Consider the following 60948-nt stretch of genomic DNA (forward strand, 5'->3'; position numbering starts at 1 on the left):
AAATGATACTGGTGAGAAATTCTCATAAGACCAGATTTAATGGTCTGACTAGAAGGACCCCAGTGGTCATGGCCCCCAGACCTTCTGTTGGCCCAGGACAGGAACCATTCCCAAAGCCAACTCTTCAGACATGGATTGGACTGGACAATGGGTTGGAGAGGGATGCTGGTGAGGAGTGAGCTTCTTGGATCAGGTGGACACTTGAGACTGTGTTGGCATCTCCTGCCTGGAGGGGAGATGAGAGGGTGGAGGGGGTTAGAAGTTGGGGAAATGGACACGAAAAGAGAGAGTGGAGGGAAAGAGCGGGCTGTCTCATTAGGGGGAGAGTAATTGGGAGGTGTATATGGGTTTTTGTGTGAGAGACTGACTTCTTTTGTAAACTTGCACTTAAAGCACAATAAAAATTACTAAAAAAAAAAAAGATACTGGTGAGGAGTGAGCTTCTTAGATTAAGTAGATAAATGAGGCTAAGTGGGGAGCTCCTGTCTGGAGGCGAGGTGAGAAGGCAGAGGGGGACAGGAGCTGACTGAATGGATGTGGGAAATCTGGGGTGGGGAGAAGGAGTATCATATTGTAGGGAGAGCAACTAGGGTCCCATAACAATGTGTCTATAAGTTTTTATACGAGAAACTGCCTGAAATCGTAAACTTTTGCTTGAAGCATAACTTATAGAAAGCAGATCAGTGGTGGCCAGGGAATGAGGGCGGGGAGATTGGAATTGATTGCTAAGAGATATAGGGTTCTTTTGGGGGGTGATGGCGATGTTCTGGAATTAGAGAGAACGATGGTTGTACAAGATAAACAGTATACTAAAAACCACTGAAGTGTACACTTTAAAATGGTGAGTTTTATGTGAATTATATATTAATTTAAAAAGGATACACTGACTCGAACTAAATTGATTTAAAAATATGATACATAATAATGTATCTATGTATAAATGAGCATTACAAATAAAGTTGAAACCCCCTCCATTTACATTCTCTGACTTTCACCCTGCCTTACCCCCACATCTCTCTTACGCAGCCCCAAAGCCCCGGTGGCTTACTCTTCAGGTGAGCTGAATAAACCAGCCCTGGCTGGGGAACCAGTTCTTCTACCTCTCTGTGCCCAGTCATCAAAGTTCACAAACTTGAACATCTCACAATTACCTCCCCATGGGTTCACATTTCTCCTCTCCCTTTTTTTTCTCTCCCTTCTCTCAGCTTACTGAAACGCTATTCATCCTTCAAGAATCAAATTAAATTCCAACTCATTCCTGAAGCGCACGCCAGCCTTCACAAACGTTTTTTCCTGAATTCCCACGGAACAGACGATACAGAAGCAACCTGCTTCCTAAGTCTTGTCTTCTAGGACAGAAAGGTGCCCTGACCCCCGCCCACCCACTGTTCTGCAGCAGTGTAGAAAAGAGACCGAAAGGGGGCAGGATTAAAGGCAGAGACAGGGGTCGATTTAAGGAGGTAGCGATGAAGATTCAAAGAAAAATCTATGTGGAATGAGAAGAGAGGAAGTTCTGCTGAGAATCTTGCCTACAGAAATGCCCTTAAGGCAGGATGATGCCATCACAGGTGAACCGCAATCACGGACCCACACCTGAAGGCCCAGTTCTCCTCTCTCTACATACGCTATGATGAAACACTGGAAACAGTCCGCAGCAAACAGTACTGCATCCAGAGCACCATCACTGCTAGTGCTGAAGCAAGATGAAGGCATGTGCGACTGTACTGAAAACCTACGGGGGAAATTCTGCAAGCTGTGTGTGAAGCTGCATATAATTCAATACTTACAGAGCTCTCAACCATCAATTAGCAAACGACAAACATAAATAAAAAGACTGACAGAGGACAGGAACAGAAATTCACAGATGGCTAACGATTATGGAACAATGTTCAAACATACTAGTAATCTAGAAATAAAAAAACAAGAAACCACTTCTTATCTACCAAATTTAGTTTGAGGCCAGATGGAAGTCCGCTGTCTTGAATTAGGGGCACCGCTGTCTTTACTTCCTCCCATGTCATTCCATTGATCTAATCTGGCTTCTACCTCCCCCTCCTAGAACTCTGGTTTGTAGTATCAGTGACCAAAACCAACAACCTTCACGCTGCCAAATACAACTGACCATCTAGCTAAACATCTCAGAAGCATGGATAAGATGACCAGTTCATCTTCCAGAAACTCATCTCTCTTGGCTCCCATAAACTAGCCTCCTGCTTTTCCCTCCTACCCCCTGGCTATTCCTATCTTCTTCCTCTGTTGTTAGCTGTGTAGAGTTGGCCCTGACTCCTGGTGACCCCATGCACAACAGAACAAAACACTGCCTGGTCCTGTGCCATCCCCATGATCGGCTACGGATGGTCCGTTGTGATCCACAGGGTTTTCAATGGCTCATTTTCAGAAGTCGATCACCAGGCCTTTCTTCCTAGTCCAACTTGGTCTGGCAGCTCCACTGAAACCTGCTCAGCATAATAGCAACACGCAAGGCTCCAACGACAGATGGGTAGTGGCTACACATGAGGTGCACTGGCTGGGAATTGAAGCCAGATCTTGCAGGCGGAAGGTGAGAAATCAACCACTGAACCACCACGGTCTCCTTCTTCCTCTAAAAGACCTCCAAATGATGGAGTGTCTGAGCCTTCTGCACTTCTCCATCTATACTGTCCCCAAGGGCGCTCATATCCCACACCTTTGAATTCACCTATGTAATGCCTACTCCCAAAGTTTTATCTCTAGCCCTGGCTTCTCTCTTTCCTGAGTTCCAGACCTGTACATCCAATTGCCTCAACATATTGACTTGATAACTAATATGCGTCTCAAATTTAACATGTCCAAGATAGAACTCGTTACTTTTCCCACCTCAAATTTCTTTCCCTTCCACTCACTCTTCTCCATCTCAGTAAATGGAACCATCACCTACTTATTCAGTTGCTCAAAACAGATGTTAAAATCAAAGACATCCTTGATTCCTCCCTTTCTCCACAGCAACCCATTACCAAGTCTTGTTTATTCTACCAATAAAATATTTTTAACCCTTCCCTTCATCTCCATGGTCATCAGCCTAATCCAAGCTGTAGTAAAAAGCATCCTAACTGATCTCTCAGCTTCCACTCTTGCCCCCCTCCTCCACACAGCAGTCAGATTACCCTGCTTCTCTATATAAAACCTTCAGGGGCTTCCCACAAAAAACAACAACAACAACAAAAACCCTAATCAGGGCATCATCTGTCCCTATATTTGAAAGAGTATAAAACCCGTGGCCATCGAGCTGATTCCGACTCACGGTGACCCTATGGGACAGAGGAGAACTGCCCAACAGGGTTTCCAAAGAGCAGCTGGTGGATTCAAACCAACTTTTTGGTTAGCAGCTAAGCTCTTAACCGCTGAGCCACCAGGGGCTCCCCCCAAAATACACCCAATAATATATTTCTTTTCTTGTCTTGCTTGTCTGTATTTTTAAAAATTATTTACTATTTGTTTATTAAAAAGACTGCTGAATATTATATATTACATCACATTTTTACATGTTAAGGAAAGGGTAAATGGGAAATCTTATGTACAACTCTAATTATAACTTAAGAAATATGCATAGATGAAAATACTACCAAGCATACATCAAAACTCTAAGAATGGACATGTCAGGGCTGTGGGATTATTGGTGATATTTTCCCCCCTGTTTTTTTGATAACAACATTCATAAAAAAAAAAGATTGTTATAAACCTCACCGTCTTCTGCAATCTGGCCATAACCCACAAAACCAGCCTTTCTTCCAAGTACAGGTCCTTACTTCCCCAACCTTTCCGCCCCAACCCTTCACTGTTTCTCAGATCTGTCTGTGGCACCACCCCTGGAATTTGCTGCAACCTTTCTAAATCCTTCATGGGGAAGGGGCCGGCAGAGGTGGCTACAGGTTGGAGGGAGGTTCCAGGATTCTCTGGGGTAAAGCCACAACTTGCTGGGGCCAAACCTTACCTCCAATCCCATCAGTAGGCCACCAAGCTTGACACCTTGAGAACTTGGCCCCTGTGGCTCCAGGGACGCTGCACTCCTTGCAGAGCTCCATGCCCTCCGAAAAGGACTCCTCCCTCCACGCACCCCCAGATTCCCTCCACGCACCCCACATCCCCTCCACACCCCATGTTTCCTCCACACACCCCAGGTTTCCTCCACACACCCCCAGGTTCCCTCCACGCACCCCACATTCCCTCCACATACCCCCAGATTCTCTTCAAGCACCCCTGCATTCCCTCCATATACCCCCATTCTCCCACGCACCCGCACATTCCCCCACGTATCCCAATTCCCTCCACGCATCCCACATTCCATCCACGGACCCCGCACTCCCTCCACGCACCCCACATTTCCCCCACGCACCCCACACTCCCTCCACGCACCCCACATTCCTTCCACGCACCCCCACATTGCGGCTTCCCGCTTGCTAGACTCCCGGACATACCGCTCCCCCTACACCCTCCCCTCTCCGCAGCCCCGGTTCCCTCCCTGCCCTCGGCGCTGGGGGCTCGCGGGGTCGGGCCTCAGGGCGACCCGCCGGCGTGGGGGAGGGGCACACGTGCCCGCGCCGCCCCCGCCCAGACAATGCCCGGAGTGCGGCCGCGCGCCCGGCCGGCCCCATCCCGCTCCCGCCAACACTCACCCCTTCTCGGGGTCTCCAGCTGAGGCGCGGGCCGCCGAGCGCCACGGGAGGGCCCAGGCGAGGCGAAGGAGCGGCCGCCGCCCGTACACCCACCCCACCACGAGGCCCCAGCGCCCCAGACCCACGGAAGAGCCCGGCTAGTCCGAGCCCGCCCACCTCGCTCCGCCCCTCACGTCACAGCGGGGCGGGGCGCGCGCACCGAGGGCGGTGGCGGCGGCGCGCGCGGCCCCGGGGCGGAGCTCGCAGGGCTGCGGGCGGGGCCTGAGCCGAGCCGGGACTGGGCGGAGGCTGGGGCTGCGGCTGGACCCGCCCCCGCCCTGGCGGTGAACCCGGCCCTGGCGGTGACCCTGGGGGGCGCGGCCGGGCTGCCTGGGAGATGGGGGCGTCGGCTCTGGCAGCGGCACCCTCATTTATCATTCTCCTCCTAGAGCCAAGAAGATGGTGAATGCCAGCCCCAAGTTCGACAGAATAGCCACTCATTGAGCTGACATTCCGCAATAATAGCAATAGCCACTATGATTGGTGTGCGTGCCATCAGGTGCCAACCTCTACACGAGGTGCTAGGGACGAATGTCAAGAGTTATCACTAAACCTTTTTTACAGATGCAGAAACTGAGTCTCAGAAAGGTTGGGACTTGCACAGGTCACACCAGACCCACCGCCTCGGAGTCAATTCGGACTCGTGGCTACTCTGTAGGGCAGAGTAGAACTGCCCCATAGGGTTTCCAAGGAGGGGCTGATGGATTCGAACTGCCGACTTTTTGGTTAGCAGCAGAGCTCTTAACCACTACGTCACCAGGGCTCCGCAGATCACACTGGTGAGTGATAATCCATCAAGTCGTTTTCCTCCTAAACATTTCTTGAGCCCACTGTTCCCTCCCTTCTCCCTGTACTTCCCGAGCCAAGACCCTGTAATCTCTCCGCCCAACCATTGCAGCAGCCGCCCAACTGTCTCCAGGGATCTCCTTCTGCCCCCTCCCCGCCCCCATCAATCCGCACTCCTGACTATGTGAAGATTTACTACCGGAGCCAGAGGGTGGGCTCAGGGAGCTTCACCTTATTTTAGACTTCACATATATGTAATCCATATTTTGGATGTATATAAACCCAAAACCAAACCCGTTGCCGTGGAGTCTATCCCAGCTCATATATTTAATAAATTTAAAAAGTAATATACTCCTCTATCCCCAATAGCAAGGCTACTGCATTGCCCACAGTATGTTCTCAAAAAGTATTTGTTGACTGAATGAATAATAGGGACAGAAACTGGCTCCAAAGCCCTTTATGATGCTAGGCCTGAGGGAACAGGGGAATTTATAATAAGCCATCCTGAGGTACTGACCTTAATATGTATAAGGGGCAAAATCAAAAAAAAAAAAACCACATCGATGTCAAGTTGATTTTGACTCAAAGCAACTCCATAGGACAGGGCAGAACTGCCCCATAGAGTTTCCAAGGAGCACCTGGTGGTCAGCACTGCTGACCTTCTGCTTAGTAGCCGTAGCTCTTCACCACTATGCCACCAGAGTTTCCATACAAGGGGCAAAGACAGATCAATAATAATATTTGTGTGACAAACTTCTATTGCGTTTCTATTCTGTGTTCCATCACTTTGTGCCAGGCACTATGTTAAGCACTGAGGGTACAGACATGAACGAAACAGAGTCCCTACCCTTGTGAAGTTTAGTCTAATTATCCTTTAACAGGGAAACCTAATCTAATCCGAAAGGCCAGGAAAGGTTTCCCTGAGGAAGGAACATTAAGCTAAGCTTCAAAGAGAGAACAGAAACTGGAGAGATAAAAACAAATTTCATGGAGTAAGAGGTCACATGAGTGTGTCAATGTTCCCCCCCTTGGGTTTTAACCCTGAGTGGGTGCACAGAAATACTCAGGTCAGGGCTGAAGCCCACTTCTCCTGGCCTACCTGGAAGGCTGCCTGATTCTTGGAGAAGTCCCAGTCTGAGCAGGGCTCAGGAGCAGACGGTGGCACTGTGGAAAGAGAGGAATCTGAGATAATGCTGCTGGGTGTCTACCACTTGCAAGTGGGATGTTAGAAATCCAGGCTTCTCTATATGCCCCCGGCAGGACATGCAGCTAGCATATGGTTGAGAGCAAAGGACAGACTAATGGGTACTGTGCTGGGGGCCAGGTGACCCTGAACCAGGGGCCTCGTGGTGGACTGATTGGTGAGGAATGGCTGCGGAATGTGGTTGAGGTCCCAAGATGGGCAGTGCCAGCAAGAGCTGAAGTGTGTCTGAGTCAGCTGGCAAGAGAGCAGGGATGGAGGGATGGGGGTGGGAGGGTGGGACATCAGACTCTGAAGGCGTTTGTGATGGTTAAGATTGTGTGTCAACTTGACTGGGCTGTGATTCCCAGTGTTTTGGCCGTTGTATAAAGCTGTGATCACTTTCCTATTGAAATTTGGTATGTGATCGCCCCCATGATGGAATCAGCTGAGTGGTACCAGCAGGGGTGGGGCCTGGGGCGGCTCACTGCCCCCTCAGCCTTCATCTCTCTGCCCCCTCAGCCTTCATCTCTCTGCCTTCAGCTGTCTGCTTCCTTCCTGCTTGCGTTGCAAAGTTTGTTGGCTTGTTCTGGATCTAGCAGCTATTGCTTGTCTGACCTCTGGTTCTTGGGACTTGAGCTACCTGCTTACCTGTCCATCTTGGGATTCGCCGATCTTCACAGTCTGCGAGCAAGAGTCCTGCTCCCCAACCTGCCTCTCTTGGGTTCACTGGCCCCTGCAGCTAAGTGACTCAGGAGAAAACTTGCGGTGGTCTTGCCCGCCGACCTTGGGGATTCTTCGACCATCACAACTTGTGAGTGGGATCTCTGCTCCCCTACCTGCTCATCTTGGGTTCACCAGCTTCTGTGGCTCCGTGAATTGAGAGAGGACTCTATCCTGATCCAAGGACTTGGGACGTTCCAACCCCTACAATCGTGTGAGCTGTTTCCTTGATATAAATCTCTCTCTATATATTTACACACATTACTGGTTTTGCTTCTCTGGAGAACCCAGCCTAACACAGCATTGAAGCAACAGATCATGAGATTGCCAGCCAACAACCTCGGTTGCTGATGACAGCAGGGTAGTGGTGACCAGGAGTGACCAGGGACATGGCAGCAGAGACCAGTGAGAGCCCAGACTATAGCTCACAGCTCTGCACACAGATCTGAGGCCCCTCTGATTATTTGCTCAAGGCTTCTCCTTCATTCTATAGACCATCCTGGGAAAGTCACAGGGGAGGCGAGGAACACTTCAGGTAGGGGTACAAATTTAGGTTTAGCTCCCTCCCCATTAGGAAAGGGAGCCCACAGAACCTATGCATCATTTAAAGAGAAAAAACATAAGCCACTGCAGTCGATTCAATTCTGAATCATTGCTACCCTATAGGACAGAACAGAACTGCCCCTCAGGGTTTCCAAGGCTGTAATCTTTACAGAAGCAGACCGCCACATCTTTCTCCCACAGAGCGGCTGGGTTCGAATCACTGACCTTTTGCTTTGCAGCTGAGTGCTTAATCACTGTGCCACCAGAGCTTCTAAGGAAACAAAGTGTGCATGCCACTGTGGTGCAAATGATTAATGGACTCAGCTAGTAACCAAAAAGTTGGCGGTTCAAGTCCACCCAGAAGCACCTTGGAAGAAAGTCCTGATGATCTACTGAAAATTTGGCCACTGAAAACCTTATGGAGCACAATTCTGTTCCAACACACATGTGCTCACCATGAGCTGGAATCAACTTGACAGCAACTCGGTTTTTGGTTTTGGGTGTGTGGTGTGTATATTTCAATAACAGAGAAAATAAGCTCTACTGGGGAATTGTGCAGGGGAACCAAATTTCATGTGGAGGCAGAGAAGTGAAATCTGAAGGATGTAGGAGCTGTTGGAACACGATAAACCTGAGACAAGGTTAGAAGGAAGACTAGGCTTACCCGAGCAAGAACAGAGTTGCTGGGGATGGGGCTGAGGGTTAAGCTGAAAGAAGACCATGCAGTGCGTGGTAGTTAAGAGTGTGTGTCAACTTCACTAGGCCATGATCCTCAGTGTTTTGGCTGTCGTGTAATGTTGTGATCACATCCCTGTTGAGATTTGATCACCCCCATGATGGGATCTGCTGTGAGTAGCCTATCAGTTGAAAGGGAGTTTCCTTGGGCATGTGGCCTGAATCAAGTGTGGACAGACGTTCAGGCAGAGCTTGGGTGCTTTTGCTTGTTTGGGATCCTGCGGCTGGCTCCTGGTCATCTGACTTCCAGTACTTGGGACATGAGCTAGCAGCTTACCTGCAATCTTGCCTGCCAATTTTGGGATTCATTGATCTTCATAGCCTGTGAGCAACAACTCTGCTCTCCAGCCTGCCGATCTTGGGTTCTCCAGCCCTTGGAGTATGTGAATCAGAAGAAGCCTCTTTCCTGACCCACAGACTTGGGACATTATATTCTCTACAACCGTGTGAGCCATTTCCTTGATAGAAATCTCTCTATAAATACTTATATGCTTTTGCTTCTCTAGAAAACTCAGCCTAAGACACAGTGATTTGTAGGTGGTGGTAAGATTTTAATCTTTACCGTGAAAGCGGCAGAAAGTCATCAGAGGGTTTTTTTTTTTTTTTAATTATTTTATTATTTGTTGTCGTTGAGACAAGATACACAGTAGAACATATACTAATTCAACCACTTCTACATGCACAATTTAGTGACTCGGATTACATTCTTGACTTGTGCAACCATTGTCGCCCTCCTTTTCTGAGATGTTCCTCCTCCATTAACATAAACTCACTGCCCCCTAAGTTTCCTCCCTAATCTTTTGAGTTGTTGTTGTCACTTTGATCCCACATAGTTAGTGCTTAAAAGAGCATAATGTGCAAGGCAAATATTCTTTACTAGTTAAGCTAAACTGTTGTTTGGTTTGAAGAAGACTTCAAGGGATATTTTTGGCTTAAGTTTAAAGATTATCTCAGGGAAATAATTCCAGGGGTTCAATTAGCATCCTTAGCTCCAGAAAATCTGTATTCCACGAAATATTTAAATTCTGTTCTGCATTTTCTCCCTTTTGGTCAGGATTCTTCTATAGAATCTTTGGTGAAAATATGTAGTAGTTGTGGCTATTACTATTAATTATTAATGGAGACCATCAAGCTCTGGTCTCATGGCAAAGGAAGCAGTTGTTCATGGAAGGAGTTAGCCAAACACTCCATTTCTAGCTGAAGGAAAACTGCTTCTAATGTTCCTTCAAAACTAAAATCAAGAAAAAGCAATTGGCTAGATCAATAGCTGCATACCAGGTACCAGGAAGGAACAAGATTGGAGAATTGGGGACAAGGAGGTATGAGGAAGACGTATGTGGATACACATCTCTGAATGGGCCAAAGAAGTGAAGACATTTGTGTCTCGTGTGAATGCTCACCAAAGGATGACTTCAACAGAGGAAGATTTTAGCAATCGAATGCATAGAGTGACATGTTCTGTGGAAATCAATCATCCTCTTTCCCCAGCCACTCCCATCATTAACCAATGGGCTCACGAGCAAAGTGGCCATGGTGGCAGGAAATGAGGTTATGCATGTGCTCGGCATTGAACACTAGTGACTGCAGACCAGATGAGTTGTGGAATGACATCAAGGACATCATCCATGAAGAAAGCAAGAGGTCACTGAAAAGACAGGAAAGAAAGAAAAGACTAAGATGGATGTCAGAGGAGACTCTGAAACTTGCTCTAGAATGTCAAGCAGCTAAAGCAAAAGGAAGAATTGATTAAGTAAAAGAACTGAAGATTTCAAAAGGCCTCTTGAGAAGACAAAGTAAAGTATTATAATGACATGTGCAAAGAGCTGGAAATGGAAAACCAAAAGGGAAGAACACGCTCGGCGTTTCTCAAGCTGAAAGAACTGAAGCAAAAATTCAAGCCTCGAGTTGCAATAGTGAAGGATTCCATGGGGAAAATATTAAACAATGCAGGAAGCATCAAAAGAAGATGGAAGGAATACACAGAGTCATTATACCCAAAATAATTAGTCGATATTCAACCATTTCAAGAGGTGGCATATGATCAGGAACCGATGGTACTGAAGGAAGAAGTCCAAGCTGCTCTGAAGGCATTGGAGAAAAACAAGGCTCCAGGAATTGATGGAATATCAATTGAGATGTTTCAACAAACGGATGGAATGCTGGAGGTGCTCACTCGTCTATGCCAAGAAATATGGAAGACAGCTTCCTGGCCAACTGACTGGGAGAGATCCATATTTATGCCTAACAAGAAAGGTGATCCAACCGAGTGTGGAAATTATAGAACAATATCATTAATATCACACGCAAGCAAAATTCTGCTGAAGATCATTCAAAAATGGCTGCAGCATTATATCGACAGGGAACTGCCAGAAATTCAGGCTGGTTTCAGAAGAGGACATGGAACCAGGGATATCATTGCTGATGTCAGATGGATCCTGGCTGAAAGCAGAAGAATACCAGAAGGACGTTTACCTGTGTTTTATTGATTATGCAAAGGCATTCGACTATGTGGATCACAACCAACTATGGATAACACTACGCAGAATGGGAATTCCAGAACACTTCATTGTGCTCATGAGGAACCTTTACATAGATCAAGAGGCAGTTGTTTGGACAGAACAAGGGGCTACTGATTGGTTTAAAGTCAGGAAAGGTGTGCGTCAGGGTTGTATTCTTTCACCATACCTATTTAATATGTATGCTGAACAAATAATCCGAGAAGCTGGACTATATGAAGAAGAATGGGGCATCAGGATTGGAGGAAGACTCATTAACAACCTGCGTTATGCAGATGACACAACCTTGCTTGCTGAAAGTGAAGAGGACTTGAAGCACTTACTAATGAAGATCAAAGACCACAGCTTTCAGAATGGATTACACCTCAACATGAAAACAAAAATCCTCACAACTGGACCAATGAGCAACATGATGATAAACGGAGAGAAGATTGAAGTTGTCAAGGATTTCATTTTACTTGGATCCACAATCAACAGCCATAGAAGCAGCAGTCAAGAAATCAAAAGATGCATTGCATTGGGCAAATCTACTGCAAAGGACCTCTTCAAAGTGTTGAAGAGCAAAGATGTCACCCTGAAGACTAAGGTGTGCCTGACCCAAGCCATGGTATTTTCAATCACGTCATATGCATGTGAAAGCTAGACAATGAAAAAGAAAGACTGAAGAAGAGTTGACGCCTTTGAATTGTGGTTTTGGCAAAGAATATTGGATATACCATGGACTGCTGAAAGAACGAACAAATCTGTCTTGGAAGAAGTGCGGCCAGAATCCTCCTTAGAGGCAAGGATGGCAAGACTGTGTCTTACATACTTTGGACATGTCGTCAGGAGGGATCAGTCCCTGGAGAAGGACATAATGCTTGGCAGAGTACAGGGTCAGCGGAAAAGAGGAAGACCCTCAATGAGGTGGATTGACACAGTGGCTGCAACAATGAGCTCAAGCATAACAACGATTGTAAGGATGGCGCAGGACCGGGCACTGTTTCGTTCTGTTGTGCATAGGGCCGCTATGAGTCGGAACCGACTTGACGGCCCCTAACAATGACAACAACATGGGCTCAGCAACCTGGACTTCCACTCACCAAGGCCAACAGCCGCTGCTGAGTGCCCAATATGCCAGCAGCAGAGACCAACCATTCCTCGAGGTGATCAGCCAGCAACCCGATGACAGGTTGATTACAATGAGCTGCTTCCATCATGGAAACGGCAGCGTTTTGTTCCTACTGGAAGATACACTTAGTTGGGATACAGATTTGCCTTCCTGGCATGCAGTGCTTCTCTCAAAACTACGATCCGTGGGCTCACAGAATGCCTTACTCACTATCATGTTATCCCACACAGCATCGTCTCAGATGAAGGGACTCACTTCACAGCAAATGAAGTGCAGCAATAGGCCCCTGCTCATGGAATTCACTGGCCTTATCATGTTCCCCATCATCCTGAAGCAGCTGGCTTGATAGAACGATGGAATAGCCTTCTGAAGACATAGTTACGGCATCAACTAGGCAGCAATACCTTGCAAGTTTCGGGCAATGTTCTCCAGGAGGCTGTATATGCTGTAAATCAGTATCCAATAAATGGTGCTATTTCTCCCATAGCTGGGATTCATGGGGCAAGGAATCAAAGGGTAGAAATGGGAATGGCACCACTCACTATTACCCTTAGTAACCCACTCACAAAATTTTTGCTCCCTGCCCCCATGAAACTATGCTCTGTGAGTCTAGAGGCTTTAGTTCAAAATAAAAGAATTCTCCCATCAGAAAACACAACACAGATTCCATTGAACTGGAAGTTAAGAATGCCACCCATCCACTTTGGGCTCCTCGTGCCTCTGGATCAAGAGGCAAAGAAGGGAGTTACTGTACTGGCTGATGTGATTGATCCTATTACCAAGTGGAAAACAGATTGATATTACATAAAGGAGGTAAAGAAAAGTATGTCTGGAATACAGGCGATCCCTTAGGGCATCTCTTAGTACTATCATGCCCTGTGATTAAAGTCAATGGAAAATTACAGCAGCCCACTTCTGAAATGACTTCTAATGGCCCAGACCCTTCAGGAATGAAGGTTCAGGTGACCCCACCAGGCAAAGAACCTTGACCAGCTGAGGTAATCACTGAGGCAAAAAGAATATGGAGTGGATGGTGGAAGAAAAAAAAAAAAAAAGTGGAAGAAGGTACTTCTAAATACCAACTATGACCATGTGACCCGTTGCAGAAATGAGGTCTGTAAATGTTATGAGTATTTCTTCCTTATATGTATGCATCAAATATTTTTGTTTTCTTCACTTATAAGATGTAAATGGGGCTAGTGTATATTCCGTTGTACACGTTAGTTGTATCATGTTAGACCAAGTATGACTTTGTAATTGTCTTTATTTAGAGTTTGTGTGTGGTTTAAAGAGATGTGTACAGGTGCCAAGTTGACAAGGGGTGGATTGTGATGGTTAAGGTCAGGTGTCAACTTGGCTGGGCCATGACTCTCAGTGGCTTAGCAGTTATGTAATGGTGTTGTTTCCTGCATTTTGGGATATAATGTAATTACCTCCATGATGTGATCTGATGTGATCAGTCAATCAGTTGTAAGTGGCTGTGGTTGCATCACATATATGGACGTTTTGACAAAGCTCACTAGCTTTTGCTTGCTCTGGATCCTGCATCTGGTTCACCATCATCTGACCTCTGGTTCTTGGGACTTGAGCCAGCAGCCTGCTGTACTGCCTGTCGGTCTTGAGAGTCATTGACCTCTGAAGCCAGTGAGCCAGCAGTCTGCCATCTTACCTGCTGATCTTGGATTTGTCTACCTCTGCAGCCTATAAGGCAGCAGCCTGCTGTCTGACCTGCTGATCTTCTATTTGCCAGCTCCTGCAGCTGTATGAGTAAGAATCCTCCAGCCTGATGCTTGACCCCACGGACTTACGACTGACTTGCTAGCCTCTACAACCACGTGAGCCATTTCCTTAACATAAATTTCTCTTTTTTTAATATATACATACTTATCACATATATATGTAATATGTGTGTGTGTGTGTGTATATATATATATATACACACACATATATATATACACACACACACATACTTAATGGGTTTTGCTTCTCTAGAGAACCTAGCCTAATACACTCCCTAATTCATTCTATGAAGCAAACATAACCCTGATACCAAAACCAGACAAAGGCACCACAAGAAAAGAAAACTACAGGTAATATCCCTTATGAATACAGATGCAAAAATCCTCAACAAAATACTAGCAAACAGAATCCAATAGCATATTGAAAGACTTATACACAATGACCAAGTGGGATTTATTCCAGAAGGCAGGGATGGTTCAAGACTAGAAAATCAATCAATGCAATACACCACATCAAGAGAACAAAGGAAAAGAACCACATGATCATCTCTATGGACCCAGAAAAAGCATTTGATAAAATTCAACACCATTTGTTGATGAAAACAAATAGACTGGAATAGAAGGGAAGTTCCTCAATATGATTCAGGGCATATATGAAAAGCCAATAGCCAACATTATACTTAATGGAGAAAGATTGAGAGCTTTCTCCTCTAAATGGGGAGCAAGACAAGGGTGCTTGCTCTCACCACTTCTATTCAATATTGTATTAGAAGTCCCAGCCAGAGCAACAAGAAAAAGAAATAAAATTATCCACATTGGAAAAGAAGTAAAATTCTCTCTCTTTGCAAATGACATGATCTTATATACAGAAAATCCCAAAGAGTTTGCAAGAAAGCTTCTAGAACTAATAGAAGAATTTAACAAAGTTTTAGGGTACAAGGTCAACAGACAAAAATCAGTTGTGCTTCTATACACCAGCAATGAAAAATCTAAAAGGGAAATTACGGAAATGATTCAATTTACAATAGCATCTAAGAGAATAAAATACATAGGTGCTATTGATTGAATTGTGTCCCCTCAAAACATGTGTCAACTTGGCTAAGCCATGATTTCCAGTATTGTGTGATTGTCCACCATTTTGTCATCTGAAGTAATTTTCCTATGTGTTGTGAACCCTACCTCTATGATGTTAATGAGGTGGGATTAGTGGCAGTTATGTTAATGAGGCAGGACTCAAATCTACAAGATTAGGTTGTGTTTTAAGCCAATCTCTTTTGAGATATAAAAGAGAAAAGCAAACAGAGAGACATGGGGACCTCATACCGCCAAGAAACAAGAGCTAGGAGAATAGCACGTCCTTTGGACCCAGGGTCCGTGTGCGGAGATGCTCCAAGACCAGGGAAAGATTGATGACAAGGACCTTCCTCCAGAGTCAACAGAGAGAGAAAGACTTCCCCTGGAGCTGGCACCCTGAAATTAGACTTTCAGCCTCTTGACTGTGAGGGAATAAATTTCTCTTTGTGAAAGCCATCCACTTGTGATATTTCTGTTATAGCAGCACTAGATAACTAAGATAATAAGAATAAATTTAACCAGGACTGTGAATGATTTATACAAACAAAACTATAAAACACTACTGAAAGAGATCAAAGAAAACTTAAATAAGTGGAAAAATGTTCTGTGTTCATGGACTGGAAGATTTAATATTGTTAAGATGTCACTACTACTCAAAGCGATAAATAGATTTAATGCAATCCTGATCAAAATTCCAACGGCCTTCTTTATAGAAATGGAGAAACGAATCCTGAACTTTACATAGAATGGCAAGAGGCCTCTCACTGCTAAACCAACGTTGAAAGAGAAGAACAAAGTAGGAGGACTCACACTTCCTGATTTTAAAACAAATTATACAGCTACATTAATCAAACAGCCCAGTACTGGTATAACAATAGACACATAGACCAGAGGAATAGAATTGAGAGTCCAGAGATAAACGTAGACATCTACGGTCACCTGATTTTTGACAAGGGTGCTAAGTCCACTCATTGAGGACAGAAGAGTCTCTTCAATAAACGGTGTTGAGAAAACTGGATTTCCACATGTAGGAAAATGAAACTGGATCTGTGCCTCACACCATATACAAAAACAAATTCGAAATCGATTAAAGACCTAAACGTGAAAACTAAAACCATAAAATCCTTAGAGGAAAATGTAGGGGCAACACTGTCAGGCCTAACTTTTAATATAATTGTCTAATATAATAACAAAAGCACAAACAGCAAAAGACAAACTATATAAATTGGACCTCATAAAAATGAAAAACCTTTGTTCGATTAAAAGACTTTACCAAAAAAAGTGAAAAGACAAACTACTGCCTGGGAGAACTTCTTTGGAAGCCACATATCTGATAAGAAGCTGATAAAAGAGGACATTCAAATGACCACCAAACACTTGAGGAGATACTCAATTTTATTACCATCAGAGAAATGCAAATCAAAACCACAATGATTTACCATTTCACTCCTACTAGGATGTCTAAGAATAAAAAAAAAGAAATTAACAAATGTTGGTGAGGATGTTGGGAAATTGGAACCCTTATCCATTGCTGGTAGGAATGCAAAGTGGTAAGCCATTGTGGAAAACACTGTGGTGGTTCCTCAAAAATAAAACTAGAACTGCCAAATAACCAGCAATTCCACTCCTAGGTACATACCCCAAAGAATTGAAAGCAGAGACTCAAACGGAGACTTGCACACTAAGGCTCACTGCAGCACTATTCACAGTAGCCAAAAGGTGGAAACAACCTAAATGCCCATCAATTAGAAATAGACAAAATGTGGTACATACATACATACAATGGAATACTACTCAGCCAGTCGAAAAACCGAAGTTTTGATACATGCTACAATACGGATGAAGCTTGAAGACATTATGCTGAGTGAAATAAGTCAATCACAAAAGGACACGTATCATATGAGCTCCTGAATATAAAAAGACAGGAAAAGGCAAATGTATAGAGACCAAAGTTTATTAGTGGTTACCAGGGGTGGGAGAGAAGGGGAAGATGGATTGGTTAACGGTGATAGAAAAATTGCATTAAGAGGTACGGTTAGGTGGCGCAGTAGTTAAGAGATCAGGTGCTAACCAAAAGGTTGGCAGTTTGAATCCACCAGCTGCTCCTTGGAAACCCTATGGGGCAGTTCTACTCTGTCTTAAACAGGGTCACTATGAGTTGGAGGCAACTTGACAGCAATGGGTTTACACGGCTGATTATTGTAATTGCTGTCATAAGTCATACACCTGTAAAAAATGGCAAAAGTTTGGGTGATATATTTGCAACAACCAAAAAAAGAGTAGCTACTGAAGCTGCTTGTGTACAACCAAAAATTTCATGGGATTTGGTTCCTTGGTTTGGAGGTTTAGGTTCATGGTTTCATGAGACATCCCAGTTAATTGGCCTAATTACGTGTTTAGTGCTTCAGTTCTACCTCCAAGTTCGTTGCATAGTGCCTGTAGTCTTAAAAGCTTGCAAGTAGCCATCCAAGGCACACGATTGGTCTCTATTCGCCTGAAGCAACAGAGGAAGGAGTTGGGAATAGGAGGAGGTTATGGAACGTGTGGCTAATTGCCTCCAAGAACAACTGCCTCCTTTGCCAGGAGACCAGAAGAGCTGGCTACCATTACTACTGAACGTTTTCATCTAAGATTCTATAGAAGAAACCTGATCAAATTGAGGAAAATGCAGAACAGAATTTCAAATTCTCATGGAATCCAGATTTCCTGGTGCCATGGAGGCTGGATAAATCCGAGAACTCTTGCCTTGAGATAATCTTTAAACCTTAACCCAGAAATATCCCCTTGTCTTCTTAAAACTAAAGAATAGTTTAACTAGTAAAGAATGGATGTCTCTCTTGAACATTGTGCTCTTTTGAGATCTATCTATATGGGATCAAATTGGCAGCAGCCACTCAAAACACTACATAGGAACCCTAGGGGGCTGTGAGTTTTAATAGGGGAGGAACGAATTTGGAAAAGGAGGGTGAGAATTGTTGCACAACTCAAAAGAATGTAATCAATGTCACTAAATTGGACATGTAGAAAGTGTTGAATTGTATGTTTTGCTGTGTATATTCTCAACAACAAAAATTACAAGAAAAAAATCTTTTCTCTAGAGAGTGGTAATGCTTTAGTCTCATTTACACAGTTCTTAGTATCTGAAATGCCTGTCACCTTCTCTATGACAATATATAGAAGTTATGTGTTCACATGTCTGCATCTCCTATCAGTTTATAAACTCCTTGAGGACAGGACTGTCACATTCATTTCTGCAACCTGAGCAGGGAACATTTTGCCTGATCCATACTGAGGATTCTGGTATTTGCTAAAGAAATAAATCAATGGACAGAATCTCTAAGCTGTTAATAACTACTATTCATTATTAAGAACCACTGCCCAGTGCTGAGCTTTTTATATTCTATCTCATGTAATCCTGACAACAAGCCTACGTGGTAATAGGGGAAAATGAGGCTAGAAAAGTTAAGTATTTTTCCCAAGGGCCCATGGCATATGAACACAGGTCTGACTTCAAAGCCTATTTCTACATCACATTGCCACCAAGCCTAGTTTCAGTGTGACAACAAAGATTTTCAGAAAATCAGGTTTGGGGGGATGGCTTCACATTGCTAACTTTACGGTTATGGAATTGTGCAGTGCAGTCTCCCTTTTACCTGTCCCTCAGCTACCATTTCCTTTCCTCACACATACTAGTTACTAGCTTCTTGGTTTATCTTTCCAGTTATTTTATGCACATACTAATAAATACTCACATATATTAATATATCTTCTTCACCCCTTTTTCACACAACCACTCGGTAACATTTAAAATAAAACAGAACAACATGTTTTTGGTAAACAAAATTTAATACAACCAGTCACGTAATAATGGTTAAAAGACATTTTATTACATACAATTAAAAAAAAAATTAAAACTATGCAAGAAATGTATTTAAGCAAAGCATGTAAGTATTAATGTGGTACAATTGAATTGAGAACCATGAAATACATAGCCCCTGCTCCCCGCACTGTGGGGACCCCAGAGTCTTTAAGTAAAAGCAAATGACATTTGGCCATCACAGGCCTGTACTAGTTGTAAAGCAGATTATACTTTTGTTCAAATCTTTAATTGTGTTGCCTTAGATAGCTACAGAAATTCAACAAACATTTGAATACTCTGCAAAGAAAAGAAGCCTGTGGGGAAAGCTTATCGGGCAGGGAAGAGTAAGAGCTTTTTAAAAGAAAGTTAAATGAAAAAGTCACCCCCCTCAAGAAAAAAATAGTACACAAGAACGTAACAAAAATGAGTGTAATTTTTTAATATTAGATGTAGCTATTACAAATGATGTTTACAAGGGTTTAATCAATGTAAGATGTTGATCTGGATATCTTACAAAGCACCTTGGTATCAGGAAATAAAAAATTATAAAACTCGAAACACCCCACAACCTTTCTTAACACTCTCATTCTGCAACGTGGCTGGTGCTCATTAAAAAGTTTAAGAAGAGGCAGTTTACTTATTCTACAGGAAACAAATATGAAACTCACGTAAGGTAAGTTTTATTTAAAATGAAAAGGTCGACACAGGACTAGAGAACTTAGGGCACATAAACAAATTAACATGCAGTTACTTTGAAAACATTAGAACAAAAATTCTTTGGAACAATATATAAGTTATGACTGTCTGTTTTTTAAAAAAATGATTTATGATGATCATCCTCAGCACTAATTTAATATCTAAGGCAATCACAGAAATGTAAAACATTTATATAAAAACATTTAAAAATATCTGAAGTATGCTGAAAAAGGAGAATTATTCTCCTAAGTATCTCTGGAATTATGAATTCACACTCCTGGCTCAGGTGGTTTCTGGTGCCCAGTATTAGATGTGACAGTAAGTATAGCTAGCCAGTCAAACCTACTGCCTTATAAGTCAACCAAATTGCCCCATTCTGCTTACTTGTAGGGTGAATTTATTTATTTAACAAAAAATAACAGGGTGAGGTGATGTAAACCTGGCTTTCAATATAACGAACCACAAATTCTAATGAGGCCAAAATTACGTTGAGGTTAATAGGTGTCTTGAGTTCACTGAAGTAAAGGCAGGCAGTCCATAGCAGGCCTTTAAGAGATATTATCACTTGGTGACACATAGATAGCAGCCATCTCTCCTCTTTGAAGATAACAGTCTGGAGTCAAAGATGCCTTTTCCACATATAAATCTCAAGACACAAAGGACACACACAAACAATTCAACCCCTCTATTTTCACGTATGGGTTCTCACAGCAATTGTTTTTTGGTAATCTATTGCCATATCCAGACGACAACAAAAAAACAAACCTGATTTGCATGTTGACAAAAGTAGTATAATTGAACCTTTGTCTTTCCTGAGTTTCAAAAAGGGTATCTGACAGTAGAGATACAAGAACAATTCATATTCACTAAGAGAAAATGTATCAGTTCACAAAACATTGATGAAAGAATGAATGTTTAACCACCGCCTTGTGTGAAGCCCCTTTACCAAATCAAATTCACTCTAGAATAATAAACTGAAGACTATTTCCTTACGGCACTTTAACCACCCCAAATTGGAAAAAAGGACAAGTTAATTCCCTCCCTGAGTATTTGCACCGTCTTAACACCTGGTTTAAATGGAGTAAATACCTATACTTCAGTCACCTAGAAAAGAAAAGGTTACTGAAGATCCAATAGGCTACCATTTCATACCTGCGCAGTAAGGTCAGCAGAAGGATCAGAGTAGAAGAGGAGGAAGGTCTTTGTTGTAAAAATTAGACCACTTCACAGCTCACTCACGTATTGGAAAACACGGAAAAGGGCTGAAGGCGTGAAAAAACAAAGTCTACTCTTCTGTTCATCCATAAAAGCATACTCTTGAAGCCCCTTCCCCACTGAGGTATCACAGATGGGTTTGGCAAACTCATCTTTACCTTCAATTTGTTTTCAGATCTTGTAAAACTGGGTATATTATACAGATCCTTACTGTAGATAAATGACTTTCCAATGTAAAAAAAGTATTCTAGAAATGCCCAAAAGAGAAAAATCTTCTGGAATTGAATTGAATATGGTCAACTGATTTTTACTTTATGTGCTTTTTCTGATCATCACAAACTGCTATATGTGTGTACGTGACCATATTATCTACCTACTCATACACATATACACACGCATATAAATACATACTAACCTAAAGGCTCATAAGAGCACCATCTATTAAAAGAAAATCTGTTAACTACGTGATGACTGTATGAATGTAATCTGACACCCATTTAGTTGCTATATCCCTTTCAATATACTAATTATACCCTAAAATTATCTTTTATGTTATCAATGCTAACACCATTATGTTATCAAGAATCAGTAAAGAAAAGTAAAGAAATTTGAAATATCAGTTGGGCAACTTTAAAAACAGTCACTTTAATATTCTAGATTTAAACTAAATTCTTGGTGTCCTTCAACATAAATTGCAACTATGTTTATGTAGTTAAAAATTACGTAGAGAAGAAAATTAAACAATATCAGTACGAGGTCTGTGTTTAAACAAATTCTGTTTTTTAGGATTTCATTTTGAAATTACCACAGTGAACACATGGATACTAAAAATGAATCTATAACAAACTACGAGTAAATAGTTAATACTTTTACAGTAGACAGAAATACTAGAATACAAAGTTATCTTGAGAAAGTATTTTTTATGTAAAGTGTCTGTATTCATGGATGGGCATGATCTTAACAGATGAAAATAACAACCGTCATTTGTATATTCCTCAGCATTTACAAAACATTTTCTCATACATTATCTCATGACTGTAAACAATTTCAGAGCTAAATTTCAGGTTCCATTTTCTACCAAAGATACAGTGTGGAAAAGAGGCTGTTCACTCTGAAATGAAAGCACAGTATCCCAGTTGAACCCATAATTGTCTTTCCACTAAAATGATAAAAAAAAAATTTTCTGAATTGCTCTGATAATTATCACAAAAAGGTACATATCATTTTCAAATTATGCTGATAAAGAAAAATTCCCTAAAACTTTTAAAACTGTTTTAGTCTTCCTCAGGGTTCACATTCTAGCTAAGCATTAAAGTTGACGCTGTATAGTCTATTTGAAACGTCTGTATCTTCTAAGATGAGAAAAAGTTTACCAATGTTAGGTTTTTGATTGCCACCTTGGTGTTAACAGAAACCTGGTGACACTCTAATCACATATTTGCATCATCCCTCCTATGACACAGAGAATGAAATTACAATGCCAGATGACAATACTGTCTGGGAAGTCAAATTCAGCAGGCTATTTGGAACATCCCTAAAATGCTATCAGTCATACCCGTCCGCCCAGGAATCACGATCCTCACCCGTGCTGTAGTTCCTTTTACAATCCATTTGCCTTTGGAAAAAAATTTACATTCTTCTCTGAAACTGGTTAGTTTTATAAGCCAGAGTTCAAAAATTTAGACAAATCATTTGTTGTTCAGAAGCTTGAAAATGTGGATCATAATTTTACAGTTGGTAGGTACCAAATGAAAGATTTATCTCAGAAGACTGGAATTACTGCTGTTAGTTTTTTCAGATAGCTAATTTAAAAAGAAAAATGGACCCACTAAGCTAGGTGGTCCCTGGTTTATCCTATTAAAGGCATTTTAATAGTGGAGACTCCCAGAATTTTTAACTGGTCACAAGAAAGTCGGATAACCATGGGGAGAAGTCTTCACCCAAAGTAACACACTACTGAGGTCAAACCGTGCTGGGCTAAGGAGAAAACTTGTCCCTGTTTTTCACAATAATACACAATGGGTTTCAATGCCTTTGCCTGGCTCAAGAAAAGGCAGATTTAGAGATGATGCATAAGTACTTTGAGAGCAACAGTGAATTTTCCTTTCAATAGTTCTAAATATTTTTTTCTTAGGAATGAATACACAAATTTATCGCCCTTTTAGGAACACTTGCTCTGCTATCTCCTACCCAGCCCCTCCTCTCCCAAATGTTTAATATAAGGCTGCATTTCTAAAAATGAGGTCATGAGAATTCAGTATTTTATGAAAGTCAAATGGCTGTTTTCAAATTTTTATCAATTACAGAAAAAACTTCTTCAAAACTTCATCAGCTTGGATATATTTTAGTAAAAAGGTTTTCTTTAATGATTTTTTTTTTCCCCTTAGCATGCATTACAGGCATTCTAAGCATTAGGTGATTCAACCTCCATGAAGCCTCAGGTTGCCATTTTCTCTACACGTCTGACAAAACAGGGCAAACAGCCTTTTAACTAGATGACACACATAAATGAAGAGTGCATTCACGAATACCTAAAAGGAAAGGAGTCAGCTACTATTTCCTACTCCACACAGGCTTTTTACAAATACTTACAGAGGCCAAGCAACAACCACCATTACCTTTAACAAAAATATTTCTTTTTTCAATTACAGGAAAGGCTTAATTTACAGTTTGAAAAAGATTGATATTTTGGGGAGAAAGGCACCACAATTACTATTTTTACTATCTTTTACGTACAGCACAAAGGAAGCATGTCAAGTTTCCACTCTGGAGTTTCTCAGCCTCTCATCTTGGACTGGTGTGGCTTCTTGGCTGAGGTATCATGGCTTCAGAGCTTAAAGCATTTCTCATTGTATCTATGAATTGTCACGCAGCCATGATAGGACACTGGCCTGGGCATGGCAGCCACCCCTGTGATGATACCTGTCGCGGGATCATAACAGAGAATGGTGTCTGTGGCTTCTCCATTCTCCCGTCTTCCTCCCAGGATATATATCTTACCATTACACACAGACATACCGCAGTTCTCCTGTTTAAGCAAATACATTAAAAAAAAAAAAAAAAAATGTAACTGTCGAAGATAAGGAATTTGGTAGCAGACTGAAAAGTAAAAAAAAAAAAATGACTTGCTTTAGCACAGTCTAGGAGAAATGAAAAAACCACCCTTTTGCCCAACTCCTATTCTGTGTGTGAGGCTGTATGATCCTGAATGGCTGGGGTGTGAAATACTTTATAGCTGGGGCTGAGATGTAGAGATGGGGTGGGGATGGGGGTCTGAAAGGGTTTTAACTGAACAGTACCAAAAAACCACTGCCGTAGAGTAGCTTCTGATTCATAACGACCCTACAGGACAGAGTAGAACCGTCCCAAAGGGTTGCAAAGGCTGTAAATCTTTACGGAAACAGACTGCCACATCTTTCTCCTGCAGAGGGGTGAGTGGGTTCAAACCGTCGATCTTTTGGTAGCAACCGAGTGCTTTAACCGCTGCACCACTAGGGCTCCTACTTAATGACAGTTGAACAAAAACATCTTTGAAGGGCTTGGCTTACTTTTTCTACTATAGGCAGATCCTTTATTACAGGAAGTGGCTGCCATGTGGCCAAGGAGCAGACACATCATTCACTGCATGGGGCTCCCCCGAAGCTGAATGAATCAATGAATGAGGGAAAGGGTTGCAACCAAATTAACAAAGCACAATTATTATGGGCCTTGTCAGGGATTAGAAAAGCCCCAAATAGTATTTTACAGTTCACTTTCCACACAATGGGATTCTTTACTAAACTTTACCATCCTCAAACAGTAATATAGTTACGATATAAAACAAATATTCTTGTGCAAAGATGAGAGAGTCTTTAAATCAGAAAGAAACTGCACTAAAAACTATTTCATGGGTCTGGTTATGCTGTGGGTCAGATATCCTTCCATTTACATTTCTAGATAGTTCAGAAAGTAACTGCCTATTATGATCCTGATCTCATATAACCGAGATGAAATAGATTCTACCATTATATGCAATGAACATTTCACTTGACCAGATTTTGCTGTATATAAAAATCTCCTTCCCTAATTAATGTCTCCTTCCCTAGGAGACATTAAATCTTGATAGAGTTATATAATAGGACAGTATCTGTGTGGTCTGAAAGCATTAGTGAGTCTTTAAAAGTGCCTATCTTGGTGTTTCTATACACCCAGGATGATTCGGCCCTTTCTAATCCGCGAATGACAAACTTCTGCCTATAATACCACTCAGGAATTGTACCAGTTACAGGCCAAACTACAACATTTTTCATCTAATATACAATGCATTCTTTCTATAAATTCCAAAAGTTCTGAATACAATAAGAAACAACAGCAACAACATCTTTAGTTTTTAAGTACTAGCTACTTTGCATCATTTAACCTTTTGGTTACTCGATTATTCTAAAATAATATATAATCATAAGATATGGTTATTAATATCATTTCAGAAAATAATACTCAAAATTAAGCGAAGCAAGCAACCCTGAAAACAATTTTTCATTCACATCAGGAAATTACTTATATCAGATGTAATAATTTATTTCACTCTCAAGAGTAACTCATAGGGAAAATAAATTATCAACATATGAAGTTTTCATATTATTTTTTAGGACTGAAATGAAGCATATAATATATATATGTAAGTATATATATAAACCTCTCCATTCTTATTTTTATATGCTTAAATGTTAAAGTACCAATAGTAGTACATAAAAAGAATCAGATTTTTTTTCATTTAATTATTCTAAACTTTAATGACATTTTAAAAACCTCGTCTACTGAAAAAGGATAGAAAGTCTTCGTCACTGACTTAAAAAAATACACCACAATTCTTTTACATTTCTGACAAAGGTTAAAAAGCAAAGTGTGCTTAGAATAGCAAGTTATGGCTTTTGGGAAATGTGCAAAGTTAGGAGGCACGCGAACGGTGAGGGATAGCCGGAGAAACAGGCTGGGTTTGCCGGGACTGTAAAAAAGAGCTCATTTTTTTCAGCTCCTCTTTGTCATTTAATATTCTAAGCATTTTAAAGAACAACAGGGTTGGACTCATATAATGGTCCACTTAGTTTGATTTATCATTTTCCATTGATTAGCATTAAAAGGACAGGCAAACCACTACTGAGGGCTCAGAAATTACCGATCAATAATGTATATACAGATCCACTTACCGGTGCTGGTAGCAAGAGTGGATCTGGGAAGAGAAGATAAGGTATCGGTTCCCCGAAATCCCAGTACTTTTCCACTTCAAGAGATTTGATATAGAACACTAGATCTGGACTTCCATGATTTGTCTGTGTTATAATGAATTTAAATACTTCTGACTCAATTGTCTTTTTCCTTGAAATTTCAGAAGTGTTAATTATCATTTAGTTAGAGAGAATGTGCTACGTGTGTCTGGTTGTTGATTTTTTTTTTAGTTTCATTGCAATCGTTTAGCTAAAAACATATTCATGGTGTGCCCTGAATTATGCTAAAACAACAACAAAGAACAAAAGAACAGTTCTAACTCATGGTGGCCCCCATGTGTGCTAACTGCTGGCAATTATCTTCCTAAGCTCTGTCATCATTTTATATAGTATAACCACGTTTTTCTATTCAAATGAATAGTAATTCTTAGTGAAAATGCATTATACTTTAAAATACTCACTGTCATAAACCAATACGGAAGAACTTAAAGAATTTAGAAACAAGTGCCGACATTTGTCGTAAGGTGAATGTGACCACAATGGGGACTCTTATACGGGAGGGCATGCTATAGGGTTAGAGACTGTCCTTTCCAAGAGAGGCCACGGAGCTAGAGAAATGTGTTTAGCTTTTACTTAAATGTGACATGAGAGAGACAGAATGTTATACTGCCTCTGCCCCATGAGGCTGAAGATCCTGTTATGTTCTTTTCACCAGCTGGGAGAACACTATTCTCAATCCATTACTAATTAGACTATAGCTGTTGGTGACAACGTTAGAAAAACGGTGTGGTACTCAAACCCTATTTACTGTCCTTACAGTCTATGCTACATCTTTTACGTATCAGCTGTAACAGATCCGGAAAAAAGAGGTCTGTTCTGGCCGGGGTGACTCAGTTTGTGGTAACTATGAAGTGGGTCTTCAAAGATGAGTAGAATTACAAGTAGAGGGGCTGGAGAAAGCATTAGAAGTGAAGAGTACAGCGTGAACCAAGGAATGTCGGCATGAACGCGCCTGATCTGTATAGAGAATGCAAGTGATAGAAACATAATGTAACTGGGGTAAAGTTGTGGAAATTAAAGTTGAAAGGGCAAGTAGAGATCAGATCACAGAAGGCCTAGAATGAAGTGGTTAAACTTTCGCATTTTATCCAGTAGGTTTCCAATGAGAGAGACATAATTAGATTTGCTGTAAAATAACTGGTGGGAAAATGGGTTAGAGAAACAAGACATTACAGCCAGGGAGACTAGATAGAGTATTACTGTTTTAATTCAGGCAGGAACCAACAAAGACCTTATAACAAAAGCAGAAGCAGCAGGAATGGAAAAGAAAAATAGGAGGAACTGAGGACATATAACTGATATGCTAGACTGATTCCTTTAACAGAAAGTGAGGACAATCCAAGAAATTAAGATTCTTGGTTGTTTGGAAACAGAAAAAGTAGGTTATGGGAAGAAGGTAAGTTGTGTTTGAGTCTGAAGCCCTGGAACATCTGTGGGGAAACATCACATGGGCAAGTGGAAATCTGAGTCTGGAGCTCAGGAGAGAAGCTTTGATGATAAAGTACCAAGAAGATGAGGTCATTAGGGAATGCAGCATACACTGGGAAGAGGGTTAACGCCCATATTTAAGGGTTGGGTAGAACGATAACAGAATACGAAGGAGGCTGAAGAAATGACCAGTAGCAGCCTGGGAGAGCAGAGCACCTCTAGCAGGTAAGGGTACAGCCAGATCTCCAGCCCTGAACCAGCAAGCATCTTGGTGGTGGTAGGAAGGAGATTACTGAGCCATGAATCAAAAGACTGAGGGAAGGCCTTTTTGGGGGGGTTGGGAGTTGGGGGAAGAAGGGAGGGAGGTACAGTGTGTAGACAAAGGAGACCTCAACACAGCCATTTCCTTTCCAACAAAAATAGCAAACAACCTAGCCTCCAACCAGAGGAAAGAAACCAGTTTGGGAGCACTTCTTCTCTTCTGAAATATGCAAGAGAGAGGGAAAAGGATTGAAGTAGGATTTTAAAAAAGGCTAAGAAGGAAAAAAAAAAAAAAAGAGCCCAAGAACAAAGGATAGTCACCATGAGATGCCAAAAGGTAAGCTATTTCAATAAAACAACTCCTGGAAGGAGTTCAAAACAGGATGCCACACGCATTACGTGGAGTTAAAAAAAAACTCTGGAATAATTCAAGTGTACATGAAGTATTTTAACAATGAAATTCCTGTGTATTAATAATGATCATGTACTTGGTCTCCTTTGACTGATTTTTCTTCTGGGCTATCTTTTGTTATTATTACCTGTCGGCTGAATGTATTCTGTACATGCATCCAGTAATCCTCCACTGGGTCATAACAGTAGATTGCCTTGGTCAGGCCACCAGCAACATAGATCAGGTTGTTTAAGGATACGGCTGTTATACACCTTTTAGCAATTGGGATAGCTGCTCGAAGTAGCCAAGAATTGGTTTCTGGATCATAAGACTGAACCTAATAATAGACAGAAATATGTCATTAAAATTTCTACACGAAAATTTCAAATTTACTTAATAAAAGTCTGTTAGCACATAGAAACATATCAGAAATAAAAACCCCATTCATTAATTTAGAGAACTATGGGAGGTTTTTTTTATGGGAGGTCAGTCTGATAGTGAAATACCTGAGTTAAGAAAATACTCAAAAGAAATAAAAGTTTATTGCTAGCAAGTAGAACAGTGGTATAAAAAAACACAGACTGTTTTCAGGGTGGATGGCTACCAGGTCTGCTTTACTTATTTCCACTATAGTTAACGGTCTAAATTGGACCCAAGTAAACCTCAATTCAGTATACTTTGAATTACAACAAATTTTGAATTTATCAATTCTAAATGAGTAACATTTGAAGATGTTAAAATTTAGAAAAATAACTAACTGATTAATGAAATTCAGTTAACCAATTAGACATTATCCATTTGTTTCTGGAATAAACGTGGAATTTCCTGAGACATCAAAATGGCACTTTTTTTTTTGTGCCAGGGGTTTAACGAACAGCAGCAACCTTGATCCATCCTTATTTATACCACAGAGCTTTCCTCTTTTCTCTCTTCTAAAAAGTACTTTAAAAATATGCAGAAAATGACCCAGTTTGAATCAGTGTTAATTAGTTTCTGTCTCGCCCTTTGCTAATTCATCTGCCAACTGTGTTTTGTTTAAATAATTTTTAGTTTCTGCAGACTACAGCAGTAAAAGGTTCAGAACCATTTATTTAGTACAAAATTTCAGTTAAGATCAGTCTCATTTCAAAGAGACTGGATCATACTTTTTTACAATAAATTGTTAGATACACGAGGGTCTCATTTCAACAACTAGAGATTCAATGGTTTCCCCCCAAAAAGTATGAAGTACCAGGTAATTTTTTTTTTAAAAAGCCCCTACAATGAAAAAACCTAGTTACAAGCCTTCTGTATTACCTGCTTGTGTACATCACTGGTGATTTCTTTAAGAGAACAGGGCTTACCTTATCAGAACAGGTATTGTCGTCAGGCCCTCCACCGATCACAAACAACTTGCCCACACAGCTAGTCACCGCAGGAGAACTCACGGCCTCCTTAAGGGGAGCAACTTCAGCCCATCGATTGGAAAAGGAATCGTAACACTCTACACTGCTGAGTCTGTTCTGCCCGTCGTAGCCGCCAACAACATACACCTACGTGCAAGACACATGGAAAAATCTTAGTTGTCAAACTCTGAACTTTAAGCTAAGCAGTTAAAGAAGTAAGGGATTTCTCTCTTTTAACAGACCCTTGATAACTACAATGTAATAAAACTGCAATGTACTTAACTCCATGTTTCTCAATCTCTTTTTTATCGTGTCCCCACCACCAAGGAGGCTTTTAAGACATTTTTCCCTCACAGCCTCGTCAATGAAACTTATTACCACAGATATACTGTATGTACCTTGTTTAAAAACCACAGAGCAAGTCTAAGGAGAGACAGAGCTAGGACCCAGGTGTGAAAATCAATTTATCCCTCCTTTGACAAAAAAAATTTTTTTTTTGACTACCTTTTTTGTATTAGCTCCCTGCCAGATCTGTGCCTTTAACAGCTCTGCAAACCCCACAGCTCTAGTTACTTAACCTCTGCCAGCAAACCTGGCCCTTCTCCACATTGTGGAATGTTTACATGTTCCCAATCAGGAGGAAATTCAAGCCAGTGGGTCAGACAGCTGACATCCTGACATTACACTTTCTGGGGTGGGATGGAGTGGTTGTCAGCGTACTTCGGTTATAATAACTAAACTCTTGCTTTTAAACTCAGTTTTGGTAACTGAGTCTGTCTCGGTCTTCAGTGCTTCAATGCCAATCTTACTTACCTGGCTGCTGTTGCTAATTTCTATGGGATTGGTATTATGTGCCTGGATCCTCAATCTGGATGCCTACATCTCCAATACTCACTACCAACTCTGATTTGGTGTGTTACAAATAAGAAACACGTATGCTAATGTGGTTACTGAAGTAATACCAGCTCAAGAAAAATGTGATATAAACAAAGGAATTAAAAAAAGAAAAGTTTCAGATTAGACCAAAGGACATAGCTACCACAGCCTCCACCAGACTGAGTCCAGCACAACTAGATGGTGCCCAGCTACCACTGGCTGCTCTGAGAGGGATCACAATAAAGGGTCCCATACAGAGCTGGAGAAAAATGTAGAACGAAATTCTAGCTCACACACACACAAAAAGACCAGACTTACTGGTCTGACAAAGACTTGAAAAACCCCGAAAGTAAGGCCCCCAGACATCCTTTTAACTCACTACTTAAGTCACTCCTGAGGCTCACCCTTCGGCCAAGGATTAGACAGGCCCACAAAACGAAATGAGACTAAATGGGTCCACCAGCTCAGGGGCAAGGATAAGAAGGCAGGAGGGGACAGGAAAGCTGGAAATGAGGACGAACCCAAGGTTGAGAAGGGAAGAGTGTTGACATGTCATGAGGCTGGCAACCAATATCACAAAACAATGTGTATTAATTGTTTAATGAGAAACTAGTTTGCTCTGTAATCCTTCATCTAAAATACAAGAAAAGAAAAAAATTAAGTTTTAAAACAGATCACCATTGTTCTGCTGCATCAGAACCTCCTGGGAAGCTAGAAAAGGAAATACTTGTGGTCTCCACCTGAAATCTCTTACATCTAAGAGAATGAGCTTGGTAAACACTATTTTTGAAAAGCTCCTTAGGTTATTCTGTTGCTATTTAAAATATGGAAATGTGGACTACCAAGCCCCACCCCAGACCTTCAAGAACCGTAGGAGACAGGTGTGCACGTCAAAGTTTGAGGAGCGCTGCCCTTGAGAACACTAGTCAAGGGCGTTCCTTCAGCCAGAGGTCCCAGTTCTCAATGACCACCAAAGGAGACACTTGGGTTCAGTCCAGTGCTAGAAATCTTCCAGAAAAGTCCTTAATTAAACTTTAATGTCATTTGCCTATATGTATAAATTAAAAATATATGCTGTGAGCATTGAGATAAAAAGGCCTCTAGATTAAGAAAATCTGAACTTTTGCCCCTGGCTTTATCACTTTCTCTGAAACCTTGGGCAAGCGACTTGATTTTTTTTTTGGGTTTTACTTTCTTTATAAACTAAGAAAGTTACATTAAATACTCTCCAAAATTCCTTCCTGCTCAAAGATTCTATATTTCAAACCATCCCAGGTTTCCTCAACACAGAGCATTTATATATTTAAATAATTTATAAGTCTCTGAATTCAGCTTTGATTTAGAAAATAATATTGCAGTCATTATTTCCTGTCCTTGAGCCTAGAGAAAGTGACCCAGCTGGAGCTGGGCTCACAAGGGTTCACCAAGACACATCACCTGGGCCCTGAGATAAAGAAAATAGCTAGGACAATCTTGGAAAGTATCTCTTAGGGAAGAAAATATCTTTTAAGAAAGCTTTCACTGAAGCCAATCAAACAGAACAGAGAAGGCTTACCGCCCTTATCTTTTTCTATTAGCATTTAGTGAACAGAAAATTTGTTGGAGCAATGAAGACCCTCCTGACTGTCCTTACTGAAACCCATACTAATGATTATTAAGAAAGATGATTCAAAATGTAGAATCACATTGATCTAGCCAATGGGTGAAAAGGTAAAGCTTTCAATGAGTCTACCCATTCTGTGATGTTAACCTATACTGATGATTCTGTATTGTTCCTGGGATTCGGGCAGACATTAGCTCTGGCAGTATGCTTGTCTGCTTCCCACTTTTTGAATATATGCTGAATTAAACCTTTCTTTTTGCTTTACTAAACTTTGTGACGTTTTTACCCTATAACAGCTTACCTGTAATTTTTAGGATAATAGTTTTATGAATTGAGTACCTGCAGGAATAACTCCTTTTATTTCTTGATTTAGGTCAAGTATGCTAATACTTGTCAAATAAATTTGCATCCCACCCAATCCATATATGGTTTTTGAGACATCGAGAATTTTCATTTGCCTTTAAATGTCCAGACTAAATAATTTTTTCAGTCAGATATCAGCTTCTTTCAACCTTTTGATTATTTTAACTGCCCCTTTCCAGAGGTATTCTGTCATCCCTGAGGCATAACCACCAAAACTATATATATGGTAACCCGTTGCCACTGGATAGATTCCAACTCATAGTGACTGTTATGAATTTAACTGTGTCCCCCAAAAATGTGTGTCAACTTGGCTAGGCCATGATTTCTAGTATTGTGTGGTTGTCCACCTTTGTGTTATCTGATGTGATTTTCCTATGAGTTGTAAATCCTACCTCTATGACATTAATGAGGCAGCATCAGAGGCAGTTACGTTAATCAGGCAAGACTCAATCTATAAGCCTAGGTTTTGTTTTGAGTCAATCTCTTTTGAGATATAAAAGAGAGAAATGAGCTGAGAGACACAGGGAAACCTCATACTGCCAAGAAAGTAGTGCCAGAGCACAGTATGTCCTTTGGACCTGGGGTCCCTGTGCTGAGAAGCTCCTAGTCAAGGGGAAGACTGATAACAAGGACCTTCCTCCAGAGCTGACAGAGACAGAAAGCCTTCCCCTGGAGCTGATGCCCTGAATTTGGACTTGTAGCCTACTAGACTGTGAGAGAATAAACTTGTTTGTTGAAGCCACCTGCTTGTGGTATTTGTTACAGCAGCATTAGGTAACTAAGACAACGACCTTACAGGACAAAGCAGAACTGTCCCACAGCGTTTCCAAGGCTGTAATCTTTATGGAAGCACCCTGCCACATCTTTCTCTCGTTGAATGGCTGGTGGGTTTGAACTGCCAACCTTTTGGTTAGCAACCAAGTGCTTAACCATGGTCCCACAAGGGCCCCCCATATACAATATGCTAGGTAATGACAAACCAGTAATGTTTTGGAAAATATTCTTATAATATTTTATTTCCAGTATATCTATCACAAGGTCATCATTATTTAATGGGCCTTGTTGACAGCAGCATCACCCTAGATGAAAGTCATCAGGAATTAATAGCAGCTTTTAAGCTGTGTTTTGATATGCTTTAGCGTTCTATAGTATAGAGGTTTCCAGAAGCCACTGTGGGGGAAGGATACAGACAGGAATGCTCACCACTGTGGGAGAGGGATGGAGGCAGGAGTGCTCACGGAAGCTAGGCAGGAAGAATTCCAGGCCACTATCTGTTTCAAATACAGCAATCCTGTTTTCTCATTGGTGATTCCACAATGACTCCACAGAAGGGCCTAAGAGGCGGCAATCTTTTTAGAAAAGGTACTAGGGGACCAATCAAAGCTACATTTTCAAGTAAGCATGATGCTTCTACTTAGATTGTTCATTAAAATCTGAGGTGGCTTTGGGAGAGCTGACAGATGGGAGCAGGGACAGGACAGACTCCAGGTTACCCCTTGGTACCTTGCTATATTTTTATGTGTTTTATGGAATGGATTTTTATACCGGATTTAACTTTAGAAAAGGGTCTAGCTGCTTTGAAAAAGTTTGAAACCACTAGTTCACAGGTGAGTCTCAGGTTCCTAAGTTGATGATTCAGAACCCAAATGATGTATCTTTTATGATCTTTATGAGCTGCAGTCAATAGTAAATTAAAAAAAAAAAAGTTGATGAGCTTACCTTAATACTTATTTTACATATGTTTTACATCTACTTGTACAAATAAAAAGATAAACTATCACTCCTAGATAAACATATCTCTGTTTAACTGCCAAAGTCAGTAAAAGGGAAAAAACTCCTTGGATTAGACATTGGCCTATTCTTGTACTTGATGTAACTCCTTTATTTTCCAGTTCTTCTTAGGCATTTACACTCCAGTGGTGCATGAAAAATGTGCTGTACTGTCACGAATTCCAAAATGGGAGAACAAAATATCCATTCAAAAGTACAGAGTCAAATTGTTTGTATCTCTAGTTTATCTATTGAGGCTAAAAATGGAAGGAAATACAATTTGAATCCAAAATACCCTGAAGGAGAATAAAATGAAGGATTCAGCTACAGTATTTATTTTGGAAAAGTACCAGCAACAGTAATAAAAAGTGATTTCTCTTACTTTACCAAGGAGGACCGCCATCTTGTGACGCCATCTGCCTTTATTTAGAGAGGCAACTCTGATCCAAATATTTAACTGTGAATTATAGATCCAGACATCACGGCTATTGATTCTTCCACCTTTAAATGCAAAGCAACACACATATAACAACATATCACCAAGTACCTGTCACCAAGGGATTTATGCCCCCGAGGCAAAGTAATAAAACAAGGGATTTATTCATCCCATCCAAGAATTTGAGAATTCAGTTCAATAAATGAACTTTGTCAATTGTTATCTTGACAGAGAAGTAATGATTATAGGTCCAAAATAATAAGACATAGACTATGAATTTTAGAAATATAGAGATTGTTAATCTAGGAGTCAGACATCAAAAGCACCAAACAACAGAATTATTCTAAAAAGGTTTGTGAAATCACCCTTTCTTTAAAAAGCATATCATTGTATGAAATAAAGTGTATGTTGTTAGGTTGTGCAGTGTGTAGTAATACAGTAACCTGCAGGGCTAATAAAATTATTTAACCAATACAAAGACCTTAAACTATAGATACTGTACTTTTTATAAGTCTGTCAGTTTATTGTCCATTTTATTTTAGAGGTAATATACCACACATCATGAAGAAGTTCAAGTTAAAGATTTTTAAGAAAATCCTATTTCACAAATTTTGGTGAAAATTTCAGAAAACATGGGTAGATTAGAGATGCTTAATTCTATGACTCCTTCTGACTTTATATACTTCAATGTGTTCATTAAAACAAAGTAAATTGGTAAAGTTTAGAAAATTATACCATATTTATATATATTTGAAAGCATTTAAAATATACGATTAAAGGCACTTTCTGGCAGATCTCTTGTAAATCGTTCTGCATCACCTTGTGTCTGTATTTTGGAGCAAAAAGTCACTCTTGGCTTTATTTGTTCTGCAAAATGATATGCCCATAAGTGAGCATATCCACATTTCACTGCTATTTTTTAAGACACTTAGGGCCAAACTGTTCAGAATAAAAGTAGCCCCTGTAAGAATTCTTTATTTACCTGAAACAAGAATGTCATTCCTCAGGGCACAGACTGCATACTCTGATTTGGTAAATTCTGGAAGCTTAGCCAGAGACTTCCATTCTCCTGTCACAGGATCATAGCACTCAGTGTATGGAAGGTTAAAGCCTCCAACTCGTTCACAGCCTCCGACAACAACTATCACTTCAGAATAACCAGTTGACCTAAAATCATTAAAAGAATTCACAAATAATCATAAATTAAAATACAGTCAAGATTGTTTACAATCCTAAAAATACATCACTATCATAAAAAAGGGGAAGCACTATTATGAAGCAAACAAGTTTATTCTCTGCACGTGTCAAGTAAGACAGGCTGGCAATGACTTAATCTGAGAACACTTATTAGGGAGTTAGTAATATCATTTTTCCACAGAAAATTCCAATGTGTATTTTTTCCTATGGCTTTTTTTTCTTTTATATATATTTATGTGTGTATATATATTTATAGCTTTATTGAGATATAATTCACATACCATCAGATACACCCGTTTAAAGCACACAACTGAACTGTTTTTCGTATATTCACTGATGTATACAACCATCACCATAGTCAATTTTAGAACATTTTCATCATCTCATTTTCTATGGGCACATTGAAGGATGACTTTCAAACCCAGGGCAACTGTGCACCAGCTGCAATTATGCACAGCCACACAAGGTAAGATAATGCACTTTTTGAGTTGTAGGAAAATGGTGTTTGTTTTTTTTTTTTAATCAGATTATTATCCTAAAACGCCCTTCTAAAGGAGTATCTGGAGTCCCTGGGAGGTGCAAATGCTTAAAAACAGAAAATTACGCAAGTACCTGTCTGGAAAGAATACACGAAAATGCTAATGATGGTTGTCTCTGGATGGTGTGGCTCTCGCCTTCCTATCATGACAAATTTTCAAAACGTGAACGAGCATGGGCTGTTTTTAGAATGAAAAAAAAAACTTTGAAGAGCTTTAAGAGAACCCAAAGGTTATGGTGATCCTTGGTTCCTCTTCTTTTGCAGTATAACTTTAAGATAGAGACAAGAAAAAACTAATACTTACCCAAGATTTTTTTGACCATAATGCTAAATAGATTATTTTGGAAATTTTAAATCATTTGGCTTTCACATCTTTCACAAATATCTAAACGAGAAACTCTTGTAATCAGATTTTATGGTTGCTAATTAAAGTATCATGCTTCACCACGAAAAATGTCAACAATTCTTCTCTTACTGAAATGTGGAGGGAAAACCCACATCAGGATACTGATTTTTGGTTTTAGTCAGTGTTGTGTAACACAATTCCACTAGGAAAAAAAACAAAATAAGCAAGACTGGTACATCTTCTTTAATAGCTGCTGTGTTCTAGCTACTCTTACTCAGAACTATTTCAACCAATGGAACCATTCACCTAGTCCATGTGAGGTATACTTTTTTCATAATAAAATCAGAAATACATACTTGTTGAATAGAATTTCATTCACAGATGCAACAAAAATTGCTTTAAGAATCCAGCAAATCATATAGCCCTGACCTAGCATGCAGTAACACATTAACAGAAGCACTCAAATATTATCAGGAAATATTTATCGTCTTCCAAATAATTCCAAAGTAATAAAAGTGAAGGAAGTGTACAGATCAGACACTTTGGTAGTATAACCACTTACCATTTTTTCCATAGAGGTAAACATTTCCTAAAATTGCACTTAAGATACTTCTAAGACAAATCCATGTGATACTCCTCAAAGCCTTATTTACTGATTGATCAAAACAAAATTGCTAAATACTGTCACTGGGGTTGAATCAAACACTTTTAACGTTCACAGCAAAGGTAATTATTTTAGCGTTCTGTTTTATACTTTTCCTCGTAGTATTTTATTTGTTTTATACCTTCCCTTTGCTTGAACTTGCTTGCCTTTTTAAAGACGTCTTAGCCCAATACAAATACACTGTCTGTTTTTGCAGCCTGGAACAGGAAGAGAACGCAGCACAAAAAGCTAATGGCTAAAACATTTAGTCCCACTCACTGGTCAGTGAAGGCTCACTTCAGCGTCTGCTGGAACGTGTACTTATCTGAAAGATCAGCATGCTACTGTGGCAGTTCTGCCTGTATTGAAGGTCCTATTCAAAACCAAAGGGCTCTTCACTTCGTTAGAGACAAGCCTGGCATTCTCATTTATTTGTTGAGCTTGGAAAAATACTTAAGAGCTGCACTGCCTTCAAGGAAATGTTACTCCAGCTGATCGCGGCAACTGGAACAAGGCAGTCGAGATGATGGCTGTAGGATGAATAAATTTCTGGATACCCATAAATTCTATTTTTAAAGTGAATGCTACTTTATTTCATTAATTCTTTAAAGTAAAAATTCTACTAAGTAATTTTCTGCTGTGACCAAATAACAAATATTTACTGCTTTAATCACTGTATGTTTTCAGGAAAGTGTGATAACCAAATCCTCCCTTTTATAATGTAAATAAAAACAACAACAAAAAAAATCTTTTATAATAAATTTGAAAAAAGATCAAATTAGAACATCATATTCTTTGATTTACCTGAAAGATAAAATGGCAATAAATCCACAGGATATTCTAAACCAAACCAACAAGCCATGTATAATAATTACCACGTTCAGGTTAGCTATTTACATTTACCCAACAGTTAAGAATCACGAAAAGGTGAGTGATGATGGTTGTATGATGTGGGTAAACAGTGTCAATGAATTGTACATGCAGAAATGGTTGAAATGGCAAATATTTCCTTATATACATTTCATCACAACTAAAAAAAAGAAAAGATCTCTGAAGGCAAAGCGCAGGAATTGCTGGCTAAAATAATGGACCTATTTCTAATTAATGGCAAGTATAAAAAGGAGTAGTTTTTTTTACTCTTTTTTATGCCACAGACAGAGGAGCTGCCAAAGGAACTTTCATCAACAAAAAGGCAGTCCAAAGGAGAGCCTGGAAAATGGTGCAGTATGTTTTCAAATAGTGGAAAGATGGAAAATCAAAACATAAAGCTAAAAAAAAAGGATTAAGTAGTGATAGGATACTTTAAGCCCTAAAGATACAAAATGACTCTAATCTATAAGATAGCACAGTCACCAAACTCAGTGTATTAATTTATCTAAAGAAAGAACTGTCCTTTAGAGGACGAGATTGGTCAGCCCTAAAAGCAATGAGTGAATGAATGAATGAACAAATGAGTATACAATGTCAGAAGCAAACATTTGTTGTGCCCATTTATGTCGAAGGGAGAGGGAATCTTAGTGAAGCTAACTTGAACACTTCTGGTTTTGGGCAAGAATATTTTTAGGGCGTGTGATACGTCCTGACCTTAAGCTATACCAGCTGAGAGGACTCCAGTTGTAAAGATCTGCTGCGAGCTCCCTTTGGGTTCCAGGCTTAACAAACAACCTCTGAATACTTTGCGGTCCCATGCAGTGACTTGTCCATAGTAAGAAAATATGCTGGGCAGACAGACTTTAAAATACCCAGGGGGCTTGGCAGTTTAATTTCTTATTGCAAATAAATACATGTAGACTAGAAGATATATCTCTTAACCAGTCTCTCCTACTTAATGTGAAATCTGTCCCTAATAGTCTGATCTATTAGTACTGTACCAAAAGAAAAAAAAAGTTTCTGAGCCTAGAGTGATCACTGGATCATGGCAAATTCACCAATACAAACGAGGTTCTACCAGCCAGCTGGCCGCCTACTTCATGAGGGAACAGTCAGCTTGCATGGTGAGGCTTCTCCCCGGAAACTACAGTAGACATCATGGCTTCTATAAGGAAATGGCTGTGCTGATTAAAGCACTCAAAATGTTTATTTTTAAAAATCAGCAATTACCTAAGAATATCCTCAGGAATTGATCATAGATGTGTTTAAATATTTAGCCACAAAGATACTTATCTCACTTAATGGTGAAAAATTGGGGGTTAGTTTGATGTCAAGGAAATACATTTACCATATATTAAGTGACAAAAGCAGACTATGAAATAGAGTCTGCAAAAGAAATAATAAGCTCATAGAAAAAAGAAAGATAAAGCCAATGTTAACAGTGTTACCTCTTGGAGATGGAAATAAGGGTGATATTTTTTGTTATTCTCTTTTCCTAAATTTTTTCCAACTAACATAAATTCATCCTCCCCTCCTCAAGTTAAAAAAAAAAAAAAAAGAAAAAAAATCATACCTTACTAGTAATGGCTACTACTGGGTTGTCTGTTCAATCCAACACATGGGATGGGGTTTTCAGTCATCACACTTCTGCTACATGATCCTACCTCCAGGGCCATAGCTAACTGTCTAGAGAAGGCTGTCTGACCGAATCCGAGTTTCTCTCTCTCCGACAGGGAGAGATTCAGTCTCTTTGAGTGACTGAACCTGAAATATGCAAACCCCAAAGCCATGAACAGCCATACTACTGAGAGAGAACAATGTAGACATGCAGAGGAAACTAGAGCTGAGAGGAAGACAGAGGGCGCAGCTGAGTTCTGATGGCTTTTCAGGAGCTACTTCCAGTCTTCTCTGAGGTCCCACTGAATTTTTGTCCTCGGGTTCCACGACCCGGGTGTCCTTTAACTGTATCTCTCTTTTTTGCCTAAGCTGCTAACCTGATTTCAATTACTTGCAATCAGAATTCTGACACAATAGAGTTACATGGTTTGAAGAAAAACAACAACAACAAATGGCTTTCAAATTCAGGAAGAGATGCTCAATCTTCCACTTAAAAAAGAAATGCAAATTAAAACATTTCACTTGCCAGAGTGACAAAGACTTTCAAGAACTAATACTACACTGTGTTGGCAAAAAATAAATAAATAAATAAAAGGAGTGGAAAAATAGACACTTTCATATTATGGCTGAAGTATAAATTGGAAAGTAATTTAAAAATCTCTACCAAAATGAAAAATGCACACATCCCATGAACGAGCAATTTTACTTCTCATCATTCGTGCTACAAATTACCAGTATGTGTCCACAAAGACATATGTACAAGGATATTCACTGAGCAGTTTGGAATGGCAGAAAGTACACAATCTAAACATTCATCATTAAGAGATGGATTAAATGCATTATCCCATATATGGGATACTATACAGCTCTTAAAAAATGATCTGTTTGAAATTTCCCTTAATAAAATACATAAACAGGAGAAAGACCTACAGGTGGTAATACAGAACAACCTCCAATACATTTTTGAGTGATAAAATCAAGGTGCAGAACTGAGTCTAATAACTACCCATGTATAAACAAGTAGTGATGTATACACACACACACACACACACACACACACACACACACACACAACCATTTGCATATGCAAAGAATACCTCTAAAAGGATTTCAAAAAACTGGTAATAGCAGAATACTTTAGGGACAGCTGATAAAGCAAAGGTCAGGTGGAGAGAGACTTACAATGTATACTCTCCATGTAAAAATGTTTAAGTTCAAATAATGAATCAACATGTATAAAAATGGTAAACCATGCATCTTATAATAAAGTCGAGTATCATTCTTAAAGGGATTGGAATAGGAATTCAGAATTTTAGCCCTGACCCTGCTACTAACTAGCTTTGTGACCATCAGCAAGTTAGTTCACTTTACTGTACTTCGGTTTTATGCCTATAAAATAAAGCAAAAATTAAATAATCTCAAAACACTATTTCTTAAGAAAAAACACTGTAATAACCCCCTTAGTCTTCTCACTGGTTTCTAACAGAAACTTGAATCTTGTCCTCATGTCCTCATTTCGGCAATCAGGCTCCTATATTCAATACATGGTAACTGATTATTAGACAAGTGGAAAGTACTGGAAAAGGTAAGCACTTAATTAACCGCTAATTCCAACCTCAAAATAATGAGATTATTGTTTTAGTCATCTCTATTCAGTGGACTGTGGTAAAGTACATCGATTTTTCTCACAGATACGAACAATTTGGAAGACACTGGTCCAGTTTAATGCTACCCATATTTCCACTTGGGAACCCCATTTTTAACCATTGTAACTGTACCAAAAAGGAAAATTACCACCTATCAGGGGAAATGACTCTTCTCAGGCAATCATTATAGTAGGGATAAAATGTATCAGGATGTAATGCAAAATCAGGAATATCAAAACCAAACTACCAAGCAATCAGGAGTTTTAAAAGTCTAATATTTAGGCTGCAGTGAGAAATACAGAAATCAGTATTTGGGGTATAAAGCAGAGGAGAGAAAAGGAAATTAGGTGTACTGAAGGTCAAAATCAGATTGTTATAAACAACAGTCACCAGGGTCAGGGACAGTTAGAGTGTGCACCATATAATACAGATTCATGACCTGGGGCAATGTTGGGGCAGAGAAGCCAGTCACCAGCACAGAAGTTACTGTCCCCCAGATGAAAAGGGCTTGAAGCCTAGCACTTAGCATACAGCGATGACACTTAGAGGTACTCAAGTATTTATCAGAAACCTAAGCCCTGTCAAAGTTGGTTGCCATAGGAGTCTCTATGGTGTTCAAAAGTATTCCTCATTCAAAACACATATATAAGCGTAATATGAAATTTTTTCCCTTTTCAAATGCTTTCTACACTAACATTAAACTTTCAACTTAGGAACAAGTTTCCAAACTCTGTTGGGGGCTTCAGGGAGGGCTAAAGGAAGAGAGGAGGAAATTACAAGTGCTAGGGGTGCTGACATACTTGGGTAGTTCTACTCTGTTCTACTGTGTCGTTATGAGTCGGAATCAACTCGATGGCAACAAGTAAGGTGACTGAATAAAAGAAGGGTATTTAGTGCAGTTCTTTTTAGTATCACTTTTGCAGAATGTCTCTTTTAAATACTAATATTCAAAAGGTAGTAAAGAGAGAGGCTGTATGTACATCGCTAGGAGCATGAACTTGGAGTTGTGACACCTACTGTTGAATCCTGGCTCTGCCATTTACTCAACTATGTGACCTTAGGCAAGTTACTTCTCTGAGTCTTAGTTTGCTCATCTGTAAAGGGTGGTTCTGAACAGTCAGTGAGTTAATACACGCAGAAGTACAGAGAACAATCCCTAGCACATAGGTGTTTGCTATTATTATTATGGAATGAAAGTTGGGAAGATAATATATATATGATACATATAAAGTACAGTTCTTAAATTACAATAATTACAAAATAAGCCATGGAAGAAAAACTAGTATGTTGAAACAGATGCACCGTTTACTATTAAAAAATTATGCTTAAAATAAACCGTTTGATGTCAAACATTTCTGTCTCTTAAGCCACATTTCCTATTATATAAAAACAAAGGCATACATTTAAAATGCATCCTGATTACTTTTGTCTTGAGGCCAGCAATCACTTTTAATGAGGATTTTTGCGTCAAATATTAGGTTTTATATTTTTTCATATGGTATTTCCAATCCTTAAGAAAATCTTACAAGGTAGGTGATACTACACTTATTTTACAGACTCTCATCCAGGGCTGTCTACTTCTGAGCCAGTACTTTTAACACATCATGATGCTTGAACTCAGTGTTTACTAAAAATAGTATTATATATCCATACAGATATTTACAGTTATATAATATATATTAATAAAAAGTAACCACTGTTCTTAAACTTCACCCCTTCTGTGACTGGCCTCTACTGTGTCTTCCACGTACTCAGGGTTTACAACTGGCAGCCCAGACACTATTAATGCTTTCATGCTTTCAGATCCGCCTTTATTCTCTTTCTGGGACACTGCCACACCCCTACCCTTTCCTCTCTCTTTCTCCCTCTCTCTATATGCGCAGTCCCATATAATATCTGTTTCATATATTCTCTCTCTCTCTATAACTATATCTATCTCTTGAGAGGATAAATCTATCTATCGAGAGGGATAAAGCATATATACAGCATGTGTCTTGGGGGCTTCTTTGTCATTTAAAATACATATAAGTATACAGAATACCTAGTGTGGGTTGAGCTCAGGAGAATACCTGGCACGGGATAAACTTTCACGAAATATTTGCTGTGTCAGGAGTATAACCTAGCTGTACAGTGGAAGGATCAGACTACCATCAACCTAATCTAGACTTAAATCTTTGCATCACTAATGGTGGACAACCAAAAACGGTGTGTCTCTCAATGTGATGCAGTATGATATACACATCACCTAGGACGAATTCTGGGCACAAATACTTAAGGAGTACCCATCAAACTCGAGCTTTTGGAGCCAACTTCCAGTTCCCAAGAAACACAGTGAAATTCCTTACGATACTATAAGGAAACAAACACACTAATCCAGAAGGTGGAACTTGCCTATCAGCAAGTCAGAATCACGAAAAAGGAACTGTTTTGGAATAAAGGAGACGTAATGAGAACAACCAGGTGCAATGTGTGGCCCTGGATCGGATCCAGGTTCATTGGAGAACAGTTTGGAAAAGATGGGGGAAATCTGAACACAGGTTGGATATCAGGTAGTATGAAAGAATTATTATCACTGACTTTAGGCATGATGATGTTATCTTACATATGCATACACAAGTAAAAAAAATACATATATAAATTATGAAAAATAGTTGCTGAATGAATGAATTAAAGAGGAAAAACTCTGGCTGGAGATATAGATTTGATAGTCAATAGCACACATGGTAATTAAAACCATGAGAATAGATGAGCTCGCCTAAGAAAGTACATAAGACAAGACAAAGATGAGAACCAAGCAGATTATCAAGATTTTAAAGACTAGATACAGGAGCAAGAAGCATCAAGATGAAAAGGAGTCGTTGGGGAGAAGCAGAAGCACCAAGAGAACGGTAATCCAGAAGCCAATGGAGGAGAGAGTTTCACAAGGGATGAAGCAATTAACAATGTTGAATCTTAAGGAGATCAAACTGGTTAAAGACCAAAAAGAGGCTACTAAGTGACAAACAGGAAGTCAGTGATGACCTGATTGGGAGTCTTTTCAGTAGAGTGACCAGACCAGAAGTCACCAGAAGTGCAGTTGAAGAAGGGACACATCACTCTTCTTTCAGAGAAGTCTAGAGTTTCTTGGAAAGAGGAGAACCGGTACAATTAATACACGTTGTTCAGATAATGAAATTCAGTGCTTAACATGCAGTGACAGGCAAGCTAGAAAGAGACTTATAAGAGACAGAAGGTGATGGCAGAGTTGTGTAACAAAGGACTCCTCTTCACATCCCTTATGGTGTGCCTACATACAAGAAATACCTGCCATTATATTTTACAAAAATTAGCAAATTCGATGTAAGTACAGTTTGGTTTTTTTCTACTTGTTTCCGAAAGAAAGGTGATGCTGCCATTTTATATGTAGATGTATTTGATTGTATGAAATGAATTTGTTCTCCTAAAATTTGGAGGTAAAATAAATTTTTGTAAATCAAATCAGTAAGTGAACCAGGACAATTATCTATTTTAAGGAGTGATGGGGAACCCTTATGCTGCAACCTGATTTCACTAAGGTCACATCTCCATAAAAAAAGAACTAACAGTAAGTGACTTGCTTTGATTTTCCAACATATATATCCCTTGATTCCCATTCTAATCGTATGAGATACAGAGGGTGGGTATTATTAATCCTACTTGACCCCAGACCATTTTCTCTGCTATAAGAGGACTCTGTTTGGAAAAATGAGTGGTTTTTCCCCTGGAGGGAAAAAGTTTTGGAAGAGCTAATAATCACAAAATCCCAAAGCTGTTTAACTTTCTTAATTAATGCACTCAGAAATCTTGGTCTCCCACATTCTTAAGCTCAGCCCAAGTCTCTTAACAGTTATTAAAAAAATAACAAAGAAAGATCATCATTATATTTATAGAATAAAATTGTATTTTCCACCCTTGGTTAAAAGACTAGAGGAGTAAAATGTTTTCTATTTCTTTCTTACGGAACAGTTACTTTTAACTAAATTCAGCTGATATTGAAGAAAAAAAAGGTACTCTACCCCCGATATAAAATACATTAATTTTTTGTAATAACAATTATTCAATAATATATCTGATTTATGAAAAACTTCAGATAGTCAACTACTGGGAGTTTCTTATACTGTACTACATAAATAATAATAGCTAATAACTATTAAGCACTTTCTATGTGTCAAGCATTATGTTGAGTATGTAAAGATTCCTGACTGCATTTAATAATTTCAGTGGCAAAACCCTGTTAAGTAGGCACTATTTATATTTATCATTCTGATTTTACACAAGGAAATACATTAAATCTTGCTATATCTAAGCTAGTGCAGATTTTTAAAAAGCCCTCTCACAATATGCTGAATTTTAATCACGTTCCTGAACAATGATATTCAAAATCATAGTAAACTAAAACGTGCTATGCTATAGTAAACTTACAGGAAAAGTGGAAAGAGATGATACAGGAAAATAAAGTTAGCTTTGTCAGAAAATTATTAAAAAGATTCTTTACTGTAAAGTTTTCCCAATAGCCATTTCATCTTATTCACAGAATGTTTAATATTATTTCTTCCATTAGTAATATATGGAAATTATTTTTTCCATAGTTTATGAGTTAAAATTGACAAGTGTCTATCATGGATTGAATTGTGTCCCCCCAAAATGTGTGTGTCAACTTGGCTAGGCCATGATTCCCAGTATTGTGTGACTGTCCACCATTTTGTCATCTGACGTGATTTTCCTGTGTGTTGTAAATCCTACCTCCATGATGTTGACGAGGTGGGATTAGCGGCAGTTATGTTAATGAGGCAAGACTCAACCTACAAGATTGGACTGTGTCTTGAGCAAATCTCTTTTGAGATATAAAAGAGAGAAAAAAGCAGAGAGACGTGGGGACCTCACGCCACCGAGAAAAATAAGAGCCAGGAGAAGAGTGAGTCCTTTGGACCTGGGGTCCCTGAGCTGAGAAGCTCCTCGGCTGGGAAAGATTGATTTCAAGGGCCTTCCTCCAGAGCTGACAGAGGGAAAGTCTTCCCTTGGACTTGATGCCCCAAATTAGACTTCTAACCTACTAGACCGTGACAGAATAAATTTGTTTGTTGAAGCCATCCACTTGTGGTATTTCTGTTATAGGAGCACTAGATACCTAAGACAGAATCTGGTACTGGGAGTGAGATGCTGGTCTGTAACACACCTAAAATGTGCAAGCGGTTTTGTAATGGAATGGATAGAGGACTTAGAAGGAAATGAGAGCTGTTACGATGGAGATGATGCAGATGACAAGAAGCAGTAGCAAAGGACCGGCAGCAGCAAAACCAGGTGACCAGCATGAGACAGTGCTAGAACTGACCCACAGAGTGAGAGAGCTGAGTGCATTCTGCCTGAAGTTTACTGGCAGGGTGGGGTGCCTCCAGGCACTTATAGATGGGGCTACAGAGCTCTGGAACACTTGCCCCAGGAGGGCAGATGCAGGCGGAGCAGTCCGAGAGGCCAAGAGGCCAAGGAACCAGGAAGCAGAAGTGGAAGGACAAGCAACACAAGAAGCTGAGCTGCCTCAGTCTCAAAGGGTATGGCCGGCCATGACCTCTGGTGTCTCAATGGGTGGAGGCATGGCCTCTGGAGTTTCTAAGGGTGGAGTCGCCACTCAGATGGACTAGGAAAACGGTGCACCTAAAGCTGAGGGAGCAGAGTTCCCCTTCCAGTGGGCCTGGAAGGCAGAGCTGAAGCCCAGGGTCAGGGGCCTCCACTTAGAATCCGGGGAGTGTGGCCAATACCTAGAGTCTGGAGGGCAGGGCCATTGTGTAAATGGTCTCAGAGAACAGAGGATTATTTTCAAAGCCTTGGGGGCTAATATAATGTGTTCTGCTGACTTGTTTGGTGCCTGTTACCCCTTCTTTCCCTCCAATTTCTTCTATTCGTAAAGGAAATGTCTTGCTTGTGCCTGTTCCAACACTGTACTTTGGAAGCAGATAACTTGTATTCTAGATTTCACAGATGAGGAAGAATTTTTGGATTTTGGACTTGGAATTGATTTGAGACTTTTGGTACGATATGATGGGGTGAATGTGCTTTACATGTGGCAAGGACATGAATTTTTGGACAGCCAAAGGGTGGGTTATCACGGATTGAATTGTGTCCCCCCAAAATATGTATATAAACTTGGCTAGGCCACGATTCCCAGTATTAGCATTGTGTGGCTGTCCATTATTTTGTCATCTGATGTGATTTTCCTGTGTGATGTAAATCCTATCTCCATGATGTTGATGAGGTGGGATTAGCGGCAGTTACGTTAATGAGGCAAGACTCAATCTACAAGATTATATTGTGTCTTGAGCAAATCTCTTTTGAGATATAAAAGACAAAAGCAAGCAGAGAGACATAGGGACCTCATACCACCAGGAAAAACAAGAGCCAGGAGAATAGCATGTCCTTTGGACCTAGAGTCACTGCGCTGAGAAACTTCTCAACCAGGGAAGACTGATGATAAGGACCTTCCTCCAGAGCCAACAGAGAAAGCCTTCCCTTGGAGCTGATGCCATGAATTGGATTTCTAGCCTACTAGACTGTGAGAGAATAGACTTCTGTTTGTTGAAGCCATCCACTGTGGTATTTCTGTTATAGCAGCATTAGATACCTAAGACAATGTCTTACTGAAGAAATCCACTGTAAGAAGGTATCAGATATAGTACCATATTTAATTGCATTCCCACCCCCAAACATAAATTTTCTAAATTCTCTGTAATGATGATATAATTCTTACAACTAGAAGAAAAGATTTAAAAACTGAGACTGACGTTGAACATAGTAACCATGGCAATGAAAAAAGATTCAAGGCCTGGGTTTTGTACTTGAGAATTAACTGAATCTTTAACAACTTACTTCACCTTACATGCTTTCTGCTTTCGATAAAAGTCAGTCTGGGAATGTTCGAATCACTTTTTACAAGTAGAGGCAGTTCAAGAGAGCCTACCAAAGTCTTCAGGCACACTGTGTCCAAAAGACCCCTTGGAAAGAAAAGCAGAATGTTTTGGGACTCTACAAAGGTTAAGAAAAAATTAGTAGAAATATCACGGGACATGGGTAATAGTCAAGACCCTTTGCAACCCCCTCTGATAGCTCAGAACAACAATAACAAAAAATGCTATTATTGAATGAACCTAGTTTTCACGGGGAAAGACAGTCTTATGATTTACATAATCCAAAACAATTCTTAAATTATATAAAGGTGCATGTAGACTACACATATAAATGACTACACTCAGTTTACATTCAGGAGACTTAAAAATATTTTAAAAACAAAAACTTTTCTTAACTGTAGTGAATCAGTAAACAGTTTTCTCACCTGCGTGGTCTAGTCCTTGGGGACATCATTTCATTCCCAAGTATGTGATACCGTCTTGCTTCATGTAACAACTGGTAACACTCAGGAGAATTCTGGATCAACTGGTCCACCTCAACGGTTTGAACAAAGTAGTTGGGATGCAACAGAGGGAGTCTCACATGTGTCAGGAGCTCATGTAACAGTGGTCTTCTCAGATCAACAGCACGGTATACCCAACGCATGACGGCCTCAAAAACCATCTCCTCTTTACCGATAACAAGTTCATCGCTACAGATATAATCGATAAGTTCGTCTTTGCCAAGCTCAAGAAATTCTTCATGCTGGGATACATCTTCAAAAGTCTGTAAAGCAAAATTCTTGCATTTTGTGAAGAGTGTTTTGAGTGAATGGGTATCAGCAAAACGCTGGATTCCTAAGCAATTACAAGGATCAAGTTGCTCCTCTAAGAACTTGGCGCAAGCATCACGGAGAACACTGATCTGAAAGAGGCTTGATGTTTCAAAGAGATACTGTACGTTCTCTGTAGTGATCTTCACCTTTCCAGTATAAACATACTGCAAAAAACACTCCATAGCTTCAGCTAAAATCCCATTGATCTCAACCAACATTTCTCGGCTTTCCCTGTGGTCATTACAAAACATAGCTCTGAAGTAGCTACTACAGGCTGAGAGAACGGCTCGATGGCAAGGGAATTCTTTTCCTTCCACACAAATGATAACATCTGTGAACAAGCGGCTATCTCGGAATTCATTGAATATTTGGAGTATGTTTTCAGCATGGGATGATCCTGAAGAGAAGTCAAAAAACTCACGACCTGTCAGAGATTTGGGGTCCATTTCAAAAACTTTACGCTTGGTTGCTGGGGAGTCACGCACCCCAAGATCCTCTCTGTTTAGTCTGCGTCCCAATATTAGTACCATTGTTACATCAGTTGACTATATAATTGTTGAGAAATGACTGTTAAGGATCTTCTTTACGTTGCTAAATGTAAAAATAAAAGAACACATTTCAAAATATAAAAAATTCAGTATTCCAATTAAATAATGTCATTTTGATATAGACATAACAAATCACATGATTAATACACCCATGTAATTTTTTTTTTATGTAGTATATTGAGCACTATCTCATTTTAATCAAAATTGAAAAATAAAAATCTTGCACAATTACAACATTAGGGGTAATTTGCGATACTACTCCTTAGGTTCTCAGCTGAAAGGCTACTACCTACTTTGTGAATTACTAATAATGGTCCTTCTCCCCATTTCCACAGCTGAGTTTCATACTATTGACTGGTGTCAGGTCAGAATGGTCTAAGACACAGAATGTGACTACATCCAGGAGCCTTATATAAATGGCTATTATCTTAATATAGTGTCGCCAGAGAGAAATTACCCTATGTTTTTTTTTTTTTATCAGTAGCTTTTAAACGTATGAATATCGTTCAACCACCAAATCCCTTTCTAGCAGTCTATCCTAAAGAAATCATCAGAAATACATGGAAACATTTATCTATAGAGCTGTTCAATGCAGTACGAATAGAAAATACTTAGCCTAAATGTCCTATAATAAGGGATGAAACCACAGTGCATCTTCAGGATACAACAGTGTGCAAAGCTATGAAGACTAATGGTATGCAGAAGTACTAACCAAATATTAAGTAAAAAAGCAGATCACAAAACATACGCTAAGAAAACAGAAAATTTTACATACCAGTGCATCAAGAACAGAAAAAAAAGGAGGTACATAAGCCAAAATATTAAGTGATACATTTGTTCCCTTCTGTTTTTCTCTATTCTTCCCCAAAATTTCCACTATAATTATATAGTACTTTGTGTTTAGATTTTTTAAATGCATGCTATCTATTCCTTGTTCCCTCACTAATACGAAATGCCCCCAAACCTGCCTCAGAACTGACTATAAATAAGTAACTAGCAGACTGAGGCACTGGGCTATGGCTGTCAATTCTACCTTCAATTTTAAGGAGGCTCTTCTACCCTCTTTCTGTATCTCTGTAAACTGACACATGATCCAAAATGTACTTACAACTGGCTAAAGAGCACTCAGAGTAACCCTCAACTATCCCACGCCCTCAAAATCTCATATACGAGACCTTCAAAAGGTCTCAACCTCTCTCTGAAACCTTTCAATAGTCAGACGTCCAAGTCTAACTATGGCAGCAAGAAGAAGGAAGCCCAAGGACAGCAGAGAGAATGCAGAAATGAGAGGCTGTCCTACTCTCAAATTCACAAAATCGAAACCTGAGTGTTAATAATATTAATTTAAGATTGTATTTTGTATACCTTTTTACATCTTAAATTATACCCCATTTTCTAAGTCCTTAAGTAACACAAAAGGGAAAAAAATGTAACAAAATCAAGAAGCAGCTCATTCTATTATATATCCTCTGCTCCATATTATTGTTTATTCACATCTGTGTCCTCCTTTCTCAAATACCCCCCAAAAACTGAACCCATGGCTGTCGAGTCGATTCCAACTCATAGCGACCCTGTAAGACAGGGCTTTCAAGGCTATAAATCTTTACGGAAATGACTGCCACATTTTTCTCCCATGGAGTGGCTGGCAAGTTCCAACCACCAGCCTTTTGGTTAGCAGCTGAGCACTTTAGCCACTGTACCACCAAGGCTCCTTTTCAAACACCCCAATGACCCAAACATCCTAATTCTCATACTCTAACTAGAGAGTTGGAAGTATATTATTAATTTTAACACCTGAATAAATAAAAATATGTCTGAGTTTGAAACATTTTACCATTAGTTTTAAAAACTACTATCACTAAGAAAAGGGGGGTAGTTCTTCCCATCTTTTTTTAAAGATTTTTCTGATTACGTAGAGAGTTCACGTTTGCTTCCTTGCAGGCCTTCTAACTTCTTGGATTATGGCTGGACGTGCATGTGCGTGTGTCTGTGTGCACACGCGTACACATACACAGGTTAAAATTTAAAAATCCACTTGTGATGCACATAATTGCTTTCAAATTCCAAGCTCCCACACATAAGCAGTAGCATCTGTATGAAGTATGTTTTTAATTTGAAGTTCTCTCTCTAACAGTTCTATACACAGAAACTCTCTTAACAAGCTAGATCACTACTGGGCCTGGGTGTCAACTTTTTATTGTTGCTGAAACCACAAAAAGTTCAAAGCATGCGATATCAGTGATCAAGGAAAAAAGGAATATGTCAATTATAACAAACAACTTGTGGGATATACAGTTCATATTTTAATCTTAAAGCTTTACTAACGAAAATTATGGTTAAATTAGCCATAAATCAGATTCCCAAATCAAGAGCTTATTCTTCAAGTCGGCTTGTCTATAATTCAAATTCTTACTGCGTTTCAGGTTCTAAAAATTCACATAAATTATTGTGACTCTGACTAGTGATGTAATTACTGGCGTTAACAACAACAAAATTCTTGAGGCTTCTACCTCCGTAAATTTCCGGTTTCTCACACAATATTTAAATGCAAATGTGTTTGGAACACAAAACAAAGTAACATATTGCAGAAACCAAGAATTTCCCTTTCAGCTAAAATGGACAAGTAGGAAAATACACATGAAAGGACATTTGCTTTGTGTCCAATAAGCTTACTATACCAAGTATTTATTAGATAAATTTGGGGTTAGCATATCATGTGAGTTATTAATTGATTTCCCATTTTTACAAATAAAGTATTTTATTTTAATCAGTAATGGTTAAAAATGTAAACAAAAGTTTATAAGATCAAGACATCATAACCAACAGTTAGGTGAATTTATATTCAAACAACACATAAGATTACAGAGTTAAATTTTTCTAAAAAATTTGCAACTATCAAAGCATAATTATTTTCATCAGGAGAAAGGAAGCAACTAAGTACTCATCTCTAGATAAAGCAAATAGGAGAATATTCATTCCAAAGAAATATAATGACTGAAAGTTGTATCTAGATAAGTTGTTGGAAGCAAGTATGATTAGACTGTCACATCAATGACTGATTGCCAAATTCACAAGATTTGGCTTGAAAAGTGAGTATCGCCTTCTTTCTCTCCGTCATTTCTTCAGAAGCTTTATTCTTGGAGCTATACTCTCACTTGAAAAGAATGACCTTTCTTAATGGAAATAATCTGCCAGTTAAGAGTACTCTAGCATTTATTTCCAACTGCAGAACTTATAAATGTTGTTGGCCTAGTTTCTAACTGCTAAGTAGATTTAAAATTACATGTTTTTGGTCTACATACCAAAAACATGACTGATGATAACCTATTCTGATGTCTCCAGTGCCTAACCCAGAGAATTTGCTCAATAAATAATGGATAATGAGACATTTCAATTAAGAAAAAAAGACTGGAGAAAAATGCAGAGAAGGGATTGATGATGTCAGGCAGAAGCAGAAAGAAGAGAATAAACACTTATTTGGTTACTGAAATGACTGTGACATTGCCTTCCTTCACGGTCTTTAAGGATAAAACTTGTTTCTTGTTACTCTGATTGGCTTAAGTGACCTCAGCTTTAAAGGGAAATGGTTAAGTTCTCTCATAGCAATGTTCAGATAGTCTGTAAATATAAATATAGTACCTTGTTAGCATTTGCTTGCTCAAAGCCCCAGTCCAAATATTTTTTCTTATAATTTCCACACCTAAAATAAATGGAGAACAGCAACATATACATCAGATAGTAATCAGTTCATGTACAATGGACCCCATTTTTAAACATACTGAAAATGGTTTTTTAGGATGTTCCAGCTTCTGACTAGAAGGTCGCTTTTGCATATAAAATTGTTACTGAATAACACTTCCTTAAAGTAAATGAATAATTTTACGTACAAATTCAGTTCCTTATTTATAAGCTCCCTTGGCAATTTTCTCCTGCATTAAGATTTCTTGAAAGATGAGTAAACAAATATCCATGGCAACAGCAAGCTGACAGTGGCATTGAAATGAGAAGGTACATACCCTGTGATAATTCTGCACTGGCTATTTTAAGAGTGTCTAGTAACTGATGTTTCGTCTATGTTCGAGGCCATTAAATAATTCTAAGAGTTGGTCTATCAATATTACCAAAAGCGAGCCGTTTAGTCACCATGGAATCAATCTGATGAAGTCTCAAGCATTCTGGGTAGCTTAAGAGAATATCCATTAAAAAAAAATTCTTAGTTATTCAGATTATCTTTTTAGAATCTCCAAGCTATCAAGTAATTATTTTTTACCTTTTAATATGTAAATGCATATTTCTTCTGCTTTGTTGAACTTTATAGACTTAATGCCTGTACAAACCAACTAATTCAGCACAATTACTTTCTTTTTTTTTTTTTGGTAGAAGAGGAGGAATGCTTAAAATACCAGAGCCTTGACTGTGCACAGAATAGCAATCATAGTTAAACACAAGTGGTTCTGGTTTCTGGTCCAGGTATCTGTAAGTAGAACTTGTAAATTCTCAACAACTTCAGGCAAATTCAAAGTGGATCCCCCAAACCCAACATAAACTGTCGACTGATTTTTCTCTATCTGTACACAGACACGCATCTCCATACCCAGACTGTGCTATGATTGTGAGGTGAACGTCATCTTTCACGCTTCCTTACTTTCACAAGTCTACCTTGTGTATTGGTCTAATTAGGAGATTGTTAATCTTGGTTAAGGGATTCTTCCCAATGGACAGGAAGACCATGAGCCAGTGAAGGGATTCGTGTCAATTCAAGAAGCATTTATGGAGAGCCTATTCTTTGCCTGTCCCAGGTGGTACAAATGCTTAACTTGTGTGGTTGGCTGCTAATCGAACAGTTAGCAGTTCTAGTCCACCCAGAAGTGCCTCAGAAGAAAGGCCTGGTAATCTACTACTGGAAAAGCAAGCCATTGAAAATCTTATGGAGCACAATTCTACTCTGACACACATGGTGTCGCCATGAGTCAGAATCAGTGACAACTGTTTTTATTCTGTGCCTGGTACTGTGGTCACGAATATTGGATTCCGATTCAATTTTAGACTCTGTGTGGCATGGTTGGCTATGATTAGAATCAAATAAAAACTCCAAGATTGTACTAAAATAAATTCAAATTCTCAGCTTTTTTTTTTTTTAAATAATAAAGATTTATGGGCAAATTGGAATAGATTCTTATGATGATCTGGTCTAGAATATACTTCAAGGAGTAGAGAGCAAGGCAATTCACTTTGGCATTTTTTGCAGAGTTTTTAGGTTAATATTTATCAACCAAATAGGTTTGGGCAAGGAACAGAGACCAGGGTACAAAGACTGAAGGAGATGTACAATATAAGAATTGATCTGCGGCATCACCATACTGCTATCAAGCTTACTTTTTCTTTAGGACGCAGGAGTCCAATACAAAGAGATTACCACACAATACAACCCGATCCAAAATTCGATTCAGTCCAAAAGATGGATCAATGAGGGGCTTCTAAAGATGAAAGCAAAGAAAGCCAGCAACATTCTGACTAGCGTGCTCTCTACACCTCATGACTAGCACATAGAGAGCCGCCATATGCTACCCTCTACATTGCTCTGTTTTCTCAAATTTAACCTTGAGTGGAGACCACCACACCAGAAAACAAGAAAGACTAACCAATAGTTTGTCACTCTGCCTACATTCCTCACCCAACAGCTATAATTTTTTAGCATGAAACATTTTAAAGACTATAAAAATTGATGTTTTTAAAAGGATTCGACTTTACTCAATGGTTTCTGAGTTATTTCTGTAAATAATTTGTATCACATCTAAGGTTAAGTTACCAAAGGACTGGTAACCAAAAGGTCAGCAGTTAGAATCCACCAGCCTCTCCTTGGAAACCCTATGGGGCAGTTCTACTCTGCCCTATAGGGTCTTTTTGAGTTGGAATTGACTCAATGGCAACAGGTAAGGTAAATAAAAATCACTGCCTTAAAGCACTTTTGGAAACCTTAGTGTCACAGTGGATTAAGAGGTATAGCTGCTAACCAAAAGGCTGGCAGTTCAAATCCACCAGGTGCTCCTTGGAAACCCTGTGGGGCAGTTCTACTCCGTACTATAGGGTCGCAATGAGTTGGAATCGACTCGATGACTATCGGTTTGGGTCTTTTTGGGTTTGAAAGTGCTTTTATACACAGAGGAGTCATCTAGAATACTGACTCTCAAATTTGTTGAAGTCCCAGAGAACCAGTATTCTAGATGACTTTTCTGTATATGAAAGTACTTTAAGGCAATGATTTTTACTTACCTTAGAAATGACACAAATTATTTACAGAAAAACTTTTAAAAATCATTGGTAAAGCCTAATTCCTTTTAAAACATTAATTTTTGTAGTCTTTAACATACGTCAAATGCTGAAAAATTATAGCCACTGGGTGATGAATGGAAACCCTGGTGGCGTAGTGGTTAAGAGCTATGGCTTCTAACTAAGAGGTCGACAGTTCAATTCCAGCAGGTGCGCCTTGGAAACCCTGTGGTGCGGCAGTTCTACTCTGTCCTACAGGGTCACTATGAGTCACGATCGGGTTTGGTTTTGGGTGATGAATTTAGGCACAGTGACAAACTCTTCAAATAAAACTAGTTTGGCTTTTACATTCTTAAGAGAACAAAGAATAGGAGTTTCAAGATGTTAACAGGTGTCAAGTGACCAGCATGCTTAGTTGTTTCAGTCACAACAGAAATAGAATCATACAAAATGCTTTTGTCATATGCCTACTTTTGAGGATGTTTTACATTTTTCATTATACAATCCACACCTAAGTATTTATTGAAAGAGGATGTCCCAAATTTCTAGGTAAAAGAAAAATATATACAAAAACAACTGCAGCCACTTATCTGATAGTGTTTATTTTTCACAGGCTTGACCTTTAGGCTTTAAGGAAATGGTAGAAAAATAAGGAAGTTAAAAAAAAAAGTTTATTGAAAAAGCATTAAGGTTTTAACAACTTGGACAAAAGCCAGGAAAGTTTTAAATTAAAGCTTATAGTCAATCTTAACTCAGAATATTATTTCTTCTTCCTGTTTAGACGTTAAGTCTCAGCCTTTGTTGTTGTTGGAAAAGCAGACCTTTATTCAGTGATGGCTTTATTTTTAGAAAGGTTAAAGGTTTGCATTTTGTACTTGTCATTAGATACCCTGAGTGATAAGACAGTTCATGATCACAGGAGCTGCTCATTCTGACTGCTAACACATCCAGAAACGGTGTAGCCGCCCTCACTTGAATTTCAAAAATATATTAAGAATGAATAACCAATGAGAACTGTTTATATTCAGTACCTGCTTCACCCGGCGGGACCAATCTTCCGCATACAAAAACGTATTAAGTCTTGGGTGAATTCCTATATATTTACAGGAGAAGAAAATCTGATAAAATTCAACCCACCAAACCCACTGTCTAGCGACCCATGTAGAACAGAGTAGAGCTGTCCCATAGGGTTTCCAAGGAGCGGCTGGTGGATTCAAACTGCTGACCTTTTGGTTAGCAGCCGAGCTCTTAACCATTGCACCACAAGGGTCCCTGATAAAACCAAGTACCCTATTAACAGGATATCAAGAGATTAGGAAAATCGTGTCTTCAGCGCACTATGGCTAGAACGACTGCAGATTTTATTAGTCATCTTAATTCACAATTTTAAAACATCACATTTGTAATTCGCTCCTCAAAAATTTCAAATTACCAATAATTTTTTAAATTATCACACAGAAGTGTGAGTTACAATACCCAAAACTAGGAAAACGGAATTCATCTAAGCCGGGACATATGAGAATCTTGTAACTCTTACGGGGGCATTCTCAAACTATCTTCAAAAATAACATTCTAACTTTAAATCTTTATCGACAACAGGCAGATTTTAAATCTATTTTACGTACTTAATGAAAGCCAAAGGAGCCCTGGAGGCACAGTGGTTAAGCACTCGGCTGCTAACCGAAATGCCCCCGAACCCACCAGCCGCTGAGTGCTCCCTGGGAGAAAGATGTAGCAATTGGCGTCTGTAAGATTACAGCCCTGGAAACCCTACGGGGCGTTCTGCTCTGTCCTACAGGGTAGCTACGAGCCGGAATCCACTCCACTGCAACACGTTGGTTTCCTGGTAATGAAAATCAACCCCTGGTGGACCTACCAGTCCACAGCTGTAGACACTAAGACCTGATTTTAACAAACGCTGCTTAAGGGGCAAGCGTTTAGTCCTGAACACCCACTAGAATTAACAGTTAAAATTCCCTGCCTCAGGGCTGACTGTGAGGCACTTTAAATTGTGGCGTTACAGTCCACCGTTAACCACCTAACCCTTGTTTACAGAAGGGGCAAGAACGAAGGGGCACGGGGAATCAGGTCCTCCTTCCCACCCGCCCGGCAGGAGGAGGCACCAGTTAAAGAGGGCTAACGGTTCGGACTTGGAGGGCGGCCCAGTGCCGCGTCCCTGCGTGCCCAGAACTGCCTACAGCCTCCGCCAGAAGCCGCGGCGGCCACCCAGGCGCCCTGAGCCGGCCGCGGCTCCCCGCACCCAGCGCCTCCTGGGCCACTGCTGCACAAGCCAGGAGCGCGCCCCCGCAGACCGGCTCCATTTGGGCCGCAGCTGCTCGAGCCGGGAGCGCGCCCCCGCGCGTCCTCCAGATCACCTTCATGGGGGCGGGGAAGAGCCGCCAGGGGCAGATCCACCTAGCGACACGACGTCTACCAATAAAAACGCGGAACTCGCCCCGTCGTCCCGCCCACGAGCCGCAAAGGCACCCAATCCCAGCTGCGCTAACATTCCAGAACTTGGAGGCGGGGCCGTTAAGAGCTAAATTAAGAAACCGAGTCCCGGAGTGGCTGGGAGAAGGGAACGTTAGGCGGGACTCTGCCGGCTGCACGCCCGCCGCCTGGCCCTCCCCAGTTCCCGGGGGACGGTCGCTCCACGGCCCGTTTCCCGGCGCGGGCTCCGTCGCGCTCGGCGATAAACAAAGGCTCGCGGAGGGCGGGGGTAACGGTCAGGTGACGGCGCCGGGCGCATTTCGCAATCGCTGCAATGGGGCTTCTCTGGCGCGTAGTCCGGGGGACCCCACCTGGGCCCGGTCAGTCCTCCCCGCAGGGCCAACGGCTGCCCCCACCAAACCTCCGCCTCCAGCGCTTCCTTAAAGAAACAAAACAAAACAAACAAACACGCCCGCTTCAAGCCCATCAGCGACAAGCAGGAGCCGAGGGATAACAGACGCCCCGGGCTCCGAGGCTGCGGGGGGACCCCGACCTGCCACCCCCAGCCCCGGCGGCCCTCCCTCGAGGCTCGGAGCGCTAGTGCCAGGAGCCGGGGTGCCCTCCCTGCAGGACGGTCGCCCCCGAGCCGGGGCTGGTCACCACAGCTGAGCCCGGAAGCCCCCACACAGGGGCCTGCAGCGCCAGCCGCAAGCTCTCTCAGAGCCCTGGTCTTGCTCCGAGAGGCCGGCATCCGCTGGCTTCCCTCCCGCCGACATCCCGGTGGTCCCCTCGACCGTCCCTCCGTCCCCGGGTTCCCCAGTCTGGGCGGTTCCACGCTTTTCGGCCGGTCCCGGAGCTGTCATCCCCGGGTACCTCTCGGGAAAGGGTGGAAGTAGCCGGTGGCGGTGGCCCCCGCAGTCCCTCAGCGACCAGCGGCGCAGCGCACCCTCCAGCGCCGGCGTCTCCTCCAGCGCCGGCGTCTCCTCCCGCCACCCGTCTCTGCCGCTGCTCACAACAAAGGAAGCACGTGACCGTCCGGGCCAAAACACTGCGCGTCACGGACCCCCGGCCAATCCTGGTGGGTGCCCCCGTCCCGGGGCACGCTGGGACATGTAGTTCCCACGCCCCGGGGCACACAGGGAGTTGTAGTTCCCATTTTCCGGGCCCCTGCCCGGACCGCCTGGAATTCCCGCTGTAGAGTGGGTGTTGGGTGTGAAGCGTGACGAGACTGAATCCAAGGCCTGCTGATTCGGAAACCCTGTGCTTTAGGTAGAGACAGGATAAGGAAATGCATCTTGCCTTAGGAGCCTAGTGAGAATTTCTGAAAAAAAAAAAAAATCTGAGGCGTGTGTTTATTGCCCTCAAAGCCCTAGGCAAGGCCCAAGGTAAAAAGCACGTTATCAAGAGCCCCCAGAACCTTAGAGCTCCAGGAGGCTTAGAGATCTTTTCGTTTGGCCATTTGATAAACAGTCGGCAAAACTGAAGGCCTGGCGGCTGGAAGAACTAGACTTTCGTTCCAGTAAATCTGTTAATGTCAATTGTATCAAATCCTAGGTTACCTTTTCATTTTAAAGCTACGTGCGAATTAGGATAAAGTTGCAAGTCCCCATTTTTCAAAACAGATAAGATTCTCCCAAAGGATATTATAGTTATTTTGTAATTTTTTAAAATTTATAATTATCAATATAAATGAAAGCCATTGTCCAGTTGATACGACCCTATGTAGTGAGGGAAACTAGCCTTTGGTAGATTCCTTCATCATCTCCCCATTCTCACGAGTCAAAGTGGTGTGAAATGCAAAATAAATTCTGGCCAGTATCAATTTGTTTGGTGATTATAGTTTTAGTTTTTTGTTCCTTGTGGCTCCCTGGGTGGCACCATTTGTGTTCAACTACTAACCTAAAGGTTGGCGATTTGAACCTGTCCAGTGGCAATCTGTTTCTGTAAAGATTACAGCTGAGAAAACCCTATCGAGCAGTTCTATTCCCCAACACATGGGGTCGCCGTGAGTCAGACTCTATGGCAGTGGTTTTTGGTTTATGCATTACTTGAAGTTAGTCTTTGCTCAGCATTTCTGTCATTTACACGTCCCAAGAGTTCTCCATTTTTCCAAGGATCCTGGGTACTGGTGTGGTTGAATAGACCCAAAGTCATTTTTTCATGCCGAGGTTGGTCATGAAGCTTGTTTCCCTTCAGGTATTTGCAGCAGTGTTACTTGTTATCCAAAGAGCCTGTGGCTTTAAAAACATATATTAAAAAAAAAATTACCAAAGCATCGCTTTTTTTTTTGTTAAAAATTTCAAACAAGACAGAAATAAATGTGACTGCCTCCCTGCCTCCTCAGGGGGCAATTGCTGCGTGGGTCCACCTGGTCACCTCTTAGTGACGCCTTTACTTCTGAGCACTCAGGACTTGTTGATTAGCCCTCTTTGAGTTCAATTTTTCCTTGACAGCGCTTTCCTTAAG

General features: G+C 40.4%; 2 protein-coding genes across 9 annotated transcripts in view; both read right to left on the bottom strand.

Annotated features, from left to right (window-relative positions):
* Positions 1 to 4801, bottom strand: part of YEATS2 (YEATS domain containing 2) — an 84468-nt gene extending 79667 nt beyond the window's left edge. For both annotated transcript variants that reach the window (XM_049881493.1, XM_049881501.1), the window contains exon 1: positions 4653 to 4801. The gene's annotated coding sequence lies outside the window, so the exon portion shown is untranslated. The remainder of the gene's footprint in view (positions 1 to 4652) is intronic.
* Positions 4802 to 19381: 14580 nt separating this feature from the next.
* Positions 19382 to 59508, bottom strand: KLHL24 (kelch like family member 24). 7 transcript variants are annotated; one of them, XM_049881555.1, is made up of 9 exons: positions 59356 to 59508; positions 58854 to 58921; positions 53422 to 53482; positions 48845 to 49825; positions 35628 to 35812; positions 34592 to 34710; positions 29556 to 29744; positions 28361 to 28549; positions 19382 to 23896 (listed from the first exon to the last, which is right to left on the bottom strand). In XM_049881555.1, the coding sequence occupies exons 4-9, from the start codon at positions 49762 to 49764 to the stop codon at positions 23696 to 23698; spliced, it is 1803 nt and encodes a 600-aa protein (XP_049737512.1). In that variant the 5' UTR covers positions 49765 to 49825; positions 53422 to 53482; positions 58854 to 58921; positions 59356 to 59508; the 3' UTR covers positions 19382 to 23695. The 7 variants fall into 7 exon arrangements, with proteins under 7 accessions (XP_049737512.1, XP_049737504.1, XP_049737487.1 ...); XM_049881547.1 differs by lacking the exon at positions 58854 to 58921; XM_049881530.1 differs by having other exon boundaries at positions 53422 to 58921.
* Between the last annotated feature and the right edge of the window lie 1440 nt (positions 59509 to 60948).

Source organism: Elephas maximus, chromosome 1 (assembly GCF_024166365.1).
Source record: "Elephas maximus indicus isolate mEleMax1 chromosome 1, mEleMax1 primary haplotype, whole genome shotgun sequence".
Lineage (NCBI taxonomy): Eukaryota > Metazoa > Chordata > Mammalia > Proboscidea > Elephantidae > Elephas > Elephas maximus.

Coding starts and splice junctions, on each gene's coding strand:
- KLHL24 (XM_049881547.1), bottom strand. CDS start 49,764: ATGGTACTAATATTGGGACGCAGACTAAACAGAGAGGATCTTGGGGTG. Junction 35,813..48,844: donor CCAAGGACTAGACCACGCAG/GTGAGAAAACTG, acceptor TAATGATTTTAG/GTCAACTGGTTATTCTGAAG. Junction 23,897..28,360: donor AGAATACATTCAGCCGACAG/GTAATAATAACA, acceptor TTGCTTAAACAG/GAGAACTGCGGTATGTCTGT.